This window comes from Schistocerca nitens, chromosome 10 (assembly GCF_023898315.1).
Source record: "Schistocerca nitens isolate TAMUIC-IGC-003100 chromosome 10, iqSchNite1.1, whole genome shotgun sequence".
Classification (NCBI taxonomy): Eukaryota; Metazoa; Arthropoda; class Insecta; order Orthoptera; family Acrididae; genus Schistocerca; species Schistocerca nitens.
Window position 1 is genome coordinate 172997548 of NC_064623.1, and position 72089 is coordinate 173069636.

Genomic DNA, 72089 nt, shown 5'->3' on the forward strand with positions numbered 1-72089 from the left:
AGCCTCCTGCGGCAACTGCGACCTTTGGTACGGACTTAATCTCGCTTTTTAAAGACATATTCCACTGCAAAAGGTACTTCCTACACATGATTCGCAGTTATTCCTTGTCGGTTCCAAATTTCGCTGTCATTTCCAAGGATCTTGATGATTCCAACAGTTGTAGCAATGTGTGACTGATACAAGGAGGTCGCCGTAGTACTATTTATGTTTCAGAAATATTTAACAAGTGGTATATGCAACGCAGATCCATAGTGAGCCATAACGTTTCTCGTCGGCTGTGACATTACAATGTAATAGCTCTCTATAGCATTCTAGGTAAAGAACCTAGCTTAACATTTCTCCACTAGTTGGAGAAATGTGGGCCTCCTCCTCCCCTTACAGCCCTCCTTCCCTCACCGAATGAGCCTCCTGCGGCAATTGCGACCTTTGCTACCGACCTAAACTCGCTTTTTAAAGACATATTCCACTGCAAAAGGTACTTAATAACACATTATTCGCAATTATTCCTTGTGGGTTCCAAATTTCGCTGTCATTTCCAAGGATCTTGATGATTCAGACAGTTGTAGCAATGTGTGACTGATACAAGGAGGTCGCCGTAGTACTATTTATGTTTCAGAAATATTTAACAAGTGGTATATGCAACGCAGAGCCATAGTGAGCCATAACGTTTCTCGTCGGCTGTGACATTACAATGTAATAGCTCTCTTTAGCTTTCTAGGTAAAGAACCTAGCTTAACATTTCTCCACTAGTTGGAGAAATGTGGGCCTCCTCCTCCCCTTACAGCCCTCCTTCCCTCACCGAATGAGCCTCCTGCGGCAACTGCGACCTTTGGTACGGACTTAATCTCGCTTTTTAAAGACATATTCCACTGCAAAAGGTACTTCCTACACATGATTCGCAGTTATTCCTTGTCGGTTCCAAATTTCGCTGTCATTTCCAAGGATCTTGATGATTCCAACAGTTGTAGCAATGTGTGACTGATACAAGGAGGTCGCCGTAGTACTATTTATGTTTCAGAAATATTTAACAAGTGGTATATGCAACGCAGAGCCATAGTGAGCCATAACGTTTCTCGTCGGCTGTGACATTACAATGTAATAGCTCTCTATAGCTTTCTAGGTAAAGAACCTACCTTAACATTTCTCCACTAGTTGGAGAAATGTGGGCCTCCTCCTCCCCTTACATGCCTCCTTCCCTCTCCGAATGAGCCCCCTGCGGCAATTGCGACCTTTGCTACCGACCTAAACTCGCTTTTTAAAGACATATTCCACTGCAAAAGGTACTTAATAACACATTATTCGCAATTATTCCTTGTGGGGTCCAAATTTCGCTGTCATTTCCAAGGATCTTGATGATTCCAACAGTTGTAGCAATGTGTGACTGATACAAGGAGGTCGCCGTCGTACCATTTATGTTTCAGAAATATTTAACAAGTGGTATATGCAACGCAGAGCCATAGTGAGCCATAACGTTTCTCGTCGGCTGTGACATTACAATGTAATAGCTCTCTATAGCATTCTAGGTAAAGAACCTAGCTTAACATTTCTCCACTAGTTGGAAAATGTGGGCCTCCTCCTCCCCTTACAGCCCTCCTTCCCTCACCGAATGAGCCTCCTGCGGCAATTGCGACCTTTGCTACCGACCTAAACTCGCTTTTTAAAGACATATTCCACTGCAAAAGGTACTTCCTAACTAATTATTCGCAGTGATTCCTTGTGGGTTCCCAATTTCGCTGTCATTTCCAAGGATCTTGATGATTCCAACAGTTGTAGCAATGTGTGACTGATACAAGGAGGTCGCCGTAGTACTATTTATGTTTCAGAAATATTTAACAAGTGGTATATGCAACGCAGAGCCATAGTGAGCCATAACGTTTCTCGTTGGCTGTGACATTACAATGTAATAGCTCTCTATAGCTTTCTAGGTAAAGAACCTACCTTAACATTTCTCCACTAGTTGGAGAAATGTGGGCCTCCTCCTCCCCTTACAGCCCTCCATCCCTCACCGAATGAGCCTCCTGCGGCAATTGCGACCTTTGCTACCGACCTAAACTCGCTTTTTAAAGACATATTCCACTGCAAAAGGTAATTTAATAACAAATTATTCGCAATTATTCCTTGTGAGTTCCAAATTTCGCTGTCATTTCCAAGGATCTTGATGATTCCAACAGTTGTAGCAATGTGTGACTGATACAAGGAGGTCGCCGTAGTACTATTTATGTTTCAGAAATATTTAACAAGTGGTATATGCAACGCAGAGCCATAGTGAGCCATAACGTTTCTCGTCGGCTGTGACATTACAATGTAATAGCTCTCTATAGCTTTCTAGGTAAAGAACCTACCTTAACATTTCTCCACTAGTTGGAGAAATGTGGGCCTCCTCCTCCCCTTACATGCCTCCTTCCCTCTCCGAATGAGCCCCCTGCGGCAATTGCGACCTTTGCTACCGACCTAAACTCGCTTTTTAAAGACATATTCCACTGCAAAAGGTACTTCCTACACATGATTCGCAGTTATTCCTTGTGGGTTCCAAATTTCGCTGTCATTTCCAAGGATCTTGATGATTCCAACAGTTGTAGCAATGTGTGACTGATACAAGGAGGTCGCCGTAGTACTATTTAAGTTTCAGAAATATTTAACAAGTGGTATATGCAACGCAGATCCATAGTGAGCCATAACGTTTCTCGTCGGCTGTGACATTACAATGTAATAGCTCTCTATAGCTTTCTAGGTAAAGAACCTAGCTTAACATTTCTCCACTAGTTGGAGAAATGTGGGCCTCCTCCACCCCTTACAGCCCTCCTTCCCTCATCGAATGAGCCTCCTGCGGCAATTGCGACCTTTGCTACCGACCTAAACTCGCTTTTTAAAGACATATTCCACTGCAAAAGGTATTTCCTAACACATTATTCGCAGTTATTCCTTGTGGGTTCCAAATTTCACTGTCATTTCCAAGGATCTTAATGATTCCAACAGTTATAGCAATGTGTGTCTGATACAAGGAGGTCGCCGTAGTACTATTTATGTTTCAGAAATATTTAACAAGTGGTATATGCAACGCAGAGCCATAGTGAGCCATAACGTTTCTCGTCGGCTGTGACATTACAATGTAATAGCTCTCTATAACTTTCTAAGTAAAGAACCTAGCTTAACATTTCTCCACTAGTTGGAGAAATGTGGGCCTCCTCCTCCCCTTACAGCCCTCCTTCCCTCACCGAATGAGCCTCCTGCGGCAATTGCGACCTTTGCTACCGACCTACACTCGCTTTTTAAAGACATATTCCACTGCAAAAGGTACTTCCTAACACATTATTCGCAGTTATTCCTTGTGGGTTCCCAATTTCGCTGTCATTTCCAAGTATCTTGATGATTCCGACAGTTGTAGCAATGTGTGACTGATACAAGGAGGTCGCCGTAGTACTATTTATGTTTCAGAAATATTTAACAAGTGGTATATGCAACGCAGAGCCATAGTGAGCCATAACGTTTCTCGTCGGCTGTGACATTACAATGTAATAGCTCTCTATAGCATTCTAGGTAAAGAACCTACCTTAACATTTCTCCACTAGTTGGAGAAATGTGGGCCTCCTCCTCCCCTTACAGCCCTCCTTCCCTCACCGAATGAGCCTCCTGCGGCAATTGCGACCTTTGCTACCGACCTAAACTCGCTTTTTAAAGACATATTCCACTGCAAAAGGTACTTAATAACACATTATTCGCAATTATTCCTTGTGGGTTCCAAATTTCGCTGTCATTTCCAAGGATCTTGATGATTCCAACAGTTGTAGCAATGTGTGACTGATACAAGGAGGTCGCCGTCGTACCATTTATGTTTCAGAAATATTTAACAAGTGGTATATGCAACGCAGAGCCATAGTGAGCCATAACGTTTCTCGTCGGCTGTGACATTACAATGTAATAGCTCTCTATAGCATTCTAGGTAAAGAACCTAGCTTAACATTTCTCCACTAGTTGGAAAATGTGGGCCTCCTCCTCCCCTTACAGCCCTCCTTCCCTCACCGAATGAGCCTCCTGCGGCAATTGCGACCTTTGCTACCGACCTAAACTCGCTTTTTAAAGACATATTCCTCTGCAAAAGGTACTTCCTAACTAATTATTCGCAGTGATTCCTTGTGGGTTCCCAATTTCGCTGTCATTTCCAAGGATCTTGATGATTCCAACAGTTGTAGCAATGTGTGACTGATACAGGGAGGTCGCCGTAGTACTATTTATGTTTCAGAAATATTTAACAAGTGGTATATGCAACGCAGAGCCATAGTGAGCCATAACGTTTCTCGTCGGCTGTGACATTACAATGTAATAGCTCTCTGTAGCTTTCTAGGTAAAGAACCTAGCTTAACATTTCTCCACTAGTTGGAGAAATGTGGGCCTCCTCCTCCCCTTACAGCCCTCCTTCCCTCACCGAATGAGCCTCCTGCGGCAATTGCGACCTTTGCTACCAACCTAAACTCGCTTTTTAAAGACATATTCCACTGCAAAAGGTACTTCCTAACACATGATTCGCAGTTATTCCTTGTGGGTTCCACATTTCGCTGTCATTTCCAAGGATCTTGATGATTCCAACAGTTGTAGCAATGTGTGACTGATACAAGGAGGTCGCCGTAGTACTATTTATGTTTCAGAAATATTTAACAAGTGGTATATGCAACGCAGAGCCATAGCGAGCCATAACGTTTCTCGTCGGCTGTGACATTACAATGTAATAGCTCTCTATAACTTTCTAGGTAAAGAACCTAGCTTAACATTTCTCCACTAGTTGGAGAAATGTGGGCCTCCTCCTCCCCTTACTGCCCTCCTTCCCTCACCGAATGAGCCTCCTGCGGCAATTGCGACCTTTGCTACCGACCTAAACTCGCTTTTTAAAGACATATTCCACTGCAAAAGGTACTTCCTAACTAATTATTCGCAGTGATTCCTTGTGGGTTCCCAATTTCGCTGTCATTTCCAAGGATCTTGATGATTCCAACAGTTGTAGCAATGTGTGACTGATACAAGGAGGTCGCCGTAGTACTATTTATGTTTCAGAAATATTTAACTAGTGGTATATGCAACGCAGAGCCATAGTGAGCCATAACGTTTCTCGTCGGCTGTGACATTACAATGTAATAGCTCTCTATAGCATTCTAGGTAAAGAACCTAGCTTAACATTTCTCCACTAGTTGGAGAAATGTGGGCCTCCTCCTCCCCTTACCTCCCTCCTTCCCTCACCGAATGAGGCTCCTGCGGCAATTGCGACCTTTGCTACCGACCTAAACTCGCTTTTTAAAGACATATTCCACTGCAAAAGGTACTTAATAACACATTATTCGCAATTATTCCTTGTGGGTTCCAAATTTCGCTGTCATTTCCAAGGATCTTGATGATTCCAACAGTTGTATTAATGTGCGACTGATACAAGGAGGTCGCCGTAGTACTATTTATGTTTCAGAAATATTTAACAAGTGGTATATGCAACGCAGATCCATAGTGAGCCATAACGTTTCTCGTCGGCTGTGACATTACAATGTAATAGCTCTCTATAGCTTTCTAGGTAAAAAACCTAGCTTAACATTTCTCCACTAGTTGGAGAAATGTGGGCCTCCTCCTCCCCTTACAGCCCTCCTTCCCTCACCGAGTGAGCCTCCTGCGGCAATTGCGACCTTTGCTACCGACCTAAACTCGCTTTTTAAAGACATATTCCACTGCAAAAGGTACTTCCTAACACATTATTCGCAGTTATTCCTTGTGGGTTCCCAATTTCGCTGTCATTTCCAAGTATCTTGATGATTCCGACAGTTGTAGCAATGTGTGACTGATACAAGGAGGTCGCCGTAGTACTATTTATGTTTCAGAAATATTTAACAAGTGGTATATGCAACGCAGAGCCATAGTGAGCCATAACGTTTCTCGTTGGCTGTGACATTACAATGTAATAGCTCTCTATAGCATTCTAGGTAAAGAACCTAGCTTAACATTTCTCCACTAGTTGGAGAAATGTGGGCCTCCTCCTCCCCTTACAGCCCTCCTTCCCTCACCGAATGAGCCTCCTGCGGCAATTGCGACCTTTGCTACCGACCTAAACTCGCTTTTTAAAGACATATTCCACTGCAAAAGGTACTTAATAACACATTATTCGCAATTATTCCTTGTGGGTTCCAAATTTCGCTGTCATTTCCAAGGATCTTGATGATTCCAACAGTTGTAGCAATGTGTGACTGCTACAAGGAGGTCGCCGTAGTACTATTTATGTTTCAGAAATATTTAACAAGTGGTATATGCAACGCAGAGCCATAGTGAGCCATGACGTTTCTCGTCGGCTGTGACATTACAATGTAATAGCTCTCTATAGCATTCTAGGTAAAGAACCTAGCTTAACATTTCTCCACTAGTTGGAGAAATGTGGGCCTCCTCCTCCCCTTACAGCCCTCCTTCCCTCACCGAATGAGCCTCCTGCGGCAATTGCGACCTTTGCTACCGACCTAAACTCGCTTTTTAAAGATATATATTCCACTGCAAAAGGTACATAATAACACATTATTCGCAATTATTCCTTGTGGGTTCCAAATTTCGCTGTCATTTCCAAGGATCTTGACGATTCCAACAGTTGTATCAATGTGTGACTGATACAAGGAGGTCGCCGTAGTACTATTTATGTTTCAGAAATATTTAACAAGTGGTATATGCAACGCAGAGCCATAGTGAGCCATGACGTTTCTCGTCGGCTGTGACATTACAATGTAATAGCTCTCTATAGCATTCTAGGTAAAGAACCTAGCTTAACATTTCTCCACTAGTTGGAGAAATGTGGGCCTCCTCCTCCCCTTACAGCCCTCCTTCCCTCACCGAATGAGCCTCCTGCGGCAATTGCGACCTTTGCTACCGACCTAAACTCGCTTTTTAAAGATATATATTCCACTGCAAAAGGTACATAATAACACATTATTCGCAATTATTCCTTGTGGGTTCCAAATTTCGCTGTCATTTCCAAGGATCTTGACGATTCCAACAGTTGTATCAATGTGTGACTGATACAAGGAGGTCGCCGTAGTACTATTTATGTTTCAGAAATATTTAACAAGTGGTATATGCAACGCAGAGCCATAGTGAGCCATGACGTTTCTCGTCGGCTGTGACATTACAATGTAATAGCTCTCTATAGCATTCTAGGTAAAGAACCTAGCTTAACATTTCTCCACTAGTTGGAGAAATGTGGGCCTCCTCCTCCCCTTACAGCCCTCCTTCCCTCACCGAATGAGCCTCCTGCGGCAATTGCGACCTTTGCTACCGACCTAAACTCGCTTTTTAAAGATATATATTCCACTGCAAAAGGTACATAATAACACATTATTCGCAATTATTCCTTGTGGGTTCCAAATTTCGCTGTCATTTCCAAGGATCTTGACGATTCCAACAGTTGTATCAATGTGTGACTGATACAAGGAGGTCGCCGTAGTACTATTTATGTTTCAGAAATATTTAACAAGTGGTATATGCAACGCAGAGCCATAGTGAGCCATAACGTTTCTCGTCGGCTGTGACATTACAATGTAATAGCTCTCTATAGCTTTCTATGTAAAGAACCTAGCTTAACATTTCTCCACTAGTTGGAGAAATGTGGGCCTCCTCCTCCCCTTACAGCCCTCCTTCCCTCACCGAATGAGCCTCCTGCGGCAATTGCGACCTTTGCTACCGACCTAAACTCGCTTTTTAAAGACATATTCCACTGCAAAAGGTACTTAATAACACATTATTCGCAATTATTCCTTGTGGGTTCCAAATTTCGCTGTCATTTCCAAGGATCTTGACGATTCCAACAGTTGTAGCAATGTGTGACTGATACAAGGAGGTCGCCGTAGTACTATTTATGTTTCAGAAATATTTAACAAGTGGTATATGCAACGCAGAGCCATAGTGAGGCATAACGTTTCTCGTCGGCTGTGACATTACAATGTAATAGCTCTCTATAGCTTTCTAGGTAAAGAACCTAGCTTAACATTTCTCTACTAGTTGGAGAAATGTGGGCCGCCTCCTCCCCTTACAGCCCTCCTTCCCTCCCCGAATGAGCCTCCAGCGGCAATTGCGACCTTTGCTACCGACCTAAACTCGCTTTTTAAAGACATATTCCACTGCAAAAGGTACTTCCTAACACATGATTCGCAGTTATTCCTTGTGGGTTCCAAATTTCGCTGTCATTTCCAAGGATCTTGATGATTCCAACAGTTGTAGCAATGTGTGACTGATACAAGGAGGTCGCCGTAGTACTATTTATGTTTCAGAAATATTTAACAAGTGGTATATGCAACGCAGAGCCATAGTGAGCCATAACGTTTCTCGTCGGCTGTGACATTACAATGTAATAGCTCTCTATAGCATTCTAGGTAAAGAACCTACCTTAACATTTCTCCACTAGTTGGAGAAATGTGGGCCTCCTCCTCCCCTTACAGCCCTCCTTCCCTCACCGAATGAGCCTCCTGCGGCAATTGCGACCTTTGCTACCGACCTAAACTCGCTTTTTAAAGACATATTCCACTGCAAAAGGTACTTAATAACACATTATTCGCAATTATTCATTGTGGGTTCCAAATTTCGCTGTCATTTCCAAGGATCTTGATGATTCCAACAGTTCTATCAGTGTGTGACTGATACAAGGAGGTCGCCGTAGTACTATTTATGTTTCAGAAATATTTAACAAGTGGTATATGCAACGCAGAGCCATAGTGAGCCATAACGTTTCTCGTCGGCTGTGACATTACAATGTAATAGCTCTCTATAGCTTTCTAGGTAAAGAACCTAGCTTAACATTTCTCCACTAGTTGGAGAAATGTGGGCCTCCTCCTCCCCTTACAGCCCTCCTTCCCTCACCGAATGAGCCTCCTGCGGCAATTGCGACCATTGCTACCGACCTAAACTCGCTTTTTAAAGACATATTCCACTGCAAAAGGTACTTCCTAACACATGATTCGCAGTTATTCCTTGTCGGTTCCAAATTTCGCTGTCATTTCCAAGGATCTTGATGATTCCAACAGTTGTAGCAATGTGTGACTGATACAAGGAGGTCGCCGTAGTACTATTTATGTTTCAGAAATTTTTAACAAGTGGTATATGCAACGCAGAGCCATAGTGAGCCATAACGTTTCTCGTCGGCTGTGACATTACAATGTAATAGCTCTCTATAGCATTCTAGGTAAAGAACCTACCTTAACATTTCTCCACTAGTTGGAGAAATGTGGGCCTCCTCCTCCCCTTACAGCCCTCCTTCCCTCACCGAATGAGCCTCCTGCGGCAATTGCGACCTTTGCTACCGACCTAAACTCGCTTTTTAAAGACATATTCCACTGCAAAAGGTACTTAATAACACATTATTCGCAATTATTCATTGTGGGTTCCAAATTTCGCTGTCATTTCCAAGGATCTTGATGATTCCAACAGTTCTATCAGTGTGTGACTGATACAAGGAGGTCGCCGTAGTACTATTTATGTTTCAGAAATATTTAACAAGTGGTATATGCAACGCAGAGCCATAGTGAGCCATAACGTTTCTCGTCGGCTGTGACATTACAATGTAATAGCTCTCTATAGCTTTCTAGGTAAAGAACCTAGCTTAACATTTCTCCACTAGTTGTGGCAATTGCGACCATTGCTACCGACCTAAACTCGCTTTTTAAAGACATATTCCACTGCAAAAGGTACTTCCTAACACATGATTCGCAGTTATTCCTTGTCGGTTCCAAATTTCGCTGTCATTTCCAAGGATCTTGATGATTCCAACAGTTGTAGCAATGTGTGACTGATACAAGGAGGTCGCCGTAGTACTATTTATGTTTCAGAAATATTTAACAAGTGGTATATGCAACGCAGAGCCATAGTGAGCCATAACGTTTCTCGTCGGCTGTGACATTACAATGTAATAGCTCTCTATAGCATTCTAGGTAAAGAACCTACCTTAACATTTCTCCACTAGTTGGAGAAATGTGGGCCTCCTCCTCCCCTTACAGCCCTCCTTCCCTCACCGAATGAGCCTCCTGCGGCAATTGCGACCTTTGCTACCGACCTAAACTCGCTTTTTAAAGACATATTCCACTGCAAAAGGTACTTAATAACACATTATTCGCAATTATTCATTGTGGGTTCCAAATTTCGCTGTCATTTCCAAGGATCTTGATGATTCCAACAGTTCTAACAGTGTGTGACTGATACAAGGAGGTCGCCGTAGTACTATTTATGTTTCAGAAATATTTAACAAGTGGTATATGCAACGCAGAGCCATAGTGAGCCATAACGTTTCTCGTCGGCTGTGACATTACAATGTAATAGCTCTCTATAGCTTTCTAGGTAAAGAACCTAGCTTAACATTTCTCCACTAGTTGGAGAAATGTGGGACTCCTACTCCCCTTACAGCCCTCCTTCCCTCACCGAATGAGCCTCCTGCGGCAATTGCGACCTTTGCTACCGACCTAAACTCGCTTTTTAAAGACATATTCCACTGCAAAAGGTACTTCCTAACACATGATTCGCAGTTATTCCTTGTCGGTTCCAAATTTCGCTGTCATTTCCAAGGATCTTGATGATTCCAACAGTTGTAGCAATGTGTGACTGATACAAGGAGGTCGCCGTAGTACTATTTATGTTTCAGAAATATTTAACAAGTGGTATATGCAACGCAGAGCCATAGTCAGCAATAACGTTTCTCGTCGGCTGTGACATTACAATGTAATAGCTCTCTATAGCTTTCTAGGTAAAGAACCTAGCTTAACATTTCTCCACTAGTTGGAGAAATGTGGGCCTCCTCCTCCCCTTACAGCCCTCCTTCCCTCACCGAATGAGCCTCCTGCGGCAATTGCGACCTTTGCTACCGACCTAAACTCACTTTTTTAAAGACATATTCCACTGCAAAAGGTACTTCCTAACACATTATTCGCAGTTATTCCTTGTGGGTTCCAAATTTCGCTGTCATTTGCTAGGATCTTGATGATTCCAACAGTTGTAGCAATGTGTGACTGATACAAGGAGGTCGCCGTAGTACTATTTATGTTTCAGAAATATTTAACAAGTGGTATATGCAACGCAGAGCCATAGTGAGCCATAACGTTTCTCGTCGGCTGTGACATTACAATGTAATAGCTCTCTATAGCTTTCTAGGTAAAGAAACTAGCTTAACATTTCTCCACTAGTTGGAGAAATGTGGGCCGCCTCCTCCCCTTACAGCCCTCCTTCCCTCACCGAATGAGCCTTCTGCGGCAATTGCGACCTTTGCTACCGACCTAAACTCGCTTTTTAAAGACATATTCCACTGCAAAAGGTACTTCCTAACACATGATTCGCAGTTATTCCTTGTCGGTTCCAAATTTCGCTGTCATTTCCAAGGATCTTGATGATTCCAACAGTTGGAGCAATGTGTGACTGATACAAGGAGGTCGCCGTAGTACTATTTATGTTTCAGAAATATTTAACAAGTGGTATATGCAACGCAGAGCCATAGTGAGCCATAACGTTTCTCGTCGGCTGTGACATTACAATGTAATAGCTCTCTATAGCATTTTAGGTAAAGAACCTAGCTTAACATTTCTCCACTAGTTGGAGAAATGTGGGCCTCCTCCTCCCCTTACAGCCCTCCTTCCCTCACCGAATGAGCCTCCTGCGGCAATTGCGACCTTTGCTACCGACCTAAACTCGCTTTTTAAAGATATATATTCCACTGCAAAAGGTACTTAATAACACATTATTCGCAATTATTCCTTGTGGGTTCCAAATTTCGCTGTCATTTCCAAGGATCTTGACGATTCCAACAGTTGTATCAATGTGTGACTGATACAAGGAGGTCGCCGTAGTACTATTTATGTTTCAGAAATATTTAACAAGTGGTATATGTAACGCAGAGCCATAGTGAGCCATAACGTTTCTCGTCGGCTGTGACATTACAATGTAATAGCTCTCTATAGCTTTCTAGGTAAAGAACCTAGCTTAACATTTCTCTACTAGTTGGAGAAATGTGGGCCGCCTCCTCCCCTTACAGCCCTCCTTCCCTCACCGAATGAGCCTCCTGCGGCAATTGCGACCTTTGCTACCGACCTAAACTCGCTTTTTAAAGACATATTCCACTGCAAAAGGTACTTCCTAACACATTATTCGCAGTTATTCCTTGTGGGTTCCCAATTTCGCTGTCATTTCCAAGTATCTTGATGATTCCGACAGTTGTAGCAATGTGTGACTGATACAAGGAGGTCGCCGTAGTACTATTTATGTTTCAGAAATATTTAACAAGTGGTATATGCAACGCAGAGCCATAGTGAGCCATAACGTTTCTCGTCGGCTGTGACATTACAATGTAATAGCTCTCTATAGCATTCTAGGTAAAGAACCTACCTTAACATTTCTCCACTAGTTGGAGAAATGTGGGCCTCCTCCTCCCCTTACAGCCCTCCTTCCCTCACCGAATGAGCCTCCTGCGGCAATTGCGACCTTTGCTACCGACCTAAACTCGCTTTTTAAACACATATTCCACTGCAAAAGGTACTTAATAACACATTATTCGCAATTATTCATTGTGGGTTCCAAATTTCGCTGTCATTTCCAAGGATCTTGATGATTCCAACAGTTGTAGCAATGTGTGACTGATACAAGGAGGTCGCCGTAGTACTATTTATGTTTCAGAAATATTTAACGAGTGGTATATGCAACGCAGAGCCATAGTGAGCCATAACGTTTCTCGTCGGCTGTGACATTACAATGTAATAGCTCTCTATAGCATTCTAGGTAAAGAACCTAGCTTAACATTTCTCCACTAGTTGGAGAAATGTGGGCCTCCTCCTCCCCTTACAGCCCTCCTTCCCTCACCGAATGAGCCTCCTGCGGCAATTGCGACCTTTGCTACCGACCTAAACTCGCTTTTTAAAGACATATTCCACTGCAAAAGGTACTTCCTAACACATTATTCGCAGTTATTCCTTGTGGGTTCCAAATTTCGCTGTCATTTCCAAGGATCTTGATGATTCCAACAGTTGTAGCAATGTGTGACTGATACAAGGAGGTCGCCGTAGTACTATTTATGTTTCAGAAATATTTAACAAGTGGTATATGCAACGCAGAGCCATAGTGAGCCATAACGTTTCTCGTCGGCTGTGACATTACAATGTAATAGCTCTCTATAGCTTTCTAGGTAAAGAAACTAGCTTAACATTTCTCCACTAGTTGGAGAAATGTGGGCCGCCTCCTCCCCTTACAGCCCTCCTTCCCTCACCGAATGAGCCTTCTGCGGCAATTGCGACCTTTGCTACCGACCTATGCTCGCTTTTTAAAGACATATTCCACTGCAAAAGGTACTTCCTAACACATGATTCGCAGTTATTCCTTGTCGGTTCCAAATTTCGCTGTCATTTCCAAGGATCTTGATGATTCCAACAGTTGGAGCAATGTGTGACTGCTACAAGGAGGTCGCCGTAGTACTATTTATGTTTCAGAAATATTTAACAAGTGGTATATGCAACGCAGAGCCATAGTGAGCCATAACGTTTCTCGTCGGCTGTGACATTACAATGTAATAGCTCTCTATAGCATTCTAGGTAAAGAACCTAGCTTAACATTTCTCCACTAGTTGGAGAAATGTGGGCCTCCTCCTCCCCTTACAGCCCTCCTTCCCTCACCGAATGAGCCTCCTGCGGCAATTGCGACCTTTGCTACCGACCTAAACTCGCTTTTTAAAGATATATATTCCACTGCAAAAGGTACTTAATAACACATTATTCGCAATTATTCCTTGTGGGTTCCAAATTTCGCTGTCATTTCCAAGGATCTTGACGATTCCAACAGTTGTATCAATGTGTGACTGATACAAGGAGGTCGCCGTAGTACTATTTATGTTTCAGAAATATTTAACAAGTGGTATATGCAACGCAGAGCCATAGTGAGCCATAACGTTTCTCGTCGGCTGTGACATTACAATGTAATAGCTCTCTATAGCTTTCTAGGTAAAGAACCTAGCTTAACATTTCTCCACTAGTTGGAGAAATGTGGGCCTCCTCCTCCCCTTACAGCCCTCCTTCCCTCACCGAATGAGCCTCCTGCGGCAATTGCGACCTTTGCTACCGACCTAAACTCGCTTTTTAAAGACATATTCCACTGCAAAAGGTACTTAATAACACATTATTCGCAATTATTCCTTGTGGGTTCCAAATTTCGCTGTCATTTCCAAGGATCTTGATGATTCCAACAGTTGTAGCAATGTGTGACTGATACAAGGAGGTCGCCGTAGTACTATTTATGTTTCAGAAATATTTAACAAGTGGTATATGCAACGCAGAGCCATAGTGAGCCATAACGTTTCTCGTCGGCTGTGACATTACAATGTAATAGCTCTCTATAGCTTTCTAGGTAAAGAACCTAGCTTAACATTTCTCTACTAGTTGGAGAAATGTGGGCCGCCTCCTCCCCTTACAGCCCTCCTTCCCTCCCCGAATGAGCCTCCTGCGGCAATTGCGACCTTTGCTACCGACCTAAACTCGCTTTTTAAAGACATATGCCACTAAAAATGATACGTCCTAACACATGATTCGCAGTTGTTCCTTGTGGGTCATAAAGTTCGCTGTCTTTTCCAAGGATCTTGATGATTCCAACAGTTGTAGCAATGTGTGACTGATACAAGGAGGTCGCCGTAGTACTATTTATGTTTCAGAAATATTTAACAAGTGGTATATGCAACGCAGAGCCATAGTGAGCCATAACGTTTCTCGTCGGCTGTGACATTACAATGTAATAGCTCTCTATAGCTTTCTAGGTAAAGAACCTAGCTTAACATTTCTCCACTAGTTGGAGAAATGTGGGCCTCCTCCTCCCCTTACAGCCCTCCTTCCCTCACCGAATGAGCCTCCTGCGGCAATTGCGACCTTTGCTACCGACCTAAACTCGCTTTTTAAAGACATATTCCACTGCAAAAGGTACTTCCTAACACATGATTCGCAGTTATTCCTTGTCGGTTCCAAATTTCGCTGTCATTTCCAAGGATCTTGATGATTCCAACAGTTGTAGCAATGTGTGACTGATACAAGGAGGTCGCCGTAGTACTATTTATGTTTCAGAAATATTTAACAAGTGGTATATGCAACGCAGAGCCATAGTGAGCCATAACGTTTCTCGTCGGCTGTGACATTACAATGTAATAGCTCTCTATAGCATTCTAGGTAAAGAACCTACCTTAACATTTCTCCACTAGTTGGAGAAATGTGGGCCTCCTCCTCCCCTTACAGCCCTCCTTCCCTCACCGAATGAGCCTCCTGCGGCAACTGCGACCTTTGGTACGGACTTAATCTCGCTTTTTAAAGACATATTCCACTGCAAAAGGTACTTCCTACACATGATTCGCAGTTATTCCTTGTGGGTTCCAAATTTCGCTGTCATTTCCAAGGATCTTGATGATTCCAACAGTTGTATTAATGTGTGACTGATACAAGGAGGTCGCCGTAGTACTATTTATGTTTCAGAAATATTTAACAAGTGGTATATGCAACGCAGAGCCATAGTGAGCCATAACGTTTCTCGTCGGCTGTGACATTACAATGTAATAGCTCTCTATAGCTTTCTAGGTAAAGAACCTAGCTTAACATTTCTCCACTAGTTGGAGAAATGTGGGACTCCTACTCCCCTTACAGCCCTCCTTCCCTCACCGAATGAGCCTCCTGCGGCAATTGCGACCTTTGCTACCGACCTAAACTCGCTTTTTAAAGACATATTCCACTGCAAAAGGTACTTCCTAACACATGATTCGCAGTTATTCCTTGTCGGTTCCAAATTTCGCTGTCATTTCCAAGGATCTTGATGATTCCAACAGTTGTAGCAATGTGTGACTGATACAAGGAGGTCGCCGTAGTACTATTTATGTTTCAGAAATATTTAACAAGTGGTATATGCAACGCAGAGCCATAGTAAGCCATAACGTTTCTCGTCGGCTGTGACATTACAATGTAATAGCTCTCTATAGCATTCTAGGTAAAGAACCTACCTTAACATTTCTCCACTAGTTGGAGAAATGTGGGCCTCCTCCTCCCCTTACAGCCCTCCTTCCCTCACCGAATGAGCCTCCTGCGGCAACTGCGACCTTTGGTACGGACTTAATCTCGCTTTTTAAAGACATATTCCACTGCAAAAGGTACTTCCTACACATGATTCGCAGTTATTCCTTGTGGGTTCCAAATTTCGCTGTCATTTCCAAGGATCTTGATGATTCCAACAGTTGTAGCAATGTGTGACTGATACAAGGAGGTCGCCGTAGTACTATTTATGTTTCAGAAATATTTAACAAGTGGTATATGCAACGCAGAGCCATAGTGAGCCATAACGTTTCTCGTCGGCTGTGACATTACAATGTAATAGCTCTCTATAGCTTTCTAGGTAAAGAACCTAGCTTAACATTTCTCCACTAGTTGGAGAAATGTGGGCCTCCTCCTCCCCTTACAGCCCTCCTTCCCTCACCGAATGAGCCTCCTGCGGCAATTGCGACCTTTGCTACCGACCTAAACTCGCTTTTTAAAGACATATTCCACTGCAAAAGGTACTTCCTAACACATTATTCGCAGTTATTCCTTGTGGGTTCCAAATTTCACTGTCATTTCCAAGGATCTTGATGATTCCAACAGTTATAGCAATGTGTGGCTGATACAAGGAGGTCGCCGTAGTACTATTTATGTTTCAGAAATATTTAACAAGTGGTATATGCAACGCAGAGCCATAGTGAGCCATAACGTTTCTCGTCGGCTGTGACATTACAATGTAATAGCTCTCTATAGCTTTCTAGGTAAAGAACCTACCTTAACATTTCTCCACTAGTTGGAGAAATGTGGGCCTCCTCCTCCCCTTACAGCCCTCCTTCCCTCACCGAATGAGCCTCCTGCGGCAATTGCGACCTTTGCTACCGACCTAAACTCGCTTTTTAAAGACATATTCCACTGCAAAAGGTACTTCCTAACACATTACTCGCAGTTATTCCTTGTGGGTTCCAAATTTCACTGTCATTTCCAAGGATCTTGATGATGCCAACAGTTATAGCAATGTGTGTCTGATACAAGGAGGTCGCCGTAGTACTATTTATGTTTCAGAAATATTTAACAAGTGGTATATGCAACGCAGAGCCATAGTGAGCCATAACGTTTCCCGTCGGCTGTGACATTACAATGTAATAGCTCTCTATAGCTTTCTAGGTAAAGAACCTAGCTTAACATTTCTCCACTAGTGGGAGAAATGTGGGCCGCCTCCTCCCCTTACAGCCCTCCTTCCCTCACCGAATGAGCCTCCTGCGGCAATTGCGACCTTTGCTACCGACCTAAACTCGCTTTTTAAAGACATATTCCACTGCAAAAGGTACTTCGTAACACATTATTCGCAGTTATTCCTTGTGGGTTCCAAATTTCGCTGTCATTTCCAAGGATCTTGATGATTCCAACAGTTGTAGCAATGTGTGACTGATACAAGGAGGTCGCCGTAGTACTATTTATGTTTCAGAAATATTTAACAAGTGGTATATGCAACGCAGAGCCATAGTGAGCCATAACGTTTCTCGTCGGCTGTGACATTACAATGTAATAGCTCTCTATAGCATTCTAGGTAGAGGACCTAGCTTAACATTTCTCCACTAGTTGGAGAAATGTGGGCCTCCTCCTCCCCTTACAGCCCTCCTTCCCTCACCGAATGAGCCTCCTGAGGCAATTGCGACCTTTGCTACCGACCTAAACTCGCTTTTTAAAGACATATTCCACTGCAAAAGGTACTTCCTAACTAATTATTCGCAGTGATTCCTTGTGGGTTCCCAATTTCGCTGTCATTACCAATGATTTTGATGATTCCAACAGTTGTAGCAATGTGTGACTGATACAAGGAGGTCGCCGTAGTACTATTTATGTTTCAGAAATATTTAACAAGTGGTATATGCAACGCAGAGCCATAGTGAGCCATAACGTTTCTCGTCGGCTGTGACATTACAATGTAATAGCTCTCTATAGCTTTCTAGGTAAAGAACCTAGCTTAACATTTCTCCACTAGTTGGAGAAATGTGGGCCTCCTCCTCCCCTTACAGCCCTCCTTCCCTCACCGAATGAGCCTCCTGCGGCAACTGCGACCTTTGGTACGGACTTAAACTCGCTTTTTAAAGACATATTCCACTGCAAAAGGTACTTCCTACACATGATTCGCAGTTATTCCTTGTGGGTTCCCAATTTCGCTGTCATTTCCAAGGATCTTGATGATTCCAACAGTTGTAGCAATGTGTGACTGATACAAGGAGGTCGCCGTAGTACTATTTATGTTTCAGAAATATTTAACAAGTGGTATATGCAACGCAGATCCATAGTGAGCCATAACGTTTCTCGTCGGCTGTGACATTACAATGTAATAGCTCTCTATAGCTTTTTAGGTAAAAAACCTAGCTTAACATTTCTCCACTAGTTGGAGAAATGTGGGCCTCCTCCTCCCCTTACAGCCCTCCTTCCCTCACCGAATGAGACTCCTGCGGCAATTGCGACCTTTGCTACCGACCTAAACTCGCTTTTTAAAGACATATTCCACTGCAAAAGGTACTTCCTAACACATGAGTCGCAGTTATTACTTGTGGGTTCCAAATTTCACTGTCATTTCCAAGGATCTTGATGATTCCAACAGTTATAGCAATGTGTGTCTGATACAAGGAGGTCGCCGTAGTACTATTTATGTTTCAGAAATATTTAACAAGTGGTATATGCAACGCAGAGCCATAGTGAGCCATAACGTTTCTCGTCGGCTGTGACATTACAATGTAATAGCTCTCTATAGCTTTCTAGGTAAAGGACCTAGCTTAACATTTCTCCACTAGTTGGAGAAATGTGGGCCTCCTCCTCCCCTTACAGCCCTCCTTCCCTCACCGAATGAGCCTCCTGCGGCAATTGCGACCTTTGCTACCGACCTAAACTCGCTTTTTAAAGACATATTCCACTGCAAAAGGTACTTAATAACACATTATTCGCAATTATTCCTTGTGGGTTCCAAATTTCGCTGTCATTTCCAAGGATTTTGATGATTCCAACAGTTGTAGCAATGTGTGACTGATACAAGGAGGTCGCCGTAGTACTATTTATGTTTCAGAAATATTTAACAAGTGGTATATGCAACGCAGAGCCATAGTGAGCCATAACGTTTCTCGTCGGCTGTGACATTACAATGTAATAGCTCTCTATAGCTTTCTAGGTAAAGAACCTAGCTTAACATTTCTCCACTAGTTGGAGAAATGTGGTACAGCCCTCCTTCCCTCACCGAATGAGCCTCCTGCGGCAATTGCGACCTTTGCTACCGACCTAAACTCGCTTTTTAAAGACATATGCCACTAAAAATGATACGTCCTAACACATGATTCGCAGTTGTTCCTTGAGGGTTCTAAATTTCGCCGTCATTTCCAAGGATCTTGATGATTCCAACAGTTGTAGCAATGTGTGACTGATACAAGGAGGTCGCCGTAGTACTATTTATGTTTCAGAAATATTTAACAACTGGTATATACAACGCAGAGCCATAGTGAGCCATAACGTTTCTCGTCGGCTGTGACATTACAACGTAATAGCTCTCTATAGCTTTCTAGGTAAAGAACCTAGCTTAACATTTCTCCACTAGTTGGAGAAATGTGTGCCTCCTCCTCCCCTTACAGCCCTCCTTCCCTCACCGAATGAGCCTCCTGCGGCAATTGCGACCTTTGCTACCGACCTAAACTCGCTTTTTAAAGACATATGCCACTAAAAATGATACGTCCTAACACATTATTCGCAATTATTCCTTGTGGGTTCCAAATTTCGCTGTCATTTCCGAGGATCTTGATGATTCCAACAGTTGTAGCAATGTGTGACTGATACAAGGAGGTCGCCGTAGTACTATTTATGTTTCAGAAATATTTAACAAGTGGTATATGCAACGCAGAGCCATAGTGAGCCATAACGTTTCTCGTCGGCTGTGACATTACAATGTAATAGCTCTCTATAGCTTTCTAGGTAAAGAACCTAGCTTAACATTTCTCCACTAGTTGGAGAAATGTGGGCCTCCTCCTCCCCTTACAGCCCTCCTTCCCTCACCGAATGAGCCTCCTGCGGCAATTGCGACCTTTGCTACCGACCTAAACTTGCTTTTTAAAGACATATTCCACTGCGAAAGGTACTTAATAACACATTATTCGCAATTATTCCTTGTGGGTTCCAAATTTCGCTGTCATTTCCAAGGATCTTGATGATTCCAACAGTTGTAGCAATGTGTGACTGATACAAGGAGGTCGCCGTAGTACTATTTATGTTTCAGAAATATTTAACAAGTGGTATATGCAACGCAGAGCCATAGTGAGCCATAACGTTTCTCGTCGGCTGTGACATTACAATGTAATAGCTCTCTATAGCTTTCTAGGTAAAGAACCTAGCTTAACATTTCTCCACTAGTTGGAGAAATGTGGGCCTCCTCCTCCCCTTACAGCCCTCCTCCCCTCACCGAATGAGCCTCCTGCTGCAATTGCGACCTTTGCTACCGACCTAAACTCGCTTTTTAAAGACATATGCCACTAAAAATGATACGTCCTAACACATGATTCGCAGTTGTTCCTTGTGGGTTCCAAATTTCGCTGTCATTTCCAAGGATCTTGATGATTCCAACAGTTGTAGCAATGTGTGACTGATACAAGGAGGTCGCCGTAGTACTATTTATGTTTCAGAAATATTTAACAAGTGGTATATGCAACGCAGAGCCATAGTGAGCCATAACGTTTCTCGTCGGCTGTGACATTACAATGTAATAGCTCTCTATAGCTTTCTAGGTAAAGAACCTAGCTTAACATTTCTCCACTAGTTGGAGAAATGTGGGCCTCCTCCTCCCCTTACAGCACTCCTTCCCTCACCGAATGAGCCTCCTGCGGCAATTGCGACCTTTGCTACCGACCTAAACTCGCTTTTTAAAGACATATGCCACTAAAAATGATACGTCCTAACACATGATTCGCAGTTGTTCCTTGTGGGTCCCAAAGTTCGCTGTCTTTTCCAAGGATCTTGATGATTCCAACAGTTGTAGCAATGTGTGACTGATACAAGGAGGTCGCCGTAGTACTATTTATGTTTCAGAAATATTTAACAAGTGGTATATGCAACGCAGAGCCATAGTGAGCCATAACGTTTCTCGTCGGCTGTGACATTACAATGTAATAGCTCTCTATAGCTTTCTAGGTAAAGAACCTAGCTTAACATTTCTCCACTAGTTGGAGAAATGTGGGCCTCCTCCTCCCCTTACAGCCCTCCTTCCCTCACCGAATGAGCCTCCTGCGGCAATTGCGACCTTTGCTACCGACCTAAACTCGCTTTTTACAGACATATGCCACTAAAAATGATACGTCCTAGCACATGATTCGCAGTTGTTCTTTGTGGGTTCCAAATTTCGCTGTCATTTCCAAGGATCTTGATGATTCCCACAGTTGTAGCAATGTGTGACTGATACAAGGAGGTCGCCGTAGTACTATTTATGTTTCAGAAATATTTAACAAGTGGTATATGCAACGCAGAGCCATAGTGAGCCATAACGTTTCTCGTCGGCTGTGACATTACAATGTAATAGCTCTCTATAGCTTTCTAGGTAAAGAACCTAGCTTAACATTTCTCCACTAGTTGGAGAAATGTGGGCCTCCTCCTCCCCTTACAGCCCTCCTCCCCTCACCGAATGAGCCTCCTGCTGCAATTGCGACCTTTGCTACCGACCTAAACTCGCTTTTTAAAGACATATGCCACTAAAAATGATACGTCCTAACACATGATTCGCAGTTGTTCCTTGTGGGTTCCAAATTTCGCTGTCATTTCCAAGGATCTTGATGATTCCAACAGTTGTAGCAATGTGTGACTGATACAAGGAGGTCGCCGTAGTACTATTTATGTTTCAGAAATATTTAACAAGTGGTATATGCAACGCAGAGCCATAGTGAGCCATAACGATTCTCGTCGGCTGTGACATTACAATGTAATAGCTCTCTATAGCTTTCTAGGTAAAGAACCTAGCTTAACATTTCTCCACTAGTTGGAGAAATGTGGGCCTCCTCCTCCCCTTACAGCACTCCTTCCCTCACCGAATGAGCCTCCTGCGGCAATTGCGACCTTTGCTACCGACCTAAACTCGCTTTTTAAAGACATATGCCACTAAAAATGATACGTCCTAACACATGATTCGCAGTTGTTCCTTGTGGGTCCCAAATTTCGCTGTCATTTCCAAGGATCTTGATGATTCCCACAGTTGTAGCAATGTGTGACTGATACAAGGAGGTCGCCGTAGTACTATTTATGTTTCAGAAATATTTAACAAGTGGTATATGCAACGCAGAGCCATAGTGAGCCATAACGTTTCTCGTCGGCTGTGACATTACAATGTAATAGCTCTCTATAGCTTTCTAGGTAAAGAACCTAGCTTAACATTTCTCCACTAGTTGGAGAAATGTGGGCCTCCTCCTCCCCTTACAGCCCTCCTTCCCTCACCGAATGAGCCTCCTGCGGCAATTGCGACCTTTGCTACCGACCTAAACTCGCTTTTTAAAGACATATGCCACTAAAAATGATATGTCCTAGCACATGATTCGCAGTTGTTCCTTGTGGGTTCCAAATTTCGCTGCCATTTCCAAGGATCTTGATGATTCCAAAAGTTGTATTAATGTGTGACTGATACAAGGAGGTCGCCGTAGTACTATTTATGTTTCAGAAATATTTAACAAGTGGTATATGCAACGCAGAGCCATAGTGAGCCATAACGTTTCTCGTCGGCTGTGACATTACAATGTAATAGCTCTCTATAGCTTTCTAGGTAAAGAACCTAGCTTAACATTTCTCCACTAGTTGGAGAAATGCGGGCCTCCTCCTCCCCTTACAGCCCTCCTTCCCTCACCGAATGAGCCTCCTGCGGCAATTGCGACCTTTGCTACCGACCTAAACTCACTTTTTAAAGACATATTCCACTGCAAAAGTACTTAATAACACATTATTCGCAATTATTCCATGTGGGTTCCAAATTTCGCTGTCATTTCCAAGGATCTTGATGATTCCAACAGTTGTAGCAATGTGTGACTGATACAAAGAGGTCGCCGTAGTTCTATTTATGTTTCAGAAATATTTAACAAGTGGTATATGCAACGCAGAGCCATAGTGAGCCATAACGTTTCTCGTCGCCTGTGACATTACAATGTAATAGCTCTCTATAGCTTTCTAGGTAAAGAACCTAGCTTAACATTTCTCCACTAGTTGGAGAAATGTGGGCCTCCTCCTCCCCTTACAGCACTCCTTACCTCACCGAATGGGCCTCCTGCGGCAATTGCGACCTTTGCTACCGACCTAAACTCTCTTTTTAAAGACATATTCCACTGCAAAAGGTACTTAATAACACATTATTCGCAATTATTTCTTGTGGGTTCCAAATTACGCTGTCATTTCCAAGGATCTTGATGATTCCAACAGTTGTATTAATGTGTGACTGATACAAGGAGGTCGCCGTAGTACTATTTATGTTTCAGAAATATTTAACAAGTGGTATATGCAACGCAGAGCCATAGTGAGCCATAACGTTTCTCGTCGGCTGTGACATTACAATGTAATAGCTCTCTATAGCTTTCTAGGTAAAGAACTAAGCTTAACATTTCTACACTAGTTGGAGAAATGTGGGCCTCCTCCTCCCCTTACAGCCTTCCTTCCCTCACCGAATGAGCCTCCTGCGGCAATTGCGACCTTTGGTACCGACCTAAACTCGCTTTTTAAACACATATTCCACTGCAAAAGGTACTTAATAACACATTATTCGCAATTATTCCTTGTGGGTTCCAAATTTCGCTGTCATTTCCAAGGATCTTGATGATTCCAACAGTTGGAGCAATGTGTGACTGATACAAGGAGGTCGCCGTAGTACTATTTATGTTTCAGAAATATTTAACAAGTGGTATATGCAACGCAGAGCCATAGTGAGCCATAACGTTTCTCGTCGGCTGTGACATTACAATGTAATAGCTCTCTATAGCTTTCTAGGTAAAGAACCTAGCTTAACATTTCTCCACTAGTTGGAGAAATGTGGGCCTCCTCCTCCCCTTACAGCCCTCCTTCCCTCACCGAATGAGCCTCCTGCGGCAATTGCGACCTTCGCTACCGACCTAAACTCACTTTTTAAAGACATATTCCACTGCAAAAGTACTTAATAACACATTATTCGCAATTATTCCATGTGGGTTCCAAATTTCGCCGACATTTCCAAGGATCTTGATGATTCCAACAGTTGTAGCAATGTGTGACTGATACAAGGAGGTCGCCGTAGTACTATTTATGTTTCAGAAATATTTAACAAGTGGTATATGCAACGCAGAGCCATAGTGAGCCATAACGTTTCTCGTCGGCTGTGACATTACAATGTAATAGCTCTCTATAGCTTTCTAGGTAAAGAACCTAGCTTAACATTTCTCCACTAGTTGGAGAAATGTGGGCCTCCTCCTCCCCTTACAGCCCTCCTTCCCTCACCGAATGAGCCTCCTGCGGCAATTGCGACTTTTGCTACAGACCTAAACTCGCTTTTTAAAGACATATTCCACTGCAAAAGGTACTTAATAACACATTATTCGCAATTATTCCTTGTGGGTTCCAAATTTCGCCGACATTTCCAAGGATCTTGATGATTCCAACAGTTGTAGCAATGTGTGACTGATACAAGGAGGTCGCCGTAGTACTATTTATGTTTCAGAAATATTTAACAAGTGGTATATGCAACGCAGAGCCATAGTGAGCCATAACGTTTCTCGTCGGCTGTGACATTACAATGTAATAGCTCTCTATAGCTTTCTAGGTAAAGAACCTAGCTTAACATTTCTCCACTAGTTGGAGAAATGTGGGCCTCCTCCTCCCCTTACAGCCCTCCTCCCCTCACCGAATGAGCCTCGTGCGGCAATTGCGACCTTTGCTACCGACCTAAACTCGCTTTTTAAAGACATATGCCACTAAAAATGATACGTCCTAACACATGATTCGCAGTTGTCCCTTGTGGGTTCCAAATTTCGCTGTCATTTCCAAGGATCTTGATGATTCCAACAGTTGTAGCAATGTGTGACTGATACAAGGAGGTCGCCGTAGTACTATTTATGTTTCAGAAATATTTAACAAGTGGTATATGCAACGCAGAGCCATAGTGAGCCATAACGTTTCTCGTCGGCTGTGACATTACAATGTAATAGCTCTCTATAGCTTTCTAGGTAAAGAACCTAGCTTAACATTTCTCCACTAGTTGGAGAAATGTGGGCCTCCTCCTCCCCTTACAGCCCTCCTTCCCTCACCGAATGAGCCTCCTGCGGCAATTGCGACCTTTGCTACCGACCTAAACTCGCTTTTTAAAGACATATGCCACTAAAAATGATACGTCCTAACACATGATTCGCAGTTGTTCCTTGTGGGTCCCAAAGTTCGCAGTCTTTTCCAAGGATCTTGATGATTCCAACAGTTGTAGCAATGTGTGACTGATACAAGGAGGTCGCCGTAGTACTATTTATGTTTCAGAAATATTTAACAAGTGGTATATGCAACGCAGAGCCATAGTGAGCCATAACGTTTCTCGTCGGCTGTGACATTACAATGTAATAGCTCTCTATAGCTTTCTAGGTAAAGAACCTAGCTTAACATTTCTCCACTAGTTGGAGAAATGTGGGCCTCCTCCTCCCCTTACAGCCCTCCTTCCCTCACCGAATGAGCCTCCTGCGGCAATTGCGACCTTTGCTACCGACCTAAACTCGCTTTTTACAGACATATGCCACTAAAAATGATACGTCCTAACACATGATTCGCAGTTGTTCTTTGTGGGTTCCAAATTTCGCCGACATTTCCAAGGATCTTGATGATTCAAACAGTTGTAGCAATGTGTGACTGATACAAGGAGGTCGCCGTAGTACTATTTATGTTTCAGAAATATTTAACAAGTGGTATATGCAACGCAGAGCCATAGTCAGCCATAACGTTTCTCGTCGGCTGTGACATTACAATGTAATAGCTCTCTATAGCTTTCTAGGTAAAGAACCTAGCTTAACATTTCTCCACTAGTTGGAGAAATGTGGGCCTCCTCCTCCCCTTACAGCCCTCCTTCCCTCACCGAATGAGCCTCCTGCGGCAATTGCGACCTTTGCTACCGACCTAAACTCGCTTTTTAAAGACATATGCCACTAAAAATGATACGTCCTAACACATGATTCGCAGTTGTTCCTTGTGGGTTCCAAATTTCGCTGTCATTTCCAAGGATCTTGATGATTCCAACAGTTGTAGCAATGTGTGACTGATACAAGGAGGTCGCCGTAGTACTATTTATGTTTCAGAAATATTTAACAAGTGGTATATGCAACGCAGAGCCATAGTGAGCCATAACGTTTCTCGTCGGCTGTGACATTACAATGTAATAGCTCTCTATAGCTTTCTAGGTAAAGAACCTAGCTTAACATTTCTCCACTAGTTGGAGAAATGTGGGCCTCCTCCTCCCCTTACAGCCCTCCTTCCCTCACCGAATGAGCCTCCTGCGGCAATTGCGACCTTTGCTACCGACCTAAACTCGCTTTTTAAAGACATATGCCACTAAAAATGATACGTCCTAACACATGATTCGCAGTTGTTCCTTGTGGGTTCCAAATTTCGCTGTCATTTCCAAGGATCTTGATGATTCCAACAGTTGTAGCAATGTGTGACTGATACAAGGAGGTCGCCGTAGTACTATTTATGTTTCAGAAATATTTAACAAGTGGTATATGCAACGCAGAGCCATAGTGAGCCATAACGTTTCTCGTCGGCTGTGACATTACAATGTAATAGCTCTCTATAGCTTTCTAGGTAAAGAACCTAGCTTAACATTTCTCCAGTAGTTGGAGAAATGTGGGCCTCCTCCTCCCCTTGCAGCCCTCCTTCCCTCACCGAATGAGCCTCCTGCGGCAATTGCGACTTTTGCTACCGACCTAAACTCGCTTTTTAAAGACATATTCCACTGCAAAAGGTACTTAATAACACATTATTCGCAATTATTCCTTGTGGGTTCCAAATTTCGCCGACATTTCCAAGGATCTTGATGATTCCAACAGTTGTAGCAATGTGTGACTGATACAAGGAGGTCGCCGTAGTACTATTTATGTTTCAGAAATATTTAACAAGTGGTATATGCAACGCAGAGCCATAGTGAGCCATAACGTTTCTCGTCGGCTGTGACATTACAATGTAATAGCTCTCTATAGCTTTCTAGGTAAAGAACCTAGCTTAACATTTCTCCACTAGTTGGAGAAATGTGGGCCTCCTCCTCCCCTTACAGCCCTCCTTCCCTCACCGAATGAGCCTCCTGCGGCAATTGCGACCTTTGGTACCGACCTAAACTCGCTTTTTAAACACATATTCCACTGCAAAAGGTACTTAATAACACATTATTCGCAATTATTCCTTGTGGGTTCCAAATTTCGCTGTCATTTCCAAGGATCTTGATGATTCCAACAGTTGTAGCAATGTGTGACTGATACAAGGAGGTCGCCGTAGTACTATTTATGTTTCAGAAATATTTAACAAGTGGTATATGCAACGCAGAGCCATAGTGAGCCATAACGTTTCTCGTCGGCTGTGACATTACAATGTAATAGCTCTCTATAGCTTTCTAGGTAAAGAACCTAGCTTAACATTTCTCCACTAGTTGGAGAAATGTGGGCCTCCTCCTCCCCTTACAGCCCTCCTCCCCTCACCGAATGAGCCTCCTGCGGCAAAAACGACCTTTGCTACCGACCTAAACTCGCTTTTTAAAGACATATGCCACTAAAAATGATACGTCCTATCACATGATTCGCAGTTATTCCTTGTGGGTTCCAAATTTCGCTGTCATTTCCTAGGATCTTGATGATTCCAACAGTTGTAGCAATGTGTGACTGATACAAGGAGGTCGCCGTAGTACTATTTATGTTTCAGAAATATTTAACAAGTGGTATATGCGACGCAGAGCCATAGTGAGCCATAACGTTTCTCGTCGGCTGTGACATTACAATGTAATAGCTCTCTATAGCTTTCTAGGTAAAGAACCTAGCTTAACATTTCTCCACTAGTTGGAGAAATGTGGGCCTCCTCCTCCCCTTACAGCCCTCCTTCCCTCACCGAATGAGCCTCCTGCGGCAATTGCGACCTTTGCTACCGACCTAAACTCGCTTTTTAAAGACATATGCCACTAAAAATGATACGTCCTAACACATGATTCGCAGTTGTTCCTTGAGGGTTCTAAATTTCGCCGTCATTTCCAAGGATCTTGATGATTCCAACAGTTGTAGCAATGTGTGACTGATACAAGGAGGTCGCCGTAGTACTATTTATGTTTCAGAAATATTTAACAACTGGTATATACAACGCAGAGCCATAGTGAGCCATAACGTTTCTCGTCGGCTGTGACATTACAATGTAATAGCTCTCTATAGCTTTCTAGGTAAAGAACCTAGCTTAACATTTCTCCACTAGTTGGAGAAATGTGGGCCTCCTCCTCCCCTTACAGCCCTCCTTCCCTCACCGAATGAGCCTCCTGCGGCAATTGCGACCTTTGCTACCGACCTAAACTCGCTTTTTAAAGACATATGCCACTAAAAATGATACGTCCTAACACATTATTCGCAATTATTCCTTGTGGGTTCCAAATTTCGCTGTCATTTCCAAGGATCTTGATGATTCCAACAGTTGTAGCAATGTGTGACTGATACAAGGAGGTCGCCGTAGTACTATTTATGTTTCAGAAATATTTAACAAGTGGTATATGCAACGCAGAGCCATAGTGAGCCATAACGTTTCTCGTCGGCTGTGACATTACAATGTAATAGCTCTCTATAGCTTTCTAGGTAAAGAACCTAGCTTAACATTTCTCCACTAGTTGGAGAAATGTGGGCCTCCTCCTCCCCTTACAGCCCTCCTTCCCTCACCGAATGAGCCTCCTGCGGCAATTGCGACCTTTGCTACCGACCTAAACTCGCTTTTTAAAGACATATGCCACTAAAAATGATACGTCCTAACACATGATTCGCAGTTGTTCCTTGTGGGTTCCAAATTTCGCTGTCATTTCCAAGGATCTTGATGATTCCAACAGTTGTAGCAATGTGTGACTGATACAAGGAGGTCGCCGTAGTACTATTTATGTTTCAGAAATATTTAACAAGTGGTATATGCAACGCAGAGCCATAGTGAGCCATAACGTTTCTCGTCGGCTGTGACATTACAATGTAATAGCTCTCTATAGCTTTCTAGGTAAAGAACCTAGCTTAACATTTCTCCACTAGTTGGAGAAATGTGGGCCTCCTCCTCCCCTTACAGCCCTCCTTCCCTCACCGAATGAGCCTCCTGCGGCAATTGCGACCTTTGCTACCGACCTAAACTCGCTTTTTAAAGACATATGCCACTAAAAATGATACGTCCTAACACATGATTCGCAGTTGTTCCTTGTGGGTCCCAAAGTTCGCAGTCTTTTCCAAGGATCTTGATGATTCCAACAGTTGTAGCAATGTGTGACTGATACAAGGAGGTCGCCGTAGTACTATTTATGTTTCAGAAATATTTAACAAGTGGTATATGCAACGCAGAGCCATAGTGAGCCATAACGTTTCTCGTCGGCTGTGACATTACAATGTAATAGCTCTCTATAGCTTTCTAGGTAAAGAACCTAGCTTAACATTTCTCCACTAGTTGGAGAAATGTGGGCCTCCTCCTCCCCTTACAGCCCTCCTTCCCTCACCGAATGAGCCTCCTGCGGCAATTGCGACCTTTGCTACCGACCTAAACTCGCTTTTTAAAGACATATGCCACTAAAAATGATACGTCCTAACACATGATTCGCAGTTGTTCCTTGTGGGTTCCAAATTTCGCTGTCATTTCCAAGGATCTTGATGATTCCAACAGTTGTAGCAATGTGTGACTGATACAAGGAGGTCGCCGTAGTACTATTTATGTTTCAGAAATATTTAACAAGTGGTATATGCAACGCAGAGCCATAGTGAGCCATAACGTTTCTCGTCGGCTGTGACATTACAATGTAATAGCTCTCTATAGCTTTCTAGGTAAAGAACCTAGCTTAACATTTCTCCACTAGTTGGAGAAATGTGGGCCTCCTCCTCCCCTTACAGCCCTCCTTCCCTCACCGAATGAGCCTCCTGCGGCAATTGCGACCTTTGCTACCGACCTAAACTCGCTTTTTAAAGACATATGCCACTAAAAATGATACGTCCTAACACATGATTCGCAGTTGTTCCTTGTGGGTTCCAAATTTCGCTGTCATTTCCAAGGATCTTGATGATTCCAACAGTTGTAGCAATGTGTGACTGATACAAGGAGGTCGCCGTAGTACTATTTATGTTTCAGAAATATTTAACAAGTGGTATATGCAACGCAGAGCCATAGTGAGCCACAACGTTTCTCGTCGGCTGTGACATTACAATGTAATAGCTCTCTATAGCTTTCTAGGTAAAGAACCTAGCTTAACATTTCTCCACTAGTTGGAGAAATGTGGGCCTCCTCCTCCCCTTACAGCCCTCCTTCCCTCACCGAATGAGCCTCCTGCGGCAATTGCGACCTTTGCTACCGACCTAAACTCGCTTTTTAAAGACATATGCCACTAAAAATGATACGTCCTAACACATGATTCGCAGTTGTTCCTTGTGGGTTCCAAATTTCGCTGTCATTTCCAAGGATCTTGATGATTCCAACAGTTGTAGCAATGTGTGACTGATACAAGGAGGTCGCCGTAGTACTATTTATGTTTCAGAAATATTTAACAAGTGGTATATGCAACGCAGAGCCATAGTGAGCCATAACGTTTCTCGTCGGCTGTGACATTACAATGTAATAGCTCTCTATAGCTTTCTAGGTAAAGAACCTAGCTTAACATTTCTCCACTAGTTGGAGAAATGTGGGCCTCCTCCTCCCCTTACAGCCCTCCTTCCCTCACCGAATGAGCCTCCTGCGGCAATTGCGACCTTTGCTACCGACCTAAACTCGCTTTTTAAAGACATATGCCACTAAAAATGATACGTCCTAACACATGATTCGCAGTTGTTCCTTGTGGGTTCCAAATTTCGCTGTCATTTCCAAGGATCTTGATGATTCCAACAGTTGTAGCAATGTGTGACTGATACAAGGAGGTCGCCGTAGTACTATTTATGTTTCAGAAATATTTAACAAGTGGTATATGCAACGCAGAGCCATAGTGAGCCATAACGTTTCTCGTCGGCTGTGACATTACAATGTAATAGCTCTCTATAGCTTTCTAGGTAAAGAACTAAGCTTAACATTTCTACACTAGTTGGAGAAATGTGGGCCTCCTCCTCCCCTTACAGCCTTCCTTCCCTCACCGAATGAGCCTCCTGCGGCAATTGCGACCTTTGGTACCGACCTAAACTCGCTTTTTAAACACATATTCCACTGCAAAAGGTACTTAATAACACATTATTCGCAATTATTCCTTGTGGGTTCCAAATTTCGCTGTCATTTCCAAGGATCTTGATGATTCCAACAGTTGGAGCAATGTGTGACTGATACAAGGAGGTCGCCGTAGTACTATTTATGTTTCAGAAATATTTAACAAGTGGTATATGCAACGCAGAGCCATAGTGAGCCATAACGTTTCTCGTCGGCTGTGACATTACAATGTAATAGCTCTCTATAGCTTTCTAGGTAAAGAACCTAGCTTAACATTTCTCCACTAGTTGGAGAAATGTGGGCCTCCTCCTCCCCTTACAGCCCTCCTTACCTCACCGAATGGGCCTCCTGCGGCAATTGCGACCTTTGCTACCGACCTAAACTCTCTTTTTAAAGACATATTCCACTGCAAACGGTACTTAATAACACATTATTCGCAATTATTCCTTGTGGGTTCCAAATTACGCTGTCATTTCCAAGGATCTTGATGATTCCAACAGTTGTATTAATGTGTGACTGATACAAGGAGGTCGCCGTAGTACTATTTATGTTTCAGAAATATTTAACAAGTGGTATATGCAACGCAGAGCCATAGTGAGCCATAACGTTTCTCGTCGGCTGTGACATTACAATGTAATAGCTCTCTATAGCTTTCTAGGTAAAGAACTAAGCTTAACATTTCTACACTAGTTGGAGAAATGTGGGCCTCCTCCTCCCCTTACAGCCTTCCTTCCCTCACCGAATGAGCCTCCTGCGGCAATTGCGACCTATGGTACCGACCTAAACTCGCTTTTTAAACACATATTCCACTGCAAAAGGTACTTAATAACACATTATTCGCAATTATTCCTTGTGGGTTCCAAATTTCGCTGTCATTTCCAAGGATCTTGATGATTCCAACAGTTGGAGCAATGTGTGACTGATACAAGGAGGTCGCCGTAGTACTATTTATGTTTCAGAAATATTTAACAAGTGGTATATGCAACGCAGAGCCATAGTGAGCCATAACGTTTCTCGTCGGCTGTGACATTACAATGTAATAGCTCTCTATAGCTTTCTAGGTAAAGAACCTAGCTTAACATTTCTCCACTAGTTGGAGAAATGTGGGCCTCCTCCTCCCCTTACAGCCCTCCTTCCCTCACCGAATGAGCCTCCTGCGGCAATTGCGACCTTCGCTACCGACCTAAACTCACTTTTTAAAGACATATTCCACTGCAAAAGTACTTAATAACACATTATTCGCAATTATTCCATGTGGGTTCCAAATTTCGCCGACATTTCCAAGGATCTTGATGATTCCAACAGTTGTAGCAATGTGTGACTGATACAAGGAGGTCGCCGTAGTACTATTTATGTTTCAGAAATATTTAACAAGTGGTATATGCAACGCAGAGCCATAGTGAGCCATAACGTTTCTCGTCGGCTGTGACATTACAATGTAATAGCTCTCTATAGCTTTCTAGGTAAAGAACCTAGCTTAACATTTCTCCACTAGTTGGAGAAATGTGGGCCTCCTCCTCCCCTTACAGCCCTCCTTCCCTCACCGAATGAGCCTCCTGCGGCAATTGCGACTTTTGCTACAGACCTAAACTCGCTTTTTAAAGACATATTCCACTGCAAAAGGTACTTAATAACACATTATTCGCAATTATTCCTTGTGGGTTCCAAATTTCGCCGACATTTCCAAGGATCTTGATGATTCCAACAGTTGTAGCAATGTGTGACTGATACAAGGAGGTCGCCGTAGTACTATTTATGTTTCAGAAATATTTAACAAGTGGTATATGCAACGCAGAGCCATAGTGAGCCATAACGTTTCTCGTCGGCTGTGACATTACAATGTAATAGCTCTCTATAGCTTTCTAGGTAAAGAACCTAGCTTAACATTTCTCCACTAGTTGGAGAAATGTGGGCCTCCTCCTCCCCTTACAGCCCTCCTCCCCTCACCGAATGAGCCTCGTGCGGCAATTGCGACCTTTGCTACCGACCTAAACTCGCTTTTTAAAGACATATGCCACTAAAAATGATACGTCCTAACACATGATTCGCAGTTGTCCCTTGTGGGTTCCAAATTTCGCTGTCATTTCCAAGGATCTTGATGATTCCAACAGTTGTAGCAATGTGTGACTGATACAAGGAGGTCGCCGTAGTACTATTTATGTTTCAGAAATATTTAACAAGTGGTATATGCAACGCAGAGCCATAGTGAGCCATAACGTTTCTCGTCGGCTGTGACATTACAATGTAATAGCTCTCTATAGCTTTCTAGGTAAAGAACCTAGCTTAACATTTCTCCACTAGTTGGAGAAATGTGGGCCTCCTCCTCCCCTTACAGCCCTCCTTCCCTCACCGAATGAGCCTCCTGCGGCAATTGCGACCTTTGCTACCGACCTAAACTCGCTTTTTAAAGACATATGCCACTAAAAATGATACGTCCTAACACATGATTCGCAGTTGTTCCTTGTGGGTCCCAAAGTTCGCAGTCTTTTCCAAGGATCTTGATGATTCCAACAGTTGTAGCAATGTGTGACTGATACAAGGAGGTCGCCGTAGTACTATTTATGTTTCAGAAATATTTAACAAGTGGTATATGCAACGCAGAGCCATAGTGAGCCATAACGTTTCTCGTCGGCTGTGACATTACAATGTAATAGCTCTCTATAGCTTTCTAGGTAAAGAACCTAGCTTAACATTTCTCCACTAGTTGGAGAAATGTGGGCCTCCTCCTCCCCTTACAGCCCTCCTTCCCTCACCGAATGAGCCTCCTGCGGCAATTGCGACCTTTGCTACCGACCTAAACTCGCTTTTTACAGACATATGCCACTAAAAATGATACGTCCTAACACATGATTCGCAGTTGTTCTTTGTGGGTTCCAAATTTCGCCGACATTTCCAAGGATCTTGATGATTCCAACAGTTGTAGCAATGTGTGACTGATACAAGGAGGTCGCCGTAGTACTATTTATGTTTCAGAAATATTTAACAAGTGGTATATGCAACGCAGAGCCATAGTGAGCCACAACGTTTCTCGTCGGCTGTGACATTACAATGTAATAGCTCTCTATAGCTTTCTAGGTAAAGAACCTAGCTTAACATTTCTCCACTAGTTGGAGAAATGTGGGCCTCCTCCTCCCCTTACAGCCCTCCTTCCCTCACCGAATGAGCCTCCTGCGGCAATTGCGACCTTTGCTACCGACCTAAACTCGCTTTTTAAAGACATATGCCACTAAAAATGATACGTCCTAACACATGATTCGCAGTTGTTCCTTGTGGGTTCCAAATTTCGCTGTCATTTCCAAGGATCTTGATGATTCCAACAGTTGTAGCAATGTGTGACTGATACAAGGAGGTCGCCGTAGTACTATTTATGTTTCAGAAATATTTAACAAGTGGTATATGCAACGCAGAGCCATAGTGAGCCATAACGTTTCTCGTCGGCTGTGACATTACAATGTAATAGCTCTCTATAGCTTTCTAGGTAAAGAACCTAGCTTAACATTTCTCCACTAGTTGGAGAAATGTGGGCCTCCTCCTCCCCTTACAGCCCTCCTTCCCTCACCGAATGAGCCTCCTGCGGCAATTGCGACCTTTGCTACCGACCTAAACTCGCTTTTTAAAGACATATGCCACTAAAAATGATACGTCCTAACACATGATTCGCAGTTGTTCCTTGTGGGTTCCAAATTTCGCTGTCATTTCCAAGGATCTTGATGATTCCAACAGTTGTAGCAATGTGTGACTGATACAAGGAGGTCGCCGTAGTACTATTTATGTTTCAGAAATATTTAACAAGTGGTATATGCAACGCAGAGCCATAGTGAGCCATAACGTTTCTCGTCGGCTGTGACATTACAATGTAATAGCTCTCTATAGCTTTCTAGGTAAAGAACCTAGCTTAACATTTCTCCAGTAGTTGGAGAAATGTGGGCCTCCTCCTCCCCTTGCAGCCCTCCTTCCCTCACCGAATGAGCCTCCTGCGGCAATTGCGACTTTTGCTACCGACCTAAACTCGCTTTTTAAAGACATATTCCACTGCAAAAGGTACTTAATAACACATTATTCGCAATTATTCCTTGTGGGTTCCAAATTTCGCCGACATTTCCAAGGATCTTGATGATTCCAACAGTTGTAGCAATGTGTGACTGATACAAGGAGGTCGCCGTAGTACTATTTATGTTTCAGAAATATTTAACAAGTGGTATATGCAACGCAGAGCCATAGTGAGCCATAACGTTTCTCGTCGGCTGTGACATTACAATGTAATAGCTCTCTATAGCTTTCTAGGTAAAGAACCTAGCTTAACATTTCTCCACTAGTTGGAGAAATGTGGGCCTCCTCCTCCCCTTACAGCCCTCCTTCCCTCACCGAATGAGCCTCCTGCGGCAATTGCGACCTTTGGTACCGACCTAAACTCGCTTTTTAAACACATATTCCACTGCAAAAGGTACTTAATAACACATTATTCGCAATTATTCCTTGTGGGTTCCAAATTTCGCTGTCATTTCCAAGGATCTTGATGATTCCAACAGTTGTAGCAATGTGTGACTGATACAAGGAGGTCGCCGTAGTACTATTTATGTTTCAGAAATATTTAACAAGTGGTATATGCAACGCAGAGCCATAGTGAGCCATAACGTTTCTCGTCGGCTGTGACATTACAATGTAATAGCTCTCTATAGCTTTCTAGGTAAAGAACCTAGCTTAACATTTCTCCACTAGTTGGAGAAATGTGGGCCTCCTCCTCCCCTTACAGCCCTCCTCCCCTCACCGAATGAGCCTCCTGCGGCAAAAACGACCTTTGCTACCGACCTAAACTCGCTTTTTAAAGACATATGCCACTAAAAATGATACGTCCTATCACATGATTCGCAGTTATTCCTTGTGGGTTCCAAATTTCGCTGTCATTTCCAAGGATCTTGATGATTCCAACAGTTGTAGCAATGTGTGACTGATACAAGGAGGTCGCCGTAGTACTATTTATGTTTCAGAAATATTTAACAAGTGGTATATGCGACGCAGAGCCATAGTGAGCCATAACGTTTCTCGTCGGCTGTGACATTACAATGTAATAGCTCTCTATAGCTTTCTAGGTAAAGAACCTAGCTTAACATTTCTCCACTAGTTGGAGAAATGTGGGCCTCCTCCTCCCCTTACAGCCCTCCTTCCCTCACCGAATGAGCCTCCTGCGGCAATTGCGACCTTTGCTACCGACCTAAACTCGCTTTTTAAAGACATATGCCACTAAAAATGATACGTCCTAACACATGATTCGCAGTTGTTCCTTGAGGGTTCTAAATTTCGCCGTCATTTCCAAGGATCTTGATGATTCCAACAGTTGTAGCAATGTGTGACTGATACAAGGAGGTCGCCGTAGTACTATTTATGTTTCAGAAATATTTAACAACTGGTATATACAACGCAGAGCCATAGTGAGCCATAACGTTTCTCGTCGGCTGTGACATTACAATGTAATAGCTCTCTATAGCTTTCTAGGTAAAGAACCTAGCTTAACATTTCTCCACTAGTTGGAGAAATGTGGGCCTCCTCCTCCCCTTACAGCCCTCCTTCCCTCACCGAATGAGCCTCCTGCGGCAATTGCGACCTTTGCTACCGACCTAAACTCGCTTTTTAAAGACATATGCCACTAAAAATGATACGTCCTAACACATTATTCGCAATTATTCCTTGTGGGTTCCAAATTTCGCTGTCATTTCCAAGGATCTTGATGATTCCAACAGTTGTAGCAATGTGTGACTGATACAAGAAGGTCGCCGTAGTACTATTTATGTTTCAGAAATATTTAACAAGTGGTATATGCAACGCAGAGCCATAGTGAGCCATAACGTTTCTCGTCGGCTGTGACATTACAATGTAATAGCTCTCTATAGCTTTCTAGGTAAAGAACCTAGCTTAACATTTCTCCACTAGTTGGAGAAATGTGGGCCTCCTCCTCCCCTTACAGCCCTCCTTCCCTCACCGAATGAGCCTCCTGCGGCAATTGCGACCTTTGCTACCGACCTAAACTCGCTTTTTAAAGACATATGCCACTAAAAATGATACGTCCTAACACATGATTCGCAGTTGTTCCTTGTGGGTTCCAAATTTCGCTGTCATTTCCAAGGATCTTGATGATTCCAACAGTTGTAGCAATGTGTGACTGATACAAGGAGGTCGCCGTAGTACTATTTATGTTTCAGAAATATTTAACAAGTGGTATATGCAACGCAGAGCCATAGTGAGCCATAACGTTTCTCGTCGGCTGTGACATTACAATGTAATAGCTCTCTATAGCTTTCTAGGTAAAGAACCTAGCTTAACATTTCTCCACTAGTTGGAGAAATGTGGGCCTCCTCCTCCCCTTACAGCCCTCCTTCCCTCACCGAATGAGCCTCCTGCGGCAATTGCGACCTTTGCTACCGACCTAAACTCGCTTTTTAAAGACATATGCCACTAAAAATGATACGTCCTAACACATGATTCGCAGTTGTTCCTTGTGGGTCCCAAAGTTCGCAGTCTTTTCCAAGGATCTTGATGATTCCAACAGTTGTAGCAATGTGTGACTGATACAAGGAGGTCGCCGTAGTACTATTTATGTTTCAGAAATATTTAACAAGTGGTATATGCAACGCAGAGCCATAGTGAGCCATAACGTTTCTCGTCGGCTGTGACATTACAATGTAATAGCTCTCTATAGCTTTCTAGGTAAAGAACCTAGCTTAACATTTCTCCACTAGTTGGAGAAATGTGGGCCTCCTCCTCCCCTTACAGCCCTCCTTCCCTCACCGAATGAGCCTCCTGCGGCAATTGCGACCTTTGCTACCGACCTAAACTCGCTTTTTAAAGACATATGCCACTAAAAATGATACGTCCTAACACATGATTCGCAGTTGTTCCTTGTGGGTTCCAAATTTCGCTGTCATTTCCAAGGATCTTGATGATTCCAACAGTTGTAGCAATGTGTGACTGATACAAGGAGGTCGCCGTAGTACTATTTATGTTTCAGAAATATTTAACAAGTGGTATATGCAACGCAGAGCCATAGTGAGCCATAACGTTTCTCGTCGGCTGTGACATTACAATGTAATAGCTCTCTATAGCTTTCTAGGTAAAGAACCTAGCTTAACATTTCTCCACTAGTTGGAGAAATGTGGGCCTCCTCCTCCCCTTACAGCCCTCCTTCCCTCACCGAATGAGCCTCCTGCGGCAATTGCGACCTTTGCTACCGACCTAAACTCGCTTTTTAAAGACATATGCCACTAAAAATGATACGTCCTAACACATGATTCGCAGTTGTTCCTTGTGGGTTCCAAATTTCGCTGTCATTTCCAAGGATCTTGATGATTCCAACAGTTGTAGCAATGTGTGACTGATACAAGGAGGTCGCCGTAGTACTATTTATGTTTCAGAAATATTTAACAAGTGGTATATGCAACGCAGAGCCATAGTGAGCCACAACGTTTCTCGTCGGCTGTGACATTACATTGTAATAGCGCTCTATAGCTTTCTAGGTAAAGAACCTAGCTTAACATTTCTCCACTAGTTGGAGAAATGTGGGCCTCCTCCTCCCCTTACAGCCCTCCTTCCCTCACCGAATGAGCCTCCTGCGGCAATTGCGACCTTTGCTACCGACCTAAACTCGCTTTTTAAAGACATATGCCACTAAAAATGATACGTCCTAACACATGATTCGCAGTTGTTCCTTGTGGGTTCCAAATTTCGCTGTCATTTCCAAGGATCTTGATGATTCCAACAGTTGTAGCAATGTGTGACTGATACAAGGAGGTCGCCGTAGTACTATTTATGTTTCAGAAATATTTAACAAGTGGTATATGCAACGCAGAGCCATAGTGAGCCATAACGTTTCTCGTCGGCTGTGACATTACAATGTAATAGCTCTCTATAGCTTTCTAGGTAAAGAACCTAGCTTAACATTTCTCCACTAGTTGGAGAAATGTGGGCCTCCTCCTCCCCTTACAGCCCTCCTTCCCTCACCGAATGAGCCTCCTGCGGCAATTGCGACCTTTGCTACCGACCTAAACTCGCTTTTTAAAGACATATGCCACTAAAAATGATACGTCCTAACACATGATTCGCAGTTGTTCCTTGTGGGTTCCAAATTTCGCTGTCATTTCCAAGGATCTTGATGATTCCAACAGTTGTAGCAATGTGTGACTGATACAAGGAGGTCGCCGTAGTACTATTTATGTTTCAGAAATATTTAACAAGTGGTATATGCAACGCAGAGCCATAGTGAGCCATAACGTTTCTCGTCGGCTGTGACATTACAATGTAATAGCTCTCTATAGCTTTCTAGGTAAAGAACCTAGCTTAACATTTCTCCACTAGTTGGAGAAATGTGGGCCTCCTCCTCCCCTTACAGCCCTCCTTCCCTCACCGAATGAGCCTCCTGCGGCAATTGCGACCTTTGCTACCGACCTAAACTCGCTTTTTAAAGACATATGCCACTAAAAATGATACGTCCTAACACATGATTCGCAGTTGTTCCTTGTGCGTTCCAAATTTCGCTGTCATTTCCAAGGATCTTGATGATTCCAACAGTTGTCTCAATGTGTGGGTGATACAAGGAGGAAGTCGTAGTACTATTTATGTTTCAGAATTATTTAACAAGTGGTATATGCAACGCAGAGCCATAGCGAGCCATAACGTTTCTCGTCGGCTGTGACATTACAATGTAATAGCTCTCTATAGCTTTCTAGGTAAAGAACCTAGCTTAACATTTCTCCACTAGTTGGAGAAATGTGGGCCTCCTCCTCCCCTTACAGCCCTCCTTCCCTCACCGAATGAGCCTCCTGCGGCAATTGCGACCTTTGCTACCGACCTAAACTCGCTTTTTAAAGACATATGCCACTAAAAATGATACGTCCTAACACATGATTCGCAGTTGTTCCTTGTGGGTCCCAAAGTTCGCAGTCTTTTCCAAGGATCTTGATGATTCCAACAGTTGTAGCAATGTGTGACTGATACAAGGAGGTCGCCGTAGTACTATTTATGTTTCAGAAATATTTAACAAGTGGTATATGCAACGCAGAGCCATAGTGAGCCATAACGTTTCTCGTCGGCTGTGACATTACAATGTAATAGCTCTCTATAGCTTTCTAGGTAAAGAACCTAGCTTAACATTTCTCCACTAGTTGGAGAAATGTGGGCCTCCTCCTCCCCTTACAGCCCTCCTCCCCTCACCGAATGAGCCTCCTGCGGCAAAAACGACCTTTGCTACCGACCTAAACTCGCTTTTTAAAGACATATGCCACTAAAAATGATACGTCCTATCACATGATTCGCAGTTATTCCTTGTGGGTTCCAAATTTCGCTGTCATTTCCAAGGATCTTGATGATTCCAACAGTTGTAGCAATGTGTGACTGATACAAGGAGGTCGCCGTAGTACTATTTATGTTTCAGAAATATTTAACAAGTGGAATATGCGACGCAGAGCCATAGTGAGCCATAACGTTTCTCGTCGGCTGTGACATTACAATGTAATAGCTCTCTATAGCTTTCTAGGTAAAGAACCTAGCTTAACATTTCTCCACTAGTTGGAGAAATGTGGGCCTCCTCCTCCCCTTACAGCCCTCCTTCCCTCACCGAATGAGCCTCCTGCGGCAATTGCGACCTTTGCTACCGACCTAAACTCGCTTTTTAAAGACATATGCCACTAAAAATGATACGTCCTAACACATGATTCGCAGTTGTTCCTTGTGGGTTCCAAATTTCGCTGTCATTTCCAAGGATCTTGATGATTCCAACAGTTGTAGCAATGTGTGACTGATACAAGGAGGTCGCCGTAGTACTATTTATGTTTCAGAAATATTTAACAAGTGGTATATGCAACGCAGAGCCATAGTGAGCCATAACGTTTCTCGTCGGCTGTGACATTACAATGTAATAGCTCTCTATAGCTTTCTAGGTAAAGAACCTAGCTTAACATTTCTCCACTAGTTGGAGAAATGTGGGCCTCCTCCTCCCCTTACAGCCCTCCTTCCCTCACCGAATGAGCCTCCTGCGGCAATTGCGACCTTTGCTACCGACCTAAACTCGCTTTTTAAAGACATATGCCACTAAAAATGATACGTCCTAACACATGATTCGCAGTTGTTCCTTGTGGGTTCCAAATTTCGCTGTCATTTCCAAGGATCTTGATGATTCCAACAGTTGTAGCAATGTGTGACTGATACAAGGAGGTCGCCGTAGTACTATTTATGTTTCAGAAATATTTAACAAGTGGTATATGCAACGCAGAGCCATAGTGAGCCACAACGTTTCTCGTCGGCTGTGACATTACATTGTAATAGCGCTCTATAGCTTTCTAGGTAAAGAACCTAGCTTAACATTTCTCCACTAGTTGGAGAAATGTGGGCCTCCTCCTCCCCTTACAGCCCTCCTTCCCTCACCGAATGAGCCTCCTGCGGCAATTGCGACCTTTGCTACCGACCTAAACTCGCTTTTTAAAGACATATGCCACTAAAAATGATACGTCCTAACACATGATTCGCAGTTGTTCCTTGTGGGTTCCAAATTTCGCTGTCATTTCCAAGGATCTTGATGATTCCAACAGTTGTAGCAATGTGTGACTGATACAAGGAGGTCGCCGTAGTACTATTTATGTTTCAGAAATATTTAACAAGTGGTATATGCAACGCAGAGCCATAGTGAGCCATAACGTTTCTCGTCGGCTGTGACATTACAATGTAATAGCTCTCTATAGCTTTCTAGGTAAAGAACCTAGCTTAACATTTCTCCACTAGTTGGAGAAATGTGGGCCTCCTCCTCCCCTTACAGCCCTCCTTCCCTCACCGAATGAGCCTCCTGCGGCAATTGCGACCTTTGCTACCGACCTAAACTCGCTTTTTAAAGACATATGCCACTAAAAATGATACGTCCTAACACATGATTCGCAGTTGTTCCTTGTGGGTTCCAAATTTCGCTGTCATTTCCAAGGATCTTGATGATTCCAACAGTTGTAGCAATGTGTGACTGATACAAGGAGGTCGCCGTAGTACTATTTATGTTTCAGAAATATTTAACAAGTGGTATATGCAACGCAGAGCCATAGTGAGCCATAACGTTTCTCGTCGGCTGTGACATTACAATGTAATAGCTCTCTATAGCTTTCTAGGTAAAGAACCTAGCTTAACATTTCTCCACTAGTTGGAGAAATGTGGGCCTCCTCCTCCCCTTACAGCCCTCCTTCCCTCACCGAATGAGCCTCCTGCGGCAATTGCGACCTTTGCTACCGACCTAAACTCGCTTTTTAAAGACATATGCCACTAAAAATGATACGTCCTAACACATGATTCGCAGTTGTTCCTTGTGCGTTCCAAATTTCGCTGTCATTTCCAAGGATCTTGATGATTCCAACAGTTGTCTCAATGTGTGGGTGATACAAGGAGGAAGTCGTAGTACTATTTATGTTTCAGAATTATTTAACAAGTGGTATATGCAACGCAGAGCCATAGCGAGCCATAACGTTTCTCGTCGGCTGTGACATTACAATGTAATAGCTCTCTATAGCTTTCTAGGTAAAGAACCTAGCTTAACATTTCTCCACTAGTTGGAGAAATGTGGGCCTCCTCCTCCCCTTACAGCCCTCCTTCCCTCACCGAATGAGCCTCCTGCGGCAATTGCGACCTTTGCTACCGACCTAAACTCGCTTTTTAAAGACATATGCCACTAAAAATGATACGTCCTAACACATGATTCGCAGTTGTTCCTTGTGGGTCCCAAAGTTCGCAGTCTTTTCCAAGGATCTTGATGATTCCAACAGTTGTAGCAATGTGTGACTGATACAAGGAGGTCGCCGTAGTACTATTTATGTTTCAGAAATATTTAACAAGTGGTATATGCAACGCAGAGCCATAGTGAGCCATAACGTTTCTCGTCGGCTGTGACATTACAATGTAATAGCTCTCTATAGCTTTCTAGGTAAAGAACCTAGCTTAACATTTCTCCACTAGTTGGAGAAATGTGGGCCTCCTCCTCCCCTTACAGCCCTCCTCCCCTCACCGAATGAGCCTCCTGCGGCAAAAACGACCTTTGCTACCGACCTAAACTCGCTTTTTAAAGACATATGCCACTAAAAATGATACGTCCTATCACATGATTCGCAGTTATTCCTTGTGGGTTCCAAATTTCGCTGTCATTTCCAAGGATCTTGATGATTCCAACAGTTGTAGCAATGTGTGACTGATACAAGGAGGTCGCCGTAGTACTATTTATGTTTCAGAAATATTTAACAAGTGGAATATGCGACGCAGAGCCATAGTGAGCCATAACGTTTCTCGTCGGCTGTGACATTACAATGTAATAGCTCTCTATAGCTTTCTAGGTAAAGAACCTAGCTTAACATTTCTCCACTAGTTGGAGAAATGTGGGCCTCCTCCTCCCCTTACAGCCCTCCTTCCCTCACCGAATGAGCCTCCTGCGGCAATTGCGACCTTTGCTACCGACCTAAACTATTTTTAAAGACATATGCCACTAAAAATGATACGTCCTAACACATGATTCGCAGTTGTTCCTTGAGGGTTCTAAATTTCGCCGTCATTTCCAAGGATCTTGATGATTCCAACAGTTGTAGCAATGTGTGACTGATACAAGGAGGTCGCCGTAGTACTATTTATGTTTCAGAAATATTTAACAACTGGTATATACAACGCAGAGCCATAGTGAGCCATAACGTTTCTCGTCGGCTGTGACATTACAATGTAATAGCTCTCTATAGCTTTCTAGGTAAAGAACCTAGCTTAACATTTCTCCACTAGTTGGAGAAATGTGGGCCTCCTCCTCCCCTTACAGCCCTCCTTCCCTCACCGAATGAGCCTCCTGCGGCAATTGCGACCTTTGCTACCGACCTAAACTCGCTTTTTAAAGACATATGCCACTAAAAATGATACGTCCTAACACATTATTCGCAATTATTCCTTGTGGGTTCCAAATTTCGCTGTCATTTCCAAGGATCTTGATGATTCCAACAGTTGTAGCAATGTGTGACTGATACAAGGAGGTCGCCGTAGTACTATTTATGTTTCAGAAATATTTAACAAGTGGTATATGCAACGCAGAGCCATAGTGAGCCATAACGTTTCTCGTCGGCTGTGACATTACAATGTAATAGCTCTCTATAGCTTTCTAGGTAAAGAACCTAGCTTAACATTTCTCCACTAGTTGGAGAAATGTGGGCCTCCTCCTCCCCTTACAGCCCTCCTTCCCTCACCGAATGAGCCTCCTGCGGCAATTGCGACTTTTGCTACCGACCTAAACTCGCTTTTTAAAGACATATTCCACTGCAAAAGGTACTCAATAACACATTATTCGCAATTATTCCTTGTGGGTTCCAAATTTCGCCGACATTTCCAAGGATCTTGATGATTCCAACAGTTGTAGCAATGTGTGACTGATACAAGGAGGTCGCCGTAGTACTATTTATGTTTCAGAAATATTTAACAAGTAGTATATGCAACGCAGAGCCATAGTGAGCCATAACGTTTCTCGTCGGCTGTGACATTACAATGTAATAGCTCTCTATAGCTTTCTAGGTAAAGAACCTAGCTTAACATTTCTCCACTAGTTGGAGAAATGTGGGCCTCCTCCTCCCCTTACAGCCCTCCTTCCCTCACCGAATGAGCCTCCTGCGGCAATTGCGACCTTTGCTACCGACCTAAACTCGCTTTTTAAAGACATATGCCACTAAAAATGATACGTCCTAACACATGATTCGCAGTTGTTCCTTGTGGGTCCCAAAGTTCGCAGTCTTTTCCAAGGATCTTGATGATTCCAACAGTTGTAGCAATGTGTGACTGATACAAGGAGGTCGCCGTAGTACTATTTATGTTTCAGAAATATTTAACAAGTGGTATATGCAACGCAGAGCCATAGTGAGCCATAACGTTTCTCGTCGGCTGTGACATTACAATGTAATAGCTCTCTATAGCTTTCTAGGTAAAGAACCTAGCTTAACATTTCTCCACTAGTTGGAGAAATGTGGGCCTCCTCCTCCCCTTACAGCCCTCCTTCCCTCACCGAATGAGCCTCCTGCGGCAATTGCGACCTTTGCTACCGACCTAAACTCGCTTTCTAAAGACATATGCCACTAAAAATGATACGTCCTAACACATGATTCGCAGTTGTTCCTTGTGGGTTCCAAATTTCGCTGTCATTTCCAAGGATCTTGATGATTCCAACAGTTGTAGCAATGTGTGACTGATACAAGGAGGTCGCCGTAGTACTATTTATGTTTCAGAAATATTTAACAAGTGGTATATGCAACGCAGAGCCATAGTGAGCCAAAACGTTTCTCGTCGGCTGTGACATTACAATGTAATAGCTCTCTATAGCTTTCTAGGTAAAGAACCTAGCTTAACATTTCTCCACTAGTTGGAGAAATGTGGGCCTCCTCCTCCCCTTACAGCCCTCCTTCCCTCACCGAATGAGCCTCCTGCGGCAATTGCGACCTTTGCTACCGACCTAAACTCGCTTTTTAAAGACATATGCCACTAAAAATGATACGTCCTAACACATGATTCGCAGTTGTTCCTTGTGGGTTCCAAATTTCGCTGTCATTTCCAAGGATCTTGATGATTCCAACAGTTGTAGCAATGTGTGACTGATACAAGGAGGTCGCCGTAGTACTATTTATGTTTCAGAAATATTTAACAAGTGGTATATGCAACGCAGAGCCATAGTGAGCCACAACGTTTCTCGTCGGCTGTGACATTACAATGTAATAGCTCTCTATAGCTTTCTAGGTAAAGAACCTAGCTTAACATTTCTCCACTAGTTGGAGAAATGTGGGCCTCCTCCTCCCCTTACAGCCCTCCTTCCCTCACCGAATGAGCCTCCTGCGGCAATTGCGACCTTTGCTACCGACCTAAACTCGCTTTTTAAAGACATATGCCACTAAAAATGATACGTCCTAACACATGATTCGCAGTTGTTCCTTGTGGGTTCCAAATTTCGCTGTCATTTCCAAGGATCTTGATGATTCCAACAGTTGTAGCAATGTGTGACTGATACAAGGAGGTCGCCGTAGTACTATTTATGTTTCAGAAATATTTAACAAGTGGTATATGCAACGCAGAGCCATAGTGAGCCATAACGTTTCTCGTCGGCTGTGACATTACAATGTAATAGCTCTCTATAGCTTTCTAGGTAAAGAACCTAGCTTAACATTTCTCCACTAGTTGGAGAAATGTGGGCCTCCTCCTCCCCTTACAGCCCTCCTTCCCTCACCGAATGAGCCTCCTGCGGCAATTGCGACCTTTGCTACCGACCTAAACTCGCTTTTTAAAGACATATGCCACTAAAAATGATACGTCCTAACACATGATTCGCAGTTGTTCCTTGTGGGTTCCAAATTTCGCTGTCATTTCCAAGGATCTTGATGATTCCAACAGTTGTAGCAATGTGTGACTGATACAAGGAGGTCGCCGTAGTACTATTTATGTTTCAGAAATATTTAACAAGTGGTATATGCAACGCAGAGCCATAGTGAGCCATAACGTTTCTCGTCGGCTGTGACATTACAATGTAATAGCTCTCTATAGCTTTCTAGGTAAAGAACCTAGCTTAACATTTCTCCACTAGTTGGAGAAATGTGGGCCTCCTCCTCCCCTTACAGCCCTCCTTCCCTCACCGAATGAGCCTCCTGCGGCAATTGCGACCTTTGCTACCGACCTAAACTCGCTTTTTAAAGACATATGCCACTAAAAATGATACGTCCTAACACATGATTCGCAGTTGTTCCTTGTGCGTTCCAAATTTCGCTGTCATTTCCAAGGATCTTGATGATTCCAACAGTTGTCTCAATGTGTGGGTGATACAAGGAGGAAGTCGTAGTACTATTTATGTTTCAGAATTATTTAACAAGTGGTATATGCAACGCAGAGCCATAGCGAGCCATAACGTTTCTCGTCGGCTGTGACATTACAATGTAATAGCTCTCTATAGCTTTCTAGGTAAAGAACCTAGCTTAACATTTCTCCACTAGTTGGAGAAATGTGGGCCTCCTCCTCCCCTTACAGCCCTCCTTCCCTCACCGAATGAGCCTCCTGCGGCAATTGCGACCTTTGCTACCGACCTAAACTCGCTTTTTAAAGACATATGCCACTAAAAATGATACGTCCTAACACATTATTCGCAGTTGTTCCTTGTGGGTCCCAAAGTTCGCAGTCTTTTCCAAGGATCTTGATGATTCCAACAGTTGTAGCAATGTGTGACTGATACAAGGAGGTCGCCGTAGTACTATTTATGTTTCAGAAATATTTAACAAGTGGTATATGCAACGCAGAGCCATAGTGAGCCATAACGTTTCTCGTCGGCTGTGACATTACAATGTAATAGCTCTCTATAGCTTTCTAGGTAAAGAACCTAGCTTAACATTTCTCCACTAGTTGGAGAAATGTGGGCCTCCTCCTCCCCTTACAGCCCTCCTTCCCTCACCGAATGAGCCTCCTGCGGCAATTGCGACCTTTGCTACCGACCTAAACTCGCTTTTTAAAGACATATGCCACTAAAAATGATACGTCCTAACACATGATTCGCAGTTGTTCCTTGTGGGTTCCAAATTTCGCTGTCATTTCCAAGGATCTTGATGATTCCAACAGTTGTAGCAATGTGTGACTGATACAAGGAGGTCGCCGTAGTACTATTTATGTTTCAGAAATATTTAACAAGTGGTATATGCAACGCAGAGCCATAGTCAGCCATAACGTTTCTCGTCGGCTGTGACATTACAATGTAATAGCTCTCTATAGCTTTCTAGGTAAAGAACCTAGCTTAACATTTCTCCACTAGTTGGAGAAATGTGGGCCTCCTCCTCCCCTTACAGCCCTCCTTCCCTCACCGAATGAGCCTCCTGCGGCAATTGCGACCTTTGCTACCGACCTAAACTCGCTTTTTAAAGACATATGCCACTAAAAATGATACGTCCTAACACATGATTCGCAGTTGTTCCTTGTGGGTTCCAAATTTCGCTGTCATTTCCAAGGATCTTGATGATTCCAACAGTTGTAGCAATGTGTGACTGATACAAGGAGGTCGCCGTAGTACTATTTATGTTTCAGAAATATTTAACAAGTGGTATATGCAACGCAGAGCCATAGTGAGCCACAACGTTTCTCGTCGGCTGTGACATTACAATGTAATAGCTCTCTATAGCTTTCTAGGTAAAGAACCTAGCTTAACATTTCTCCACTAGTTGGAGAAATGTGGGCCTCCTCCTCCCCTTACAGCCCTCCTTCCCTCACCGAATGAGCCTCCTGCGGCAATTGCGACCTTTGCTACCGACCTAAACTCGCTTTTTAAAGACATATGCCACTAAAAATGATACGTCCTAACACATGATTCGCAGTTGTTCCTTGTGGGTTCCAAATTTCGCTGTCATTTCCAAGGATCTTGATGATTCCAACAGTTGTAGCAATGTGTGACTGATACAAGGAGGTCGCCGTAGTACTATTTATGTTTCAGAAATATTTAACAAGTGGTATATGCAACGCAGAGCCATAGTGAGCCATAACGTTTCTCGTCGGCTGTGACATTACAATGTAATAGCTCTCTATAGCTTTCTAGGTAAAGAACCTAGCTTAACATTTCTCCACTAGTTGGAGAAATGTGGGCCTCCTCCTCCCCTTACAGCCCTCCTTCCCTCACCGAATGAGCCTCCTGCGGCAATTGCGACCTTTGCTACCGACCTAAACTCGCTTTTTAAAGACATATGCCACTAAAAATGATACGTCCTAACACATGATTCGCAGTTGTTCCTTGTGGGTTCCAAATTTCGCTGTCATTTCCAAGGATCTTGATGATTCCAACAGTTGTAGCAATGTGTGACTGATACAAGGAGGTCGCCGTAGTACTATTTATGTTTCAGAAATATTTAACAAGTGGTATATGCAACGCAGAGCCATAGTGAGCCATAACGTTTCTCGTCGGCTGTGACATTACAATGTAATAGCTCTCTATAGCTTTCTAGGTAAAGAACCTAGCTTAACATTTCTCCACTAGTTGGAGAAATGTGGGCCTCCTCCTCCCCTTACAGCCCTCCTTCCCTCACCGAATGAGCCTCCTGCGGCAATTGCGACCTTTGCTACCGACCTAAACTCGCTTTTTAAAGACATATGCCACTAAAAATGATACGTCCTAACACATGATTCGCAGTTGTTCCTTGTGCGTTCCAAATTTCGCTGTCATTTCCAAGGATCTTGATGATTCCAACAGTTGTCTCAATGTGTGGGTGATACAAGGAGGAAGTCGTAGTACTATTTATGTTTCAGAATTATTTAACAAGTGGTATATGCAACGCAGAGCCATAGCGAGCCATAACGTTTCTCGTCGGCTGTGACATTACAATGTAATAGCTCTCTATAGCTTTCTAGGTAAAGAACCTAGCTTAACATTTCTCCACTAGTTGGAGAAATGTGGGCCTCCTCCTCCCCTTACAGCCCTCCTTCCCTCACCGAATGAGCCTCCTGCGGCAATTGCGACCTTTGCTACCGACCTAAACTCGCTTTTTAAAGACATATGCCACTAAAAATGATACGTCCTAACACATTATTCGCAGTTGTTCCTTGTGGGTCCCAAAGTTCGCAGTCTTTTCCAAGGATCTTGATGATTCCAACAGTTGTAGCAATGTGTGACTGATACAAGGAGGTCGCCGTAGTACTATTTATGTTTCAGAAATATTTAACAAGTGGTATATGCAACGCAGAGCCATAGTGAGCCATAACGTTTCTCGTCGGCTGTGACATTACAATGTAATAGCTCTCTATAGCTTTCTAGGTAAAGAACCTAGCTTAACATTTCTCCACTAGTTGGAGAAATGTGGGCCTCCTCCTCCCCTTACAGCCCTCCTTCCCTCACCGAATGAGCCTCCTGCGGCAATTGCGACCTTTGCTACCGACCTAAACTCGCTTTTTAAAGACATATGCCACTAAAAATGATACGTCCTAACACATGATTCGCAGTTGTTCCTTGTGGGTTCCAAATTTCGCTGTCATTTCCAAGGATCTTGATGATTCCAACAGTTGTAGCAATGTGTGACTGATACAAGGAGGTCGCCGTAGTACTATTTATGTTTCAGAAATATTTAACAAGTGGTATATGCAACGCAGAGCCATAGTCAGCCATAACGTTTCTCGTCGGCTGTGACATTACAATGTAATAGCTCTCTATAGCTTTCTAGGTAAAGAACCTAGCTTAACATTTCTCCACTAGTTGGAGAAATGTGGGCCTCCTCCTCCCCTTACAGCCCTCCTTCCCTCACCGAATGAGCCTCCTGCGGCAATTGCGACCTTTGCTACCGACCTAAACTCGCTTTTTAAAGACATATGCCACTAAAAATGATACGTCCTAACACATGATTCGCAGTTGTTCCTTGTGGGTTCCAAATTTCGCTGTCATTTCCAAGGATCTTGATGATTCCAACAGTTGTAGCAATGTGTGACTGATACAAGGAGGTCGCCGTAGTACTATTTATGTTTCAGAAATATTTAACAAGTGGTATATGCAACGCAGAGCCATAGCGAGCCATAACGTTTCTCGTCGGCTGTGACATTACAATGTAATAGCTCTCTATAGCTTTCTAGGTAAAGAACCTAGCTTAACATTTCTCCACTAGTTGGAGAAATGTGGGCCTCCTCCTCCCCTTACAGCCCTCCTTCCCTCACCGAATGAGCCTCCTGCGGCAATTGCGACCTTTGCTACCGACCTAAACTCGCTTTTTAAAGACATATGCCACTAAAAATGATACGTCCTAACACATGATTCGCAGTTGTTCCTTGTGGGTTCCAAATTTCGCTGTCATTTCCAAGGATCTTGATGATTCCAACAGTTGTAGCAATGTGTGACTGATACAAGGAGGTCGCCGTAGTACTATTTATGTTTCAGAAATATTTAACAAGTGGTATATGCAACGCAGAGCCATAGTGAGCCATAACGTTTCTCGTCGGCTGTGACATTACAATGTAATAGCTCTCTATAGCTTTCTAGGTAAAGAACCTAGCTTAACATTTCTCCACTAGTTGGAGAAATGTGGGCCTCCTCCTCCCCTTACAGCCCTCCTCCCCTCACCGAATGAGCCTCCTGCGGCAATTGCGACCTTTGCTACCGACCTAAACTCGCTTTTTAAAGACATATGCCACTAAAAATGATACGTCCTAACACATGATTCGCAGTTGTTCCTTGTGGGTTCCAAATTTCGCTGTCATTTCCAAGGATCTTGATGATTCCAACAGTTGTAGCAATGTGTGATTGATACAAGGAGGTCGCCGTAGTATTATTTATGTTTCAGAAATATTTAACAAGTGGTATATGCAACGCAGAGCCATAGTGAGCCATAACGTTTCTCGTCGGCTGTGACATTACAATGTAATAGCTCTCTATAGCTTTCTAGGTAAAGAACCTAGCTTAACATTTCTCCACTAGTTGGAGAAATGTGGGCCTCCTCCTCCCCTTACAGCCCTCCTCCCCTCACCGAATGAGCCTCGTGCGGCAATTGCGACCTTTGCTACCGACCTAAACTCGCTTTTTAAAGACATATGCCACTAAAAATGATACGTCCTAACACATGATTCGCAGTTGTTCCTTGTGGGTTCCAAATTTCGCTGTCATTTCCAAGGATCTTGATGATTCCAACAGTTGTAGCAATGTGTGACTGATACAAGGAGGTCGCCGTAGTACTATTTATGTTTCAGAAATATTTAACAAGTGGTATATGCAACGCAGTGCCATAGTGAGCCATAACGTTTCTCGTCGGCTGTGACATTACAATGTAATAGCTCTCTTTAGCTTTCTAGGTAAAGAACCTAGCTTAACATTTCTCCACTAGTTGGAGAAATGTGGGCCTCCTCCTCCCCTTACAGCCCTCCTTCCCTCACCGAATGAGCCTCCTGCGGCAATTGCGACCTTTGCTACCGACCTAAACTCGCTTTTTAAAGACATATGCCACTAAAAATGATACGTCCTAACACATTATTCGCAATTATTCCTTGTGGGTTCCAAATTTCGCTGTCATTTCCAAGGATCTTGATGATTCCAACAGTTGTAGCAATGTGTGACTGATACAAGGAGGTCGCCGTAGTACTATTTATGTTTCAGAAATATTTAACAAGTGGTATATGCAACGCAGAGCCATAGTGAGCCATAACGTTTCTCGTCGGCTGTGACATTACAATGTAATAGCTCTCTATAGCTTTCTAGGTAAAGAACCTAGCTTAACATTTCTCCACTAGTTGGAGAAATGTGGGCCTCCTCCTCCCCTTACAGCCCTCCTTCCCTCACCGAATGAGCCTCCTGCGGCAATTGCGACTTTTGCTACCGACCTAAACTCGCTTTTTAAAGACATATTCCACTGCAAAAGGTACTCAATAACACATTATTCGCAATTATTCCTTGTGGGTTCCAAATTTCGCCGACATTTCCAAGGATCTTGATGATTCCAACAGTTGTAGCAATGTGTGACTGATACAAGGAGGTCGCCGTAGTACTATTTATGTTTCAGAAATATTTAACAAGTAGTATATGCAACGCAGAGCCATAGTGAGCCATAACGTTTCTCGTCGGCTGTGACATTACAATGTAATAGCTCTCTATAGCTTTCTAGGTAAAGAACCTAGCTTAACATTTCTCCACTAGTTGGAGAAATGTGGGCCTCCTCCTCCCCTTACAGCCCTCCTTCCCTCACCGAATGAGCCTCCTGCGGCAATTGCGACCTTTGCTACCGACCTAAACTCGCTTTTTAAAGACATATGCCACTAAAAATGATACGTCCTAACACATGATTCGCAGTTGTTCCTTGTGGGTCCCAAAGTTCGCAGTCTTTTCCAAGGATCTTGATGATTCCAACAGTTGTAGCAATGTGTGACTGATACAAGGAGGTCGCCGTAGTACTATTTATGTTTCAGAAATATTTAACAAGTGGTATATGCAACGCAGAGCCATAGTGAGCCATAACGTTTCTCGTCGGCTGTGACATTACAATGTAATAGCTCTCTATAGCTTTCTAGGTAAAGAACCTAGCTTAACATTTCTCCACTAGTTGGAGAAATGTGGGCCTCCTCCTCCCCTTACAGCCCTCCTTCCCTCACCGAATGAGCCTCCTGCGGCAATTGCGACCTTTGCTACCGACCTAAACTCGCTTTTTAAAGACATATGCCACTAAAAATGATACGTCCTAACACATGATTCGCAGTTGTTCCTTGTGGGTTCCAAATTTCGCTGTCATTTCCAAGGATCTTGATGATTCCAACAGTTGTAGCAATGTGTGACTGATACAAGGAGGTCGCCGTAGTACTATTTATGTTTCAGAAATATTTAACAAGTGGTATATGCAACGCAGAGCCATAGTGAGCCATAACGTTTCTCGTCGGCTGTGACATTACAATGTAATAGCTCTCTATAGCTTTCTAGGTAAAGAACCTAGCTTAACATTTCTCCACTAGTTGGAGAAATGTGGGCCTCCTCCTCCCCTTACAGCCCTCCTTCCCTCACCGAATGAGCCTCCTGCGGCAATTGCGACCTTTGCTACCGACCTAAACTCGCTTTTTAAAGACATATGCCACTAAAAATGATACGTCCTAACACATGATTCGCAGTTGTTCCTTGTGGGTTCCAAATTTCGCTGTCATTTCCAAGGATCTTGATGATTCCAACAGTTGTAGCAATGTGTGACTGATACAAGGAGGTCGCCGTAGTACTATTTATGTTTCAGAAATATTTAACAAGTGGTATATGCAACGCAGAGCCATAGTGAGCCACAACGTTTCTCGTCGGCTGTGACATTACAATGTAATAGCTCTCTATAGCTTTCTAGGTAAAGAACCTAGCTTAACATTTCTCCACTAGTTGGAGAAATGTGGGCCTCCTCCTCCCCTTACAGCCCTCCTTCCCTCACCGAATGAGCCTCCTGCGGCAATTGCGACCTTTGCTACCGACCTAAACTCGCTTTTTAAAGACATATGCCACTAAAAATGATACGTCCTAACACATGATTCGCAGTTGTTCCTTGTGGGTTCCAAATTTCGCTGTCATTTCCAAGGATCTTGATGATTCCAACAGTTGTAGCAATGTGTGACTGATACAAGGAGGTCGCCGTAGTACTATTTATGTTTCAGAAATATTTAACAAGTGGTATATGCAACGCAGAGCCATAGTGAGCCATAACGTTTCTCGTCGGCTGTGACATTACAATGTAATAGCTCTCTATAGCTTTCTAGGTAAAGAACCTAGCTTAACATTTCTCCACTAGTTGGAGAAATGTGGGCCTCCTCCTCCCCTTACAGCCCTCCTTCCCTCACCGAATGAGCCTCCTGCGGCAATTGCGACCTTTGCTACCGACCTAAACTCGCTTTTTAAAGACATATGCCACTAAAAATGATACGTCCTAACACATGATTCGCAGTTGTTCCTTGTGGGTTCCAAATTTCGCTGTCATTTCCAAGGATCTTGATGATTCCAACAGTTGTAGCAATGTGTGACTGATACAAGGAGGTCGCCGTAGTACTATTTATGTTTCAGAAATATTTAACAAGTGGTATATGCAACGCAGAGCCATAGTGAGCCATAACGTTTCTCGTCGGCTGTGACATTACAATGTAATAGCTCTCTATAGCTTTCTAGGTAAAGAACCTAGCTTAACATTTCTCCACTAGTTGGAGAAATGTGGGCCTCCTCCTCCCCTTACAGCCCTCCTTCCCTCACCGAATGAGCCTCCTGCGGCAATTGCGACCTTTGCTACCGACCTAAACTCGCTTTTTAAAGACATATGCCACTAAAAATGATACGTCCTAACACATGATTCGCAGTTGTTCCTTGTGCGTTCCAAATTTCGCTGTCATTTCCAAGGATCTTGATGATTCCAACAGTTGTCTCAATGTGTGGGTGATACAAGGAGGAAGTCGTAGTACTATTTATGTTTCAGAATTATTTAACAAGTGGTATATGCAACGCAGAGCCATAGCGAGCCATAACGTTTCTCGTCGGCTGTGACATTACAATGTAATAGCTCTCTATAGCTTTCTAGGTAAAGAACCTAGCTTAACATTTCTCCACTAGTTGGAGAAATGTGGGCCTCCTCCTCCCCTTACAGCCCTCCTTCCCTCACCGAATGAGCCTCCTGCGGCAATTGCGACCTTTGCTACCGACCTAAACTCGCTTTTTAAAGACATATGCCACTAAAAATGATACGTCCTAACACATTATTCGCAGTTGTTCCTTGTGGGTCCCAAAGTTCGCAGTCTTTTCCAAGGATCTTGATGATTCCAACAGTTGTAGCAATGTGTGACTGATACAAGGAGGTCGCCGTAGTACTATTTATGTTTCAGAAATATTTAACAAGTGGTATATGCAACGCAGAGCCATAGTGAGCCATAACGTTTCTCGTCGGCTGTGACATTACAATGTAATAGCTCTCTATAGCTTTCTAGGTAAAGAACCTAGCTTAACATTTCTCCACTAGTTGGAGAAATGTGGGCCTCCTCCTCCCCTTACAGCCCTCCTTCCCTCACCGAATGAGCCTCCTGCGGCAATTGCGACCTTTGCTACCGACCTAAACTCGCTTTTTAAAGACATATGCCACTAAAAATGATACGTCCTAACACATGATTCGCAGTTGTTCCTTGTGGGTTCCAAATTTCGCTGTCATTTCCAAGGATCTTGATGATTCCAACAGTTGTAGCAATGTGTGACTGATACAAGGAGGTCGCCGTAGTACTATTTATGTTTCAGAAATATTTAACAAGTGGTATATGCAACGCAGAGCCATAGTGAGCCATAACGTTTCTCGTCGGCTGTGACATTACAATGTAATAGCTCTCTATAGCTTTCTAGGTAAAGAACCTAGCTTAACATTTCTCCACTAGTTGGAGAAATGTGGGCCTCCTCCTCCCCTTACAGCCCTCCTTCCCTCACCGAATGAGCCTCCTGCGGCAATTGCGACCTTTGCTACCGACCTAAACTCGCTTTTTAAAGACATATGCCACTAAAAATGATACGTCCTAACACATGATTCGCAGTTGTTCCTTGTGGGTTCCAAATTTCGCTGTCATTTCCAAGGATCTTGATGATTCCAACAGTTGTAGCAATGTGTGACTGATACAAGGAGGTCGCCGTAGTACTATTTATGTTTCAGAAATATTTAACAAGTGGTATATGCAACGCAGAGCCATAGCGAGCCATAACGTTTCTCGTCGGCTGTGACATTACAATGTAATAGCTCTCTATAGCTTTCTAGGTAAAGAACCTAGCTTAACATTTCTCCACTAGTTGGAGAAATGTGGGCCTCCTCCTCCCCTTACAGCCCTCCTTCCCTCACCGAATGAGCCTCCTGCGGCAATTGCGACCTTTGCTACCGACCTAAACTCGCTTTTTAAAGACATATGCCACTAAAAATGATACGTCCTAACACATGATTCGCAGTTGTTCCTTGTGGGTTCCAAATTTCGCTGTCATTTCCAAGGATCTTGATGATTCCAACAGTTGTAGCAATGTGTGACTGATACAAGGAGGTCGCCGTAGTACTATTTATGTTTCAGAAATATTTAACAAGTGGTATATGCAACGCAGAGCCATAGTGAGCCATAACGTTTCTCGTCGGCTGTGACATTACAATGTAATAGCTCTCTATAGCTTTCTAGGTAAAGAACCTAGCTTAACATTTCTCCACTAGTTGGAGAAATGTGGGCCTCCTCCTCCCCTTACAGCCCTCCTCCCCTCACCGAATGAGCCTCCTGCGGCAATTGCGACCTTTGCTACCGACCTAAACTCGCTTTTTAAAGACATATGCCACTAAAAATGATACGTCCTAACACATGATTCGCAGTTGTTCCTTGTGGGTTCCAAATTTCGCTGTCATTTCCAAGGATCTTGATGATTCCAACAGTTGTAGCAATGTGTGATTGATACAAGGAGGTCGCCGTAGTATTATTTATGTTTCAGAAATATTTAACAAGTGGTATATGCAACGCAGAGCCATAGTGAGCCATAACGTTTCTCGTCGGCTGTGACATTACAATGTAATAGCTCTCTATAGCTTTCTAGGTAAAGAACCTAGCTTAACATTTCTCCACTAGTTGGAGAAATGTGGGCCTCCTCCTCCCCTTACAGCCCTCCTCCCCTCACCGAATGAGCCTCGTGCGGCAATTGCGACCTTTGCTACCGACCTAAACTCGCTTTTTAAAGACATATGCCACTAAAAATGATACGTCCTAACACATGATTCGCAGTTGTTCCTTGTGGGTTCCAAATTTCGCTGTCATTTCCAAGGATCTTGATGATTCCAACAGTTGTAGCAATGTGTGACTGATACAAGGAGGTCGCCGTAGTACTATTTATGTTTCAGAAATATTTAACAAGTGGTATATGCAACGCAGAGCCATAGTGAGCCATAACGTTTCTCGTCGGCTGTGACATTACAATGTAATAGCTCTCTATAGCTTTCTAGGTAAAGAACCTAGCTTAACATTTCTCCACTAGTTGGAGAAATGTGGGCCTCCTCCTCCCCTTACAGCCCTCCTTCCCTCACCGAATGAGCCTCCTGCGGCAATTGCGACCTTTGCTACCGACCTAAACTCGCTTTTTAAAGACATATGCCACTAAAAATGATACGTCCTAACACATGATTCGCAGTTGTTCCTTGTGGGTTCCAAATTTCGCTGTCATTTCCAAGGATCTTGATGATTCCAACAGTTGTAGCAATGTGTGACTGATACAAGGAGGTCGCCGTAGTACTATTTATGTTTCAGAAATATTTAACAAGTGGTATATGCAACGCAGAGCCATAGTGAGCCATAACGATTCTCGTCGGCTGTGACATTACAATGTAATAGCTCTCTATAGCTTTCTAGGTAAAGAACCTAGCTTAACATTTCTCCACTAGTTGGAGAAATGTGGGCCTCCTCCTCCCCTTACAGCCCTCCTTCCCTCACCGAATGAGCCTCCTGCGGCAATTGCGACCTTTGCTACCGACCTAAACTCGCTTTTTAAAGACATATGCCACTAAAAATGATATGTCCTAGCACATGATTCGCAGTTGTTCCTTGTGGGTTCCAAATTTCGCTGCCATTTCCAAGGATCTTGATGATTCCAACAGTTGTAGCAATGTGTGACTGATACAAGGAGGTCGCCGTAGTACTATTTATGTTTCAGAAATATTTAACAAGTGGTATATGCAACGCAGAGCCATAGTGAGCCATAACGTTTCTCGTCGGCTGTGACATTACAATGTAATAGCTCTCTATAGCTTTCTAGGTAAAGAACCTAGCTTAACATTTCTCCACTAGTTGGAGAAATGTGGGCCTCCTCCTCCCCTTACAGCCCTCCTTCCCTCACCGAATGAGCCTCCTGCGGCAATTGCGACCTTTGCTACCGACCTAAACTCGCTTTTTAAAGACATATGCCACTAAAAATGATACGTCCTAACACATGATTCGCAGTTGTTCCTTGTGGGTTCCAAATTTCGCTGTCATTTCCAAGGATCTTGATGATTCCAACAGTTGTAGCAATGTGTGACTGATACAAGGAGGTCGCCGTAGTACTATTTATGATTCAGAAGTATTTAACAAGTGGTATATGCAACGCAGAGCCATAGTGAGCCATAACGTTTCTCGTCGGCTGTGACATTACAATGTAATAGCTCTCTATAGCTTTCTAGGTAAAGAACCTAGCTTAACATTTCTCCACTTGTTGGAGAAATGTGGGCCTCCTCCTCCCCTTACAGCCCTCCTTCCCTCACCGAATGAGCCTCCTGCGGCAATTGCGACCTTTGGTACCGACCTAAACTCTCTTTTTAAACACATATTCCACTGCAAAAGGTACTTAATAACACATTATTCGCAATTATTCCTTGTGGGTTCCAAATTTCGCTGTCATTTCCAAGGATCTTGATGATTGCAACAGTTGTAGCAATGTGTGACTGATACAAGGAGTTCGCCGTAGTACTATTTATGTTTCAGAAATATTTAACAAGTGGTATATGCAACGCAGAGCCATAGTGAGCCATAACGTTTCTCGTCGGCTGTGACATTACAATGTAATAGCTCTCTATAGCTTTCTAGGTAAAGAACCTAGCTTAACATTTCTCCACTAGTTGGAGAAATGTGGGCCTCCTCCTCCCCTTACAGCCCTCCTTCCCTCACCGAATGAGCCTCCTGCGGCAATTGCGACCTTTGGTACCGACCTAAACTCGCTTTTTAAACACATATTCCACTGCAAAAGGTACTTAATAACACATTATTCGCAATTATTCCTTGTGGGTTCCAAATTTCGCTGTCATTTCCAAGGATCTTGATGATTCCAACAGTTGTAGCAATGTGTGACTGATACAAGGAGGTCGCCGTAGTACTATTTATGTTTCAGAAGTATTTAACAAGTGGTATATGCAACGCAGAGCCATAGTGAGCCATAACGTTTCTCGTCGGCTGTGACATTACAATGTAATAGCTCTCTATAGCTTTCTAGGTAAAGAACCTAGCTTAACATTTCTCCACTAGTTGGAGAAATGTGGGCCTCCTCCTCCCCTTACAGCCCTCCTTCCCTCACCGAATGAGCCTCCTGCGGCAATTGCGACCTTTGCTACCGACCTAAACTCGCTTTTTAAAGACATATGCCACTAAAAATGATACGTCCTAACACATGATTCGCAGTTGTTCCTTGTGGGTTCCAAATTTCGCTGTCATTTCCAAGGATCTTGATGATTCCAACAGTTGTAGCAATGTGTGACTGATACAAGGAGGTCGCCGTAGTACTATTTATGTTTCAGAAATATTTAACAAGTGGTATATGCAACGCAGAGCCATAGTGAGCCATAACGTTTCTCGTCGGCTGTGACATTACAATGTAATAGCTCTCTATAGCTTTCTAGGTAAAGAACCTAGCTTAACATTTCTCCACTAGTTGGAGAAATGTGGGCGTCCTCCTCACCTTACACCCCTCCTTCCCTCACCGAATGAGCCTCCTGCGGCAATTGTGACCTTTGCTACCGACCTAAACTCGCTTTTTAAAGACATATTCCACTGCAAAAGGTACTTCCTAACACATTATTCGCAATTATTCCTTGTAGGTTCCAAATTTCGCTGTCATTTCCAAGGATCTTGATGATTCCAACAGTTGTAGCAATGTGTGACTGATACAAGGAGGTCGCCGTAGTACTATTTATGTTTCAGAAATATTTAACAAGTGGTATATGCAACGCAGAGCCATAGCGAGCCATAACGTTTCTCGTCGGCTGTGACATTACAATGTAATAGCTCTCTATAGCTTTCTAGGTAAAGAACCTAGCTTAACATTTCTCCACTAGTTGGAGAAATGTGGGCCTCCTCCTTCCCTTACAGCCCTCCTTCCCTCACCGAATGAGCCTCCTGCGGCAATTGCGACCTTTGCTACCGACCTAAACTCGCTTTTTAAAGACATATGCCACTAAAAATGATACGTCCTAACACATGATTCGCAGTTGTTCCTTGTGGGTTCCAAATTTCGCTGTCATTTCCAAGGATCTTGATGATTCCAACAGTTGTAGCAATGTGTGACTGATACAAGGAGGTCGCCGTAGTACTATTTATGTTTCAGAAATATTTAACAAGTGGTATATGCAACGCAGAGCCATAGTGAGCCATAACGTTTCTCGTCGGCTGTGACATTACAATGTAATAGCTCTCTATAGCTTTCTAGGTAAAGAACCTAGCTTAACATTTCTCCACTAGTTGGAGAAATGTGGGCCTCCTCCTCCCCTTACAGCCCTCCTTCCCTCACCGAATGAGCCTCCTGCGGCAAAAACGACCTTTGCTACCGACCTAAACTCGCTTTTTAAAGACATATGCCACTAAAAATGATACGTCCTATCACATGATTCGCAGTTGTTCCTTGTGGGTTCCAAATTTCGCTGTCATTTCCAAGGATCTTGATGATTCCAACAGTTGTAGCAATGTGTGACTGATACAAGGAGGTCGCCGTAGTACTATTTATGTTTCAGAAATATTTAACAAGTGGTATATGCAACGCAGAGCCATAGTGAGCCATAACGTTTCTCGTCGGCTGTGACATTACAATGTAATAGCTCTCTATAGCTTTCTAGGTAAAGAACCTAGCTTAACATTTCTCCACTAGTTGGAGAAATGTGGGCCTCCTCCTCCCCTTACAGCCCTCCTTCCCTCACCGAATGAGCCTCCTGCGGCAATTGCGACCTTTGCTACCGACCTAAACTCGCTTTTTAAAGACATATGCCACTAAAAATGATACGTCCTAACACATGATTCGCAGTTGTTCCTTGTGGGTTCCAAATTTCGCTGTCATTTCCAAGGATCTTGATGATTCCAACAGTTGTAGCAATGTGTGACTGATACAAGGAGGTCGCCGTAGTACTATTTATGTTTCAGAAATATTTAACAAGTGGTATATGCAACGCAGAGCCATAGTGAGCCATAACGTTTCTCGTCGGCTGTGACATTACAATGTAATAGCTCTCTTTAGCCTTCTAAGAATTGAACCTAGGTTAACATTTCTCCACTAGTTGGAGAAATGTGGGCCTCCTCCTCCCCTTACAGCCCTCCTTCCCTCACCGAATGAGCCTCCTGCGGCAATTGCGACCTTTGCTACCGACCTAAACTCGCTTTTTAAAGACATATGCCACTAAAAATGATACGTCCTAACACATGATTCGCAGTTGTTCCTTGTGGGTTCCAAATTTCGCTGTCATTTCCAAGGATCTTGATGATTCCAACAGTTGTAGCAATGTGTGACTGATACAAGGAGGTCGCTGTGGTACTATTTATGTTTCAGAAGTATTTAACAAGTGGTATATGCAACGCAGAGCCATAGTGAGCCATAACGTTTCTCGTCGGCTGTGACATTACAATGTAATAGCTCTCTATAGCTTTCTAGGTAAAGAACCTAGCTTAACATTTCTCCACTAGTTGGAGAAATGTGGGCCTCCTCCTCCCCTTACAGCCCTCCTTCCCTCACCGAATGAGCCTCCTGCGGCAATTGCGACCTTTGCTACCGACCTAAACTCGCTTTTTAAAGACATATTCCACTGCAAAAGGTACTTCCTAACACATTATTCGCAATTATTCCTTGTGGGTTCCAAATTTCGCTGTCATTTCCAAGGATCTTGATGATTGCAACAGTTGTAGCAATGTGTGACTGATACAAGGAGGTCGCCGTAGTACTATTTATGTTTCAGAAATATTTAACAAGTGGTATATGCAACGCAGAGCCATAGCGAGCCATAACGTTTCTCGTCGGCTGTGACATTACAATGTAATAGCTCTCTATAGCTTTCTAGGTAAAGAACCTAGCTTAACATTTCTCCACTAGTTGGAGAAATGTGGGCGTCCTCCTCACCTTACACCCCTCCTTCCCTCACCGAATGAGCCTCCTGCGGCAATTGTGACCTTTGCTACCGACCTAAACTCGCTTTTTAAAGACATATTCCACTGCAAAAGGTACTTCCTAACACATTATTCGCAATTATTCCTTGTGGGTTCCAAATTTCGCTGTCATTTCCAAGGATCTTGATGATTCCAACAGTTGTAGCAATGTGTGACTGATACAAGGAGGTCGCCGTAGTACTATTTATGTTTCAGAAATATTTAACAAGTGGTATATGCAACGCAGAGCCATAGCGAGCCATAACGTTTCTCGTCGGCTGTGACATTACAATGTAATAGCTCTCTATAGCTTTCTAGGTAAAGAACCTAGCTTAACATTTCTCCACTAGTTGGAGAAATGTGGGCCTCCACCTCCCCTTACAGCCCTCCTTCCCTCGCCGAATGAGCCTCCTGCGGCAATTGCGACCTTTGCTACCGACCTAAACTCGCTTTTTAAAGACATATTCCACTGCAAAAGGTACTTCCTAACACATTATTCGCAATTATTCCTTGTGGGTTCCAAATTTCGCTGTCATTTCCAAGGATCTTGATGATTCCAACAGTTGTAGCAATGTGTGACTGATACAAGGAGGTCGCCGTAGTACTATTTAAGTTTCAGAAATATTTAACAAGTGGTATATGCAACGCAGAGCCATAGTCAGCCATAACGTTTCTCGTCGGCTGTGACATTACAATGTAATAGCTCTCTATAGCTTTCTAGGTAAAGAACCTAGCTTAACATTTCTCCACTAGTTGGAGAAATGTGGGCCTCCTCCTCCCCTTACAGCCCTCCTTCCCTCACCGAATGAGCCTCCTGCGGCAATTGCGACCTTTGCTACCGACCTAAACTCGCTTTTTAAAGACATATGCCACTAAAAATGATACGTCCTAACACATGATTCGCAGTTGTTCCTTGTGGGTTCCAAATTTCGCTGCCATTTCCAAGGATCTTGATGATTCCAACAGTTGTAGCAATGTGTGACTGATACAAGGAGTTCGCCGTAGTACTATTTATGTTTCAGAAATATTTAACAAGTGGTATATGCAACGCAGAGCCATAGTGAGCCATAACGTTTCTCGTCGGCTGTGACATTACAATGTAATAGCTCTCTATAGCTTTCTAGGTAAAGAACCTAGCTTAACATTTCTCCACTAGTTGGAGAAATGTGGGCCTCCTCCTCCCCTTACAGCCCTCCTTCCCTCACCGAATGAGCCTCCTGCGGCAATTGCGACCTTTGCTACCGACCTAAACTCGCTTTTTAAAGACATATGCCACTAAAAATGATACGTCCTAACACATGATTCGCAGTTGTTCCTTGTGGGTTCCAAATTTCGCTGTCATTTCCAAGGATCTTGATGATTCCAACAGTTGTAGCAATGTGTGACTGATACAAGGAGGTCGCCGTAGTACTATTTATGTTTCAGAAATATTTAACAAGTGGTATATGCAACGCAGAGCCATAGTGAGCCATAACGTTTCTCGTCGGCTGTGACATTACAATGTAATAGCTCTCTATAGCTTTCTAGGTAAAGAACCTAGCTTAACATTTCTCCACTAGTTGGAGAAATGTGGGCCTCCTCCTCCCCTTACAGCCCTCCTTCCCTCACCGAATGAGCCTCCTGCGGCAATTGCGACCTTTGCTACCGACCTAAACTCGCTTTTTAAAGACATATGCCACTAAAAATGATACGTCCTAACACATGATTCCCAGTTGTTCCTTGTGGGTTCCAAATTTCGCTGTCATTTCCAATGATCTTGATGATTCCAACAGTTGTAGCAATGTGTGACTGATACAAGAAGGTCGCCGTAGTACTATTTATGTTTCAGAAATATTTAACAAGTGGTATATGCAACGCAGAGCCATAGTGAGCCATAACGTTTCTCGTCGGCTGTGACATTACAATGTAATAGCTCTCTATAGCTTTCTAGGTAAAGAACCTAGCTTAACATTTCTCCACTAGTTGGAGAAATGTGGGCCTCCACCTCCCCTTACAGCCCTCCTTCCCTCACCGAATGAGCCTCCTGCGGCAATTGCGACCTTTGCTACCGACCTAAACTCGCTTTTTAAAGACATATGCCACTAAAAATGATACGTCCTAACACATGATTCGCAGTTGTACCTTGTGGGTTCCAAATTTCGCTGTCATTTCCAAGGATCTTGATGATTCCAACAGTTGTAGCAATGTGTGACTGATACAAGGAGGTCGCCGTAGTACTATTTATGTTTCAGAAATATTTAACAAGTGGTATATGCAACGCAGAGCCATAGTCAGCCATAACGTTTCTCGTCGGCTGTGACATTACAATGTAATAGCTCTCTATAGCTTTCTAGGTAAAGAACCTAGCTTAACATTTCTCCACTAGTTGGAGAAATGTGGGCCTCCTCCTCCCCTTACAGCCCTCCTTCCCTCACCGAATGAGCCTCCTGCGGCAATTGCGACCTTTGCTACAGACCTAAACTCGCTTTTAAAAAGACATATGCCACTGAAAATGATACGTCCTAACACATGATTCGCAGTTGTTCCTTGTGGGTTCCAAATTTCGCTGTCATTTCCAAGGATCTTGATGATTCCAACAGTTGTAGCAATGTGTGAATGATACAAAGAGGTCGCCGTAGTACTATTTATGTTTCAGAAATATTTAACAAATGGTATATGCAACGCAGAGCCATAGTGAGCCATAACGTTTCTCGTCGGCTGTGACATTACAATGTAATAGCTCTCTATAGCTTTCTAGGTAAAGAACCTAGCTTAACATTTCTCCACTAGTTGGAGAAATGTGGGCCTCCTCCTCCCCTTACAGCCCTCCTTCCCTCACCGAATGAGCCTCCTGCGGCAATTGCGACCTTTGCTACCGACCTAAACTCGCTTTTTAAAGACATATCCCACTAAAAATGATACGTCCTAACACATGATTCGCAGTTGTTCCTTGTGGGTTCCAAATTTCGCTGTCATTTCCAAGGATCTTGATGATTCCAACAGTTGTAGCAATGTGTGACTGATACAAGGAGGTCGCCGTAGTACTATTTATGTTTCAGAAATATTTAACAAGTGGTATATGCAACGCAGAGCCATAGTGAGCCATAACGTTTCTCGTCGGCTGTGACATTACAATGTAATAGCTCTCTATAGCTTTCTAGGTAAAGAACCTAGCTTAACATTTCTCCACTAGTTGGAGAAATGTGGGCCTCCTCCTCCCCTTACAGCCCTCCTTCCCGCACCGAATGAGCCTCCTGCGGCAATTGCGACCTTTGCTACCGACCTAAACTCGCTTTTTAAAGACATATCCCACTAAAAATGATACGTCCTAACACATGATTCGCAGTTGTTCCTTGTGGGTTCCAAATTTCGCTGTCATTTCCAAGGATCTTGATGATTCCAGCAGTTGTAGCAATGTGTGACTGATACAAGGAGGTCGCCGTAGTACTATTTATGTTTCAGAAATATTTAACAAGTGGTATATGCAACGCAGAGCCATAGTGAGCCATAACGTTTCTCGTCGGCTGTGACATTACAATGTAGTAGCTCTCTTTAGCCTTCTAAGAATTGAACCTAGGTTAACATTTCTCCACTAGTTGGAGAAATGTGGGCCTCCTCCTCCCCTTACAGCCATCCATCCCTCACCGAATGAGCCTCCTGCGGCAATTGCGACCTTTGCTACCGACCTAAACTCGCTTTTTAAAGACATATGCCACTGAAAATGATACGTCCTAACACATGATTCGCAGTTGTTCCTTGTGGGTTCCAAATTTCGCTGTCATTTCCAAGGATCTTGATGATTCCAACAGTTGTAGCAATGTGTGACTGATACAAGGAGGTCGCCGTAGTACTATTTAAGTTTCAGAAATATTTAACAAGTGGTATATGCAACGCAGAGCCATAGTGAGCCATAACGTTTCTCGTCGGCTGTGACATTACAATGTAATAGCTCTCTATAGCTTTCTAGGTAAAGAACCTAGCTTAACATTTCTCCACTAGTTGGAGAAATGTGGGCCTCCTCCTCCCCTTACAGCCCTCCTTCCCTCACCGAATGAGCCTCCTGCGGCAATTGCGACCTTTGCTGCCGACCTAAACTCGCTTTTTAAAGACATATGCCACTAAAAATGATACGTCCTAACACATGATTCGCAGTTGTTCCTTGTGGGTTCCAAATTTCGCTGTCATTTACAAGGATCTTGATGATTCCAACAGTTGTAGCAATGTGTGACTGATACAAGGAGGTCGCCGTAGTACTATTTATGTTTCAGAAATATTTAACAAGTGGTATATGCAACGCAGAGCCATAGCGAGCCATAACGTTTCTCGTCGGCTGTGACATTACAATGTAATAGCTCTCTATAGCTTTCTAGGTAAAGAACCTAGCTTAACATTTCTCCAAGTGTTGGAGAAATGTGGGCCTCCTCCTCCCCTTACAGCCCTCCTTCCCTCACCGAATGAGCCTCCTGCGGCAATTGCGACCTTTGCTACCGACCTAAACTCGCTTTTTAAAGACATATTCCACTGCAAAAGGTACTTCCTAACACATGATTCGCAGTTGTTCCTTGTGGGTTCCAAATTTCGCTGTCATTTCCAAGGATCTTGATGATTCCAACAGTTGTAGCAATGTGTGACTGATACAAGGAGGTCGCCGTAGTACTATTTATGTTTCAGAAATATTTAACAAGTGGTATATGCAACGCAGAGCCATAGCGAGCCATAACGTTTCTCGTCGGCTGTGACATTACAATGTAATAGCTCTCTATAGCTTTCTAGGTAAAGAACCTAGCTTAACATTTCTCCACTAGTTGGAGAAATGTGGGCCTCCTCCTCCCCTTACAGCCCTCCTTCCCTCACCGAATGAGCCTCCTGCGGCAATTGCGACCTTTGCCACCGACCTAAACTCGCTTTTTAAAGACATATGCCACTAAAAATGATACGTCCTAACACATGATTCGCAGTTGTTCCTTGTGGGTTCCAAATTTCGCTGTCATTTCCAAGGATCTTGATGATTCCAACAGTTGTAGCAATGTGTGACTGATACAAGGAGGTCGCCGTAGTACTATTTATGTTTCAGAAATATTTAACAAGTGGTATATGCAACGCAGAGCCATAGCGAGCCATAACGTTTCTCGTCGGCTGTGACATTACAATGTAATAGCTCTCTATAGCTTTCTAGGTAAAGAACCTAGCTTAACATTTCTCCACTAGTTGGAGAAATGTGGGCCTCCTCCTCCCCTTACAGCCCTCCTTCCCTCACCGAATGAGCCTCCTGCGGCAATTGCGACCTTTGCTACCGACCTAAACTCGCTTTTTAAAGACATATGCCACTAAAAATGATACGTCCTAACACATGATTCGCAGTTGTTCCTTGTGGGTTCCAAATTTCGCTGTCATTTCCAAGGATCTTGATGATTCCAACAGTTGTAGCAATGTGTGACTGATACAAGGAGGTCGCCGTAGTACTATTTATGTTTCAGAAATATTTAACAAGTGGTATATGCAACGCAGAGCCATAGTGAGCCATAACGTTTCTCGTCGACTGTGACATTACAATGTAATAGCTCTCTATAGCTTTCTAGGTAAAGAACCTAGCTTAACATTTCTCCACTAGTTGGAGAAATGTGGGCCTCCTCCTCCCCTTACAGCCCTCCTTCCCTCACCGAATGAGCCTCCTGCGGCAATTGCGGCCTTTGCTACCGACCTAAACTCGCTTTTTAAAGACATATGCCACTAAAAATGATACGTCCTAACACATGATTCGCAGTTGTTCCTTGTGGGTTCCAAATTTCGCTGTCATTTCCAAGGATCTTGATGATTACAACAGTTGTAGCAATGTGTGACTGATACAAGGAGGTCGCCGTGGTACTATTTATGTTGCAGAAGTATTTAACAAGTGGTATATGCAACGCAGAGCCATAGTGAGCCATAACGTTTCTCGTCGGCTGTGACATTACAATGTAATAGCTCTCTATAGCTTTCTAGGTAAAGAACCTAGCTTAACATTTCTCCACTAGTTGGAGAAATGTGGGCCTCCTCCTCCCCTTACAGCCCTCCTTCCCTCACCGAATGAGCCTCCTGCGGCAATTGCGACCTTTGCTACCGACCTAAACTCGCTTTTTAAAGACATATTCCACTGCAAAAGGTACTTCCTAACACATTATTCGCAATTATTCCTTGTGGGTTCCAAATTTCGCTGTCATTTCCAAGGATCTTGATGATTGCAACAGTTGTAGCAATGTGTGACTGATACAAGGAGGTCGCCGTAGTACTATTTATGTTTCAGAAATATTTAACAAGTGGTATATGCAACGCAGAGCCATAGCGAGCCATAACGTTTCTCGTCGGCTGTGACATTACAATGTAATAGCTCTCTATAGCTTTCTAGGTAAAGAACCTAGCTTAACATTTCTCCACTAGTTGGAGAAATGTGGGCCTCCTCCTCCCCTTACAGCCCTCCTTCCCTCACCGAATGAGCCTCCTGCGGCAATTGCGACCTTTGCTACCGACCTAAACTCGCTTTTTAAAGACATATCCCACTAAAAATGATACGTCCTAACACATGATTCGCAGTTGTTCCTTGTGGGTTCCAAATTTCGCTGTCATTTCCAAGGATCTTGATGATTCCAACAGTTGTAGCAATGTGTGACTGATACAAGGAGGTCGCCGTAGTACTATTTATGTTTCAGAAATATTTAACAAGTGGTATATGATACGCAGAGCCATAGTGAGCCATAACGTTTCTCGTCGGCTGTGACATTACAATGTAATAGCTCTCTATAGCTTTCTAGGTAAAGAACCTAGCTTAACATTTCTCCACTAGTTGGAGAAATGTGGGCCTCCTCCTCCCCTTACAGCCCTCCTTCCCTCACCGAATGAGCCTCCTGCGGCAATTGCGACCTTTGCTACCGACCTAAACTCGCTTTTTAAAGACATATGCCACTAAAAATGATACGTCCTAACACATGATTCGCAGTTGTTCCTTGTGGGTTCCAAATTTCGCTGTCATTTCCAAGGATCTTGATGATTCCAACAGTTGTAGCAATGTGTGACTGATACAAGGAGGTCGCCGTAGTACTATTTATGTTTCAGAAATATTTAACAAGTGGTATATGCAACGCAGAGCCATAGTGAGCCATAACGTTTCTCGTCGGCTGTGACATTACAATGTAATAGCTCTCTATAGCTTTCTAGGTAAAGAACCTAGCTTAACATTTCTCCACTAGTTGGAGAAATGTGGGCCTCCTCCTCCCCTTACAGCCCTCCTTCCCTCACCGAATGAGCCTCCTGCGGCAATTGCGACCTTTGCTACCGACCTAAACTCGCTTTTTAAAGACATATGCCACTAAAAATGATACGTCCTAACACATGATTCCCAGTTGTTCCTTGTGGGTTCCAAATTTCGCTGTCATTTCCAATGATCTTGATGATTCCAACAGTTGTAGCAATGTGTGACTGATACAAGAAGGTCGCCGTAGTACTATTTATGTTTCAGAAATATTTAACAAGTGGTATATGCAACGCAGAGCCATAGTGAGCCATAACGTTTCTCGTCGGCTGTGACATTACAATGTAATAGCTCTCTATAGCTTTCTAGGTAAAGAACCTAGCTTAACATTTCTCCACTAGTTGGAGAAATGTGGGCCTCCTCCTCACCTTACAGCCCTCCTTCCCTCACCGAATGAGCCTCCTGCGGCAATTGCGACCTTTGCTACCGACCTAAACTCGCTTTTTAAAGACATATCCCACTAAAAATGATACGTCCTAACACATGATTCGCAGTGATTCCTTGTGGGTTCCAAATTTCGCTGTCATTTCCAAGGATCTTGATGATTCCAACAGTTGTAGCAATGTGTGACTGATACAAGGAGGTCGCCGTAGTACTATTTATGTTTCAGAAATATTTAACAAGTGGTATATGCAACGCAGAGCCATAGTGAGCCATAACGTTTCTCGTCGGCTGTGACATTACAATGTAATAGCTCTCTTTAGCCTTCTAAGAATTCAACCTAGGTTAACATTTCTCCACTAGTTGGAGAAATGTGGGCCTCCTCCTCCCCTTACAGCCCTCCTTCCCTCACCGAATGAGCCTCCTGCGGCAATTGCGACCTTTGCTACCGACCTAAACTCGCTTTTTAAAGACATATCCCACTAAAAATGATACGTCCTAACACATGATTCGCAGTTGTTCCTTGTGGGTTCCAAATTTCGCTGTCATTTCCAAGGATCTTGATGATTCCAACAGTTGTAGCAATGTGTGACTGATACAAGGAGGTCGCCGTAGTACTATTTATGTTTCAGAAATATTTAACAAGTGGTATATGCAACGCAGAGCCATAGCGAGCCATAACGTTTCTCGTCGGCTGTGACATTACAATGTAATAGCTCTCTATAGCTTTCTAGGTAAAGAACCTAGCTTAACATTTCTCCACTAGTTGGAGAAATGTGGGCCTCCTCCTCCCCTTACAGCCCTCCTTCCCTCACCGAATGAGCCTCCTGCGGCAATTGCGACCTTTGCTACCGACCTAAACTCGCTTTTTAAAGACATATCCCACTAAAAATGATACGTCCTAACACATGATTCGCAGTTGTTCCTTGTGGGTTCCAAATTTCGCTGTCATTTCCAAGGATCTTGATGATTCCAACAGTTGTAGCAATGTGTGACTGATACAAGGAGGTCGCCGTAGTACTATTTATGTTTCAGAAATATTTAACAAGTGGTATATGCAACGCAGAGCCATAGTGAGCCATAACGTTTCTCGTCGGCTGTGACATTACAATGTAATAGCTCTCTATAGCTTTTTAGGTAAAGAACCTAGCTTAACATTTCTCCACTAGTTGGAGAAATGTGGGCCTCCTCCTCCCCTTACAGCCCTCCTTCCCTCACCGAATGAGCCTCCTGCGGCAATTGCGACCTTTGCTACCGACCTAAACTCGCTTTTTAAAGACATATGCCACTGAAAATGATACGTCCTAACACATGATTCGCAGTTGTTCCTTGTGGGTTCCAAATTTCGCTGTCATTTCCAAGGATCTTGATGATTCCAACAGTTGTAGCAATGTGTGACTGATACAAGGAGGTCGCCGTAGTACTATTTAAGTTTCAGAAATATTTAACAAGTGGTATATGCAACGCAGAGCCATAGTGAGCCATAACGTTTCTCGTCGGCTGTGACATTACAATGTAATAGCTCTCTATAGCTTTCTAGGTAAAGAACCTAGCTTAACATTTCTCCACTAGTTGGAGAAATGTGGGCCTCCTCCTCCCCTTACAGCCCTCCTTCCCTCACCGAATGAGCCTCCTGCGGCAATTGCGACCTTTGC